The 72,089-nt window shown below is 43.2% G+C and overlaps 2 protein-coding genes across 3 annotated transcripts in view; both read right to left on the reverse strand.

Annotated features, from left to right (window-relative positions):
• The window catches only part of LOC138729415 (organic solute transporter subunit alpha-like), a 12,411-nt gene extending 7,036 nt beyond the window's left edge, over positions 1-5,375 (reverse strand). The window contains exons 1-4 of the mRNA XM_069873640.1: positions 5,297-5,375; positions 3,513-3,664; positions 3,323-3,396; positions 1,840-1,998 (exon numbers count right to left, since the gene is read on the reverse strand). Of these exons, the coding sequence (XP_069729741.1) occupies positions 1,840-1,998; positions 3,323-3,396; positions 3,513-3,664; positions 5,297-5,375 (464 nt within the window). The remainder of the gene's footprint in view (positions 1-1,839; positions 1,999-3,322; positions 3,397-3,512; positions 3,665-5,296) is intronic.
• Positions 5,376-31,830: 26,455 nt separating this feature from the next.
• On the reverse strand, positions 31,831-56,628 carry ZFX (zinc finger protein X-linked). 2 transcript variants are annotated; one of them, XM_069873649.1, is made up of 8 exons: positions 56,531-56,628; positions 50,583-50,671; positions 49,323-49,889; positions 39,908-40,057; positions 39,570-39,713; positions 39,342-39,476; positions 37,071-37,211; positions 31,831-35,572 (listed from the first exon to the last, which is right to left on the reverse strand). In XM_069873649.1, exons 2-8 carry the CDS (start codon positions 50,641-50,643, stop codon positions 34,386-34,388), a joined length of 2,385 nt encoding a protein of 794 aa, XP_069729750.1. In that variant the 5' UTR covers positions 50,644-50,671; positions 56,531-56,628; the 3' UTR covers positions 31,831-34,385. The 2 variants fall into 2 exon arrangements, with proteins under 2 accessions (XP_069729750.1, XP_069729760.1); XM_069873659.1 differs by lacking the exons at positions 49,323-49,889; positions 50,583-50,671; positions 56,531-56,628 and adding an exon at positions 48,150-48,214.
• Positions 56,629-72,089: the final 15,461 nt, after the last annotated feature.

Genomic DNA, 72,089 nt, shown 5'->3' on the forward strand with positions numbered 1-72,089 from the left:
ATTGTATGGCTTGTTATTTTGCCTCATCTGTCTCTGTTGTACCTTGTTAGCTTTCCCAGGACTGCTCGATAGTACAAGCTTTTTTTAAAAGAAAGCCTTCCTTTGTAGTAGCTCCCTATTTCCCCAGAAGATACCTACAGGAGGAATACGAGACTGACTTTTCTCTGGTACAGTTTGTACCTATTAAAGAAAACAAAAACAACAAACATACCCTGTAGTGGGAAAAGGCTAGAAAAGTCAGAAGCAGAGACAGCAGATGGGTTTCCCAGTGCTACAGATGCCAGAGAAGGAGCCCTAAGCTCTCTGTAGAAAAAAGCCTTTTTTTAAACAGACAGCTGTCGCAGTAAGCACTATCTAGCTCCTGAAAGGAATTAATATTAGCTAATATAATCCTGGGTAAGCTGTCACTGGACTGATCAACAGGAGGGCAGAGTAGAGGATCCTCCCCCAAGTTCCCAACTACCACAACCTGTACACAGAGTGACAGACATGGAAAGAAAAACAAATATACTGGTGACACGTTCGATCTGTAGCACAGCTCTGTCCTATCGCATTTCTTCAGTTCTGACTGCTGAAACAACCCTGAACCAATGCCCATGAAAATTAACAGAAGTCATTTAGATCCATATCAGTAATTGCTGACTTTATGTCATTGTATCCCATCCAATTCTGAAGGCATACTTTTCAGCTGCTTCACAATCTATTCTTCTTAGTGCCCGCTCCATGTAAATAATGTCTGTTATTCCATTAACAGAAAATGATGGAACCAAGAGTTTAAATTCTAATAATGAATGAGGTAGTTTAAGCAGGAATTATTACAATAAAAATCAATAAATTTTGCCAAAGCATTACAAACTTCTATGCTGTGTTCTGTTCACTGCTTTCATTTAACCAGACCATAAAATTCCCAGGGTCCCTCTGACACTAATGTCCAGGCCCTCATAGAAAAGTCTCCGTCTTGCACATTCAGTCCTTCAGTTTTTGCTTTTAATGAGAGAAACATTCCCATGCTCTGTGCCAGTAGGAAAGCACCGGGAAATACACAAGGCTTCCAGGCTGTGGAGCAGCGTGTACATGACACAATGACTCCAGGCAGAGAAGAAGCCCCACCAGGCAGTACTCAAAAGAGGCAGAGTTTATTTTACAGTATATTATATCCCATAGGTGCAGCTGTCCATACTCACTCCACCTTTTGAAGGTGCATTGATACTAAGTTTAGTAGAAGAAAATATTTGCTTTTGCCTCACCAGACAATGACATTTTATTGAGACCAAAGCTTTCAAGAAAATATATCTTTTTTTGTTCTAAAAATTCTTCTTATCTGAAGTAGTTTTAAAGTCAAGATCAGAATGAAATATTTCAATTTCATCAACGTAAGAGAAATTTTCTTTCAGGACAACCTCAAATTGACAATTCTGCTTTGGAGACTTTTGTTCCCTTCTGAAATGAAACAAAACTGGAATCGCAATTATTACAATTTCTAGAGCAGAAAGTCCTCCTCCCACACACCACTGCTTACTACAGAAATGTTTTCTGGGAAAAGAATGGGATTAGTTGGGGAGATAACTGCTGTGCTTGACATTACTACGAGTGGGAACACTGCACGGGGTTAAGTCAAGAGAGCTTGTGCTCTCGACTCTTATGCAAAATTTTGCATTATAAAACCAAAATCAATTAGTAGCGGGGTACAGCCCCAAAGTGATGGCACTGTTTCAAAGAGACAGCTTGAGACTGACTTTCGGGAAGCAGGGAGGCCCTTTGCAGTAAGCCTGGCTTTGCCAAGTTGGCCAAATTCCAGCAGCCGTTTTTCCAGCTGGGAAATCTTAAAGGGCAACTTACCTAGTGATGCGCACACGAGGGAGGCAAAGGCAGCAGCAGCAGCAGGGACCAGTGCTGATCTTGAAGTGACCATTTTCAAAGCGCTTGAGGAGCAGCTTTTGACCTCCACACTCACTAATCATCATCATCAGGAACTTGTGGATAACTATGGCAAAAAATCTAGGAGAGGAAAAAAATGGCCAGCTCAGACTTCCCTGTGTGTCTGTGGTATGCCTGCACAGGCCAGTGCCACCTTCTGTCCAGGGTTTTTACAGCCTGCGCTTTGCAATCAACAAAAATTCAAGCATTAGTTGTGAAAAACCTTCTGCTTTCCATCATCTTGGAGGATCAGAACTGATCTAACCTCACCAAAAGAAGAATAAACCAAGGCACAGAGGAGCTGTGGAATCTCCCAAAGCTGCACAGGTGGCTGGTGGCAGAGTCAGTATTAAAGCAGGGGCTTTTCTGGCTCAAGTCATTATGGCCAGGTTTTTCCATCAGTTATTTAGTCCAGACTGTCCAAACTTTCTACAAGTCCACCAAGTGCTGCAACCCCACCTCTCCCTCCTTCACCAGCTTTGTGTTCTCAACGCTTCCCAGGAAATACAGATCACACAACTGCCCTTTCCACCTTGTCCCAAACTGATACAGGGAACTGATTCACTGAAATCCAACCATGGAGCGGTAGCGGGCAAGGGAAGAGAGGGGATTCAGATAGGTTTAAAGTGCCATAGGACTGTATCCTTGGAAGTTTTTTTGTAATCTGTACTACTTGCACGAATTGCTGCACGACCACAGTGTTCCCTGCCGCTGTGCTTTCCCCTCTTTTTTATTCTACTCTCTTAGTAAATGCAGAGTAAAGAGTCAAGAGCTCAAGAGTCTGTGATACTGTCCTGCAGTGGGTTCCAGAAGCATTCCTTACTCATCTGTCCGGTGTTCAAGGCCATGGCATCCCCCCAGCCTGGCTCTGCCTACCACGGTTGCGCCATCACTTCCAGAAAGCAAGGACTACATTTCTCTTCTTTTCTATGCATGTCAGAGCTGTCATGCTCATATAGAGAGTGCTTTTATCAGGACAACTGCTGAACATTTTTACATTGATATACTCATCGGAGGTTCACTTGCCACCATTAATAACAGGCCTCCAGGGCTCATTATTAGTACAAGCACAGAGAAGTCACAGGGCAGAGTCTCATGCCACAGGACACGCAGAGAGAGGAAAGCAAGAGTATTGCTTCAAAGCCACTGTCAATCCGAGGGATCAATTACATGCAAGTCACAGATCTTTCATACTGAGGTTCCCACACTAGGAGACTGCAGCACTGGGAACTGCTTCAGCGTTTTCCACCTCTCAGAAAAGAGCTGCCAGGAGATTTCAACTCAAACCAAAAATTACTAAATTGTCACATTTACAAAATGACTGTGTTTACCAAGAGCAGCAGATGTTTAAAGAGAAGAAATTTAGGGTTTGGGGCAACGGTCTAGAAACAAGCAGAATACTCACACTGACGCTGTGAAATCTGTAAACATGGTTGAGCGAGGAATCCACATGCCAATGCATGAAGTAGAGGCAATCACCTACAGAGAAAGGGAGGAGGGCTATGTGAAGGGCAGAGATAAAGCAGGTTTGTGTGGATTTCCAGGGAAACTCTGCTCTGAACATTCAATTTCATCTGTTTTCCATGATAACTTACTGGAGCTGCAGCATTAACCCAAATTATGATTGATCTTTTGGAGGAGGGGATTTTCCTGTAGATATAGACTGCTTCCTCTATAAACACCAGATTGGCAATAAGTGTCATCAGAGTCAAGATTGCAAAGAGAAATCTCCCTGGTAGGTCAAGGCCTGCAGACAGAGAGAGAGAAAAAAATAGAAAGTTCTGATTTGTTTCATAAGCATTCCAAGCACTTAATGTAAAAACACCATCTCTACAGTCACATTCCAGCAAGGACTTGCTCTCAGCCTTAGCTATGCAGGTGGACCATTGACTCCAGCAAATGACAAATACTGAAGTTTAAGTTCATGACTAAATCCTTCTAGGTTCCACAGACAGCATATGTGAAGAATACTCCTCTTTGTTCTCAAAGCATTATGCAAAAGCCCCTTTCAGAAAAGTGGTGCTCCAGGACAAATGTCCTTAGATGAATATAAATACCTCACAAGGTACAAATAAATACAGAATACACAATGTAAATGAATACAGTAAATACATATTCTGGGAACTTTTTGAAGCAAACTACAAGAAAAATGTATTTACTCAGTTTTCTGCTTTCACAGTATGTTCACAGGCATGTTTGTGCATAACTTCTTTAGGCTTGCAAACTTTTTAGAGGCTCAGTGTAAGTTTGTGAGGCATATGAATGATGTAAGGATAAGCCCCAGATATATCTAGCCTGAGATAAAATTTGATGACATCACCAAATCCTTTTTTACTGCTCCCTTAACACTGGTATGGGTATCAACATCTACCCACGGCTGATGTAGTTTATGTCTCCCTTAACACGAGGTACAGATATCAACTTTTAGCCATGGCTGATGGTTGAGGTGGATTTTTTCCCAAGAGAGTGTTTCCAAAGACAGAAGAAAGCACTGCAATGGGGTCACGCTTAATTTAGAAGTTCTTGGTCATCACGGGGAGTAACTCCCGCTGTGGCCATACCCTACATAAAGGCACACCAAGCAGGGCTTGCGGAGGTGAGCCTCTGCTCAGCCTCTTTACCCTAACCTGCTTTATAAAACCCCAATGCTTCCAGACTTGGCTGCAAGGAGGAGCAGCCCACACCTCTATGGACATCTCCACACCATGGATCTCACCACGGGGAAGCGTGAGACCAGAGCCAAGCCTATGGGCTGGTTCAGTGCTAGGTTCAGTGCGTACCAGGGGTTCGTATCAGCAGGGGCTGGGGCAGGGGCTGGGTGGAGACCAGGGCAGAGGTGGAATGGGATGGGATGGGATGGGGGTAGAGGCAGGGGCAGGAGCTGGGGCAGGGGAAGAGGCTGGGGCAGAGATGGGGCAGGGCACAAGCAGAGACTGGGGCAGATGTAGGTGCTGGGGCAGGACCTGGGGCAGGGGAAGAGGTTGGGGCAGGGACTGGAGCAGATGTAGATGCTGGGACAGGGGCTGGGGCAGGGGCTGGGATAGGGGAAGAGGCAGGGGCAGGAGCTGGGGTAAAGGCAGAGATAAGAGCTGGGGCAGGGGCTGGGGCAGGGGCTGGGGCAGATGCAGGTGGTGAGACAGGGGCTGGGATAGGGGCAGGGGCTGGGATGGGGGTAGAGGCAGGGGCAGATGTAGATGCTGGGACAGGGGCAGGACCTGGGGCAGGGGAAGAGGCAGGGACAGGAGCTGGGGCAGGAGAAGAGGCTGGGGCAGATATAGGTGCTGGAGCAGGGGCTGGGGCAGGGGCTGGGGCAGGACGGTTTAAGGGCAGGGGCAGAGGCCGAGCGAGGGAGGGCGGCGGGGCAGGGGGCAGCGCTTACTCCTCAGCATCTCCAGGGCGTAGGGCGGCGGGCCGGCGCCGCAGGGCGGCCCGGGGGTGCCGTGAGGTTCGCCCTCCATGGCGGCGCCGCGGCGGCATCTCGGGGCGCCCCGGGCGCAGGGGCGGCGGGGTCGGTGCCCGCCGGGTCCCCTCGGGGCGCGGCGGCCGCGCGGTTAATGATTATCCCGAGATCCCGGCGCTGCTCCCGCCGCTAAACCCCGGCTCCCCCGCCCAGTCCCCGCGGGGATGGGTGGGTCGGGACGGAGCCCCGGCCCTTCCCGGGACCGCGCGGGGCTGCGCCTGCATATGAGGGAAAATTTCTTTCTTGGAAGAGTGGTGAAGCGCTGGAACAGGCTGCCCGGGGAAGGGGTGGAATCGCTGTCCCTGGATGTGTACAAAAAATGTGTAGATCATAGAATTAGGTTGGAAAAGACCCACCGGATCATCAAGTCCAACCATTCCTATCAATCACTAAACCATGGCCCTCAGCACCTCGTCCACCCGTGCCTTAAACACCTCCAGGGAAGGTGAATCAACCACCTCCCTGGGCAGCCTCTGCCAGTGCCCAATGACCCTTTCTGTGAAGAATTTTTTCCTAATGTCCAGCCTAAATCTCCCCTGGCGGAGCTTGAGGCTATTCCCTCTTGTCCTGTCCCCTGTCACATGGGAGAAGAGGCCAGCACCCTCCTCTCTACAACGTCCTTTCAGGTAGTTGTAGAGAGCAATGAGGTCTCCCCTCAGCCTCCTCTTCTCCAGGCTAAACAACCCCAGCTCTCTCAGCCGTTCCTCATAAGGCCTGTTCTCCAGCCCCTTCACCAGCTTTGTTGCTCTTCTCTAGACTCGCTCCAGAGCCTCAACATCCTTCTTGTGGTGAGGGGCCCAGAACTGAACACAGGATTCGAGGAGCGGTCTCACCAGTGCCGAGTACAGAGGGAGAATAACCTCCCTGGACCTGCTGGTCACGCTGTTTCTGATACAAGCCAAGATGCCATTGGCCTTCTTGGCCACCTGGGCACACTGCTGGCTCATGGTCAGTCGGCTGTCGACCAGCACCCCCAGGTCTTTCTCCTGGCGCTTCAGGGCATGGTTTCGATACCAAAAATGCCAGCAAATAAACTCTCGAAAACTCATTTTGGGGTTTTAGAAAGCAAGCACCCTATATCAGGCCTGGGCAACACACAGGAGTGATCTCCATCACTGGTGTGCAGCAAGATAAGAGCTGGGCACAGAGTGTATTCCCCACTTACATGCCTATGTGTAAATTCTCCCAGAAATCTTACACAGGTTCTGTTACTTTCCAAGGACTAGTTTTAATGTTATTATGATCTCCACAGGAGTCAAAACTCTTGCCAATTTGGACCTGGCTCCAGCCTCGACCTGGCGTTTGAGATAGGGAGAGACACCAAACAGAGGTGATTACAGAAGAGACATCTGTTCAGCACAGATCATACAAGACATCATCATCTTCAAAGAATGAAGTGTCTAGAAAAACACTGTCTGGGAGGAAGCATGCTATCAGAGGGACATTCTGTCTAACTTTCACAAAATATAGTTACTTACATGAAACTTAACTCTAGCTTAAATAAGAAATACTGCACTTTTAAAAATAGTAACTACTTCTTGTATCAGCTTAGTAGGCATGGTGGTGTTGGACTTGATGATCTTAGAGGTCTTTTCCAACCTTTACTATTCTATGATTCTATGTCCTCCTTCACCCCAGCCTGGTCAGAGGAGCCCTGGGCACCACACTGTCTGCCAGGGCTTGTGGAGGTGGAAAGTTGCTTGGTCAATGTAACAGATGTCCAAAGGACTTTTTGTGGAGCCTTTCACCAAAGATTTCCCAATAATCCTGGCTGTGATGAGGTGAAAAGGCACACTGTCTCCAACACTGGCTGAAAGAGAGCACATGGAGGGCAGGAATCCACTGAGAGATTCTCCAGTTTCCCATGTATTTCACCTACTAGAACGATTCTTTCTGGAACATGAGCCGTTCCAGGCTGTTCCCAGGACAAGAGAATGAGGAATGAAATGGTGGATTTTGGTGACACCCTGAGTTGTTCTGCATAGTCAGACTAAAAGCTGACAGCAAGAAGCAGCAGAGGGACTGTTACAGCACCTTGTGACCAAACAGCAGGTGACAGTATTGGTTGTGTTTAGGGAGACGAGGACAATTCTAGTCACCTACATAGTGATTACCTATTGCCATGCAGAAAAAAGGTCTTGGGACCACAGAAGATAGTGCTCAGATATTGGCTGAGGGATCATCATGGAAGAAAATGATAAGGAATGACAGGAGTTAGTGGATAAAGAAGGGAGGACACAAACCAGCTAAAATATGTATGGCGGCCTCCATTCCTCTAGGTGGTATTCCAGAGACTTGAACAAATTGAGGGGAGATAGGGAATTTAAGGACCGTAGGGCACTTGTAGGCACCATGAGCCCTTGTAGTAAAACATGCTATCTTGCAGTTTTTACAGTATTCCTAAAGATTTCATGGGAAAGACAGGCTGGATGTGGAAATGCAAGAACACAGGGATGCAGAGGAGAACTGAATTGCTCAGTGGCAAATGCCAGCAGATGCTTGACTGAGAAATGGCAGAGCCCTTCCAGTGAGGTAGGATTTGGGAGTGAAATAGATGAGGCTACTGACGGCCTAACAGTTCTCTTACTGCTAGGAGAGCTTGGTTGCAGATCAAAACCATTTATTTTGAGTCCTGCTTGGCATTGCTGTCATTGTTTTCACCGCATTGAAAGGTAAAAAGGAGAGCTTTATATTTTCACTGGGAGGGATGTGGCAGTAACTGCCTGTTAGAATGTGGTATCTTCCCAGTCTTCATAGGTTGCCCAGAGCATCATCCACCCAGCACATCTTCTGCTGCCCAGCTGCAGAAAGACAGAAGTAAAATTCTTGGAACCCCATTCCAGCTGATTTTCTGTTTGGAAGTCTGTTTACTCATCCTGAGGAAAAGGTGGCTAGAGGGGGAAATAGCTTTAATACACCATGCATTTTCTACCAAGTTTGCTTGATTTTTTCTATCAAGCTATTTGAAGGTGATTACATGTTCTGAAATGTGACCAAAAGCTTGGGTTAGGATTTGCTGAGATAGAAAGATGGCCAAAGGCCTTTGAAGGTTCCTCCTTTGCAGAGACAACAGGATTCCCATATGCTGCTACTTTGGTTGCCAGCTCCACATATTCCCTGGAAGCTAAAAGTAAAAATCCCTTTCCCATGAATCACTTTTCTGAACGAGGCAGATTTGTTACGGCTTTCGTTAAAGAAATGCACACATTATGTACAGGAGTGACAAAATCGTGGCTATTTTGCCATTTTTAAAAGAAACCCAGAGTCTGATTTGACTTACGAATTCATTGAAGAATCCATGCAGTAACAGTTTTGGATTTGACAGTCATATTTTAGTCACTCAGCAAAACCAGTTTGGAGCAGTATCCACTGGGATGGCATTAGGGAATTTCCTGTCCCAAACCTATAGAAAAGTAACGAGTTGGAGTTTAGAGATTAAGTATTAAATCTCAGCTGCTGTTTTAGAATCCATCCTACTCTCTCTCCTCTACTGGAGTCTTTTGCACAAAACAGAGTCTGAAAACAAAACCATATAGCTTCTGCAATTTCTTTTTTTGTTAGAAACACCATTTGCCATTTTGGGGTCAAACTCTGGATCCACTCATTAAAAGCTGCTGTACGTCTAGGGGGTGTGTGCATCACCTCTTCTTCATGTTCTGGGCTATTTCTTGGCAAAAATATTTCCCTGACAGTTCTTGCATTTAATAAATCAAACTGAAGAACATGCCATGCCTCCTCAGATACCACAGCTGAAAGTCTGCTGCTCTGTGCACACTTTCTTCAGAATCTTCAGCAGTGCCCACTCCGCAAACCCCAGAAGCTTAAGCACGCTTTCTTCCCAGCTTGACTATTTCACTTTCTGGTTTAATGTTTTAGTTTAATATATGATGTTTGCCACCAAAAACACCTTCAGCAGTGGAAAAGCATTTGTAAGTGGATCACCTAGCCATTTAGACGCATCAAGAGATTTTCACGGTTCCTCAGAGTAAAAACCACCGGTGAACACAGTTTTTATCAGGGTCTTTTGAGTATTTTGTGGTTCAGTCCCCCTCCAGACACTGTACTGCTCAGATTTGCTTCTTCTCAAGGAACATGCCCCTTTGCATCGACTGGTGTGCTCTTCTTCTAAAGAGCACTGCAGATGTTTATCTTTCTTCCATTTTTATGATGACTTTAATTTTCACTTGCCTCACTGCAGGAATAACTGGATCCTCTTAGGTCTGTTGAACAGGATGCCTGTTGTGGTCATTGTCCTGCAGTGTGTGGTCCAGAGGAGCTGGTGGCATCTGTGGTTTGTCTCTGAAGAAGCCATACTGGCTTCCAGGAGGTGACACAGCCCTTTTAGCTCACACTGGTGGGCCAAGTCCATAGACAGAAATCCTGATGTGAGCTCTGTCTCAGAAATCGAACAGCAGGAGGTCCTGCAGGCTATCACAGCACAGACTCTAAGCTCCGTCGCATAGGATATGTAGGATAGGCTAGTGTATTTTTTTTGTAGGGAAGTCTAGCAGACATCATCATCATCAGTGCAGATGGGAAATACATTAGAAGATTTTTCCTGGGGGGCAAATTATGTTCAGCTGAGTTCAAGCTAGCAAGAAGAGTTTGTATCAGAAAAATATATCAACAATTTTCAGTTCCTTAGGACTGCACATCAGATTTCTCACAAGTTTGCGTACCGAACTAGCTAAGAAAAGTCAGCTAAAATTGCCCATCTTCCAAAGGCATGTACAGGTTTAATAAGGAAATTAAATCCTACTTGCTAGCTATCGCGTATTATACAGTTGATCTTAGCTGCAACTCGGTCTTTTCCACTATAAAGCTGTTGATTTTTCAGCTACTGCCAGTAATAAACTGACCATTTCAGAAAAGGTGGGTCATTAACATAAAAGAAGGAGCACTTATATCACTGCTAAAGAAATTAATAATAGGATCAGTGAGTTATTTGGAACCTGGCAATCAGCTGTAAAAATAAAGAAATATAGCGACTACAATGAAACAAATTAAGATCACAAAATTAAATTGTAATTTTTACACCTCTTCAGATGAACAAATTTCTGTACGGAAAAGAATATCAGGTGTGCCAGGAGCTTTATGTCTGTGCTTTTAAGAGGAAGGTGTAGACAAATACTCTTACAAGTAGAGAAGCAATAAAAGAGAAAAGAAAGAGGCATTCATTAAATCTGAAACTAACAAGGTTGATTTTATCTCACTCCCAAAGTAGCAAATCAGTTTCTGGCAGTCAATATAGAGGAGAAATACAAAAAGGCAAAATCGAGATTTTTTTTTTATATAATATATTGTTACATTTCCATCTAGATATGAGTAATTATTTGCCCTGTCTTACCTTTTTAAAGTAACTTACGGGCAATTGGATGTGGCAGTAGAACAACAGAAAGGAAATTGTCAGTACTTCATAGTAGAACAAAGAGCTGTAAGAACCTTATAAAATTAGGACCCCAAATTGGCAGTAAGGGGTGAGGGGGGCAGCCAACAATCAGCATCCTGAGGGAGAATAGAGGCAGGTAGTGCATTTTCTCTGCCATCGCTGTGATAGAGTACATATATTTGATTGCAGAGCTTTTCAGCAATGGAAGAAGTTTTTCCCCAAAGAAGTATTGATGAGCAGTAAGACAAATATGTCTTAAGGACCACAGAAGTGCCACTTTGTGACCATCTCATATGTGTCCAAGGGCACTGATGGACAAAGACAAACCTCGCAGATCTTCACCATCAAAAAGAATAGATTAGGATTAAGAAGTTCTTTCCCCAGGGTGAAATGCTGTACATTTTTCTTGCCTAGTCTTGATTTATAATCCCCAACTTCTAGAGAAGGGCTGTCAAGTATTTTGAGAAGTTTTTGTGTCAAAAATGCCAGTTCATCTGAACTGAAGCATCAGATAAAAGGGGCAAGTTTTAGAAGATTTATTGAGAGGAAACTATTTTTTACCTTGGGTTAATTCTGTGATTCTACGATTCATGTGGAAACATTTCAATACGACATTTTCTACATGAACCATTCTGCATCCGCTATTCAAAACAAATTTTGAAACATTTTGGAACTCAATAAAATAAAAACAAGTGTCAAAATGCAGTGTCTCAAAAATGAAGAAATTGCACTCAATCTCATTTATTTATTTTTTGGTTATAAAAAGTTCTGCTTTTCCATTTAATTCAGGACAGCAGAGCTTAACAAAAAACAAGGATCTCTTTATGGAATGTAAAGTCGAGACAACTGGGATTGAGGCCGTGTTTTACAGCTATATCCTGGAGGGAAAAGCAGAGGGCTCTTAAGAAGTCACTGCTGGTGTTCTGACTGGAGGACAGCATCCCAGGCACACTGCCATTACTGACTAGGTCTGCTTTTTCCACAACAGTCAGGTGCTGGGCAAGACAGATCATGCGTCTCTTCCCACAGGTCATAACATGACTGAAATGTTTCTTTGCTCTTTTTGTATTGGTATTATTCAGAAGAGGGGGAAAAAAACCAACAAAAAAACCCCAAATAAAACCAGAACATGCACACACAACAGTAAAACTGTTAATAATAAAATAATAAAATTTTAAAAACCAAACCAGAACACTCTCCAAAGCCTGAAGTTTGTTGTTTTCTGTAGCCAGCAGACCACATACTAGCAAGCTAGGTGAAAAAAACTATATGTGTACATGCACAAAGTATTGTCAGTGCGAGGTTCAGTCACCGTATCGATGAGACTGCCAGGCAAAAGCGTGGACTGTCTACCTAAAAAATCAATGCTACAGCCTGAAACTGTACTTTTTACCTTTTTATAAACACAGCTTGATAAATTCTGAAGCTCAGTTTGCAAGTCATGTTACAAGTAAAGCCTTACAAAGATTCCAGAAACATTTGTAGTTCTGCAGAACAGGAAAACACCCAAACCCCTAACTTGCAAAAGACCCTGTAGCTTCCTGGACTTTATAGCCTACTGGACCTTTTTACAATGTTTGACAACTTGTTGCAACCCGGGAGGGCTTTCGCTTTAGGGAGCTGGTGTGCTCAGTGTGCCTGCGCCACTGCCCTGGGGTTTTGCTGACCCTCTCCCAGCTCACAGAGAATTTTAGGAGCAGGTCTGGCTGCCAGAGGGAAGTGGGGCATCTGAGAAGGCAGCAACGTCCTTCCCAAAGGGGTAGCAAATTTTTGTGTTTTCCAGCTAAATAGTCACATCTTGTTAGTATTGCCTTCATAATGAGTAACCTGCATCATTCTTCTGTTTGATGATGTTGTTCTCTTTAAAGGTCTGATGTTTTGTTGCTGCTCTAGCTGCTTTTGAACAGAAACGTGGGTCTTGTGAATGCAATGAAGGAGATTCACAGCAGCTGTGTTGTCTTTTTGGTTTTGGAAAGGATTTCTTTCATCCTATTGTAAAATTCAAGCAACCTGTATGAGTCTCAGCTTTTCTGTCTGTGCAATGGCAAACAGCATTTTCCTGCAGAGCAGGGTGGTAGAAGGTCTCCCAGAGATGGCTGCAAAAGGACAAGAAACAATAAAGTGTTTCTTGATCACTATGCAAACAGACGAGTGAATTCATCTGATACTCTTCATATTTGGAAATGTATAATTTTCCAATTATTCTTTAGAAAGCAGATGCCGAATTCGTATGTTTAGCTTTACCAGGCACAACTGTTCTAATTTATTCCAAAGTAGAGAGTAAAAGGCCCCATTTACTGAGGGAGACTGTATAATTGTATTAGCTGGTATTTGTATCAGCCAATAGACATGTTCAGATCAGCTTACTCCTTAAGCGTAATGAACCACAAGCGACTATAAATATTCACATCCTATCAGCAGCTGTCACATCATCATAGCAGCTGTCGGGAGGTACAGCTTAGAAGTCTGTCGGTGTCCAAAGAGCAAAAAGTCTGAAGCAATACAAAAAGTCATCACCGAATAATTGAAAGATTAGGCTCATCCCAGCTTTAAGAAGTATACAAATAACATCACTGTAGTGAGCATATGTTTAGAAGTTTCATTTTCTGTGCGCTTCTGTCCTTTTGAACCTTTGAATGGAATCTGACAGCTGTGATTTCCTTTCTGATGCTTTAAACAAATATGCTACAAAAATGCCGCCTTCTCCAAATGCAGCTCTCCCTAATCAACACCGACTTAATCCTGACAGTGTTAATTCTCGTGATCCATAGATATGGAAGATTATGCATTGAGCAAATTTGCAAAGACCCACCAGAAATTAAAACCAATTTGAAGTGGAATAGAGGTAATTAATTGTCATCAACTATCAACAAATCCAGATTTTATCTGAATGCAGTTTTCTTCCACTCCTCACAGGCATTCATCCTACTTAGTTCAAAGTGTTAATTTGTCATCCTCTTCCACCTGGAGTAAATACACACGTAGGACACAGGCACACACCACAGTCATCCTGAGCTGAGACATAGGCTCTTGGGTGATTGTGGATTAGGGCTCCAGTTTGCAGAGACAGAGGACCACAGAGCAGGACTTTCAGGACATCATATCTGACTTAACTCTGGAAGGATTTCTTGAGCAAAAGCTCAATACTTGTTTCATTGGGTGAAACTAAAACCCTGCCTTGCTATAAGCAAACAAATACACTATCTGCCAGTAGACAGCTTGAGAGTTCCCGTCTTTCAAGCTATGATAGAAATTCCTGCTCTGTATGTCAGAGATCGGTACTCTTGCACTTCCAGAAAGTCCACATGTGGTGGGAGATTGGGGAAAAAAAGATACATTGAGATGACTTGCCTTTGGGTAGGGTACACCTTGCATATTCCCCTTTTGGAGTTTTCATGAGGGTAGACTGATCCGCTACAGCCTGGCTGGCAGCCAGCCCTGGTCCAAATGCTGGTGCTACGTATGGTGGACATGGCAGCAAAGGGGCATCTGCTGGCCACAGGCAGGCTTCTAACCTGAGAGGAGAACATCCCCTCGTGTTTATAACAGTTACTCTGGCACTTTCATAGCAAACTCAAGAGGCATAGGAAGGCTGGGGCTGAAGAGCAGAAGGAGAGATGTATGCGATGTTTCTGGTGAGGGCTGGGACCTGAAGGGTGCAGGACTTGCTTTAGGCTCTCACCCAGCAGATGAGATTTAGTAGAAGACCAGCCATATCCCTCCAAATTTTCCCTGCTTTCAGGCTACTCTGAAATTAGCAAGCTGATTTCCATGGCATTTCTGCATGACTGAGGATAGTTGCAGCAGCATATCCCAGATGTCCACCTTATTTATCAGCAAAGCCTCTTTTGATTCCTGCTCCAGGACTCAATTCTCTCAGACAAACTTGTCAATACTGCACAGACAAACCTGTCAATATATGCACGGAGTTTATCAAAGTGAATTTCATCAGCATCTGTTTCAGGAGGAAGGAGATGCTTTAGAAGAAGTAGGAACTGTACTGCTAGCCACTTCTTTTAAATGTCTTGAATCATTTTCCAAACAGCTGTTACATATTCCTCTTACATATCATCGCCTCATCTCAGGACATGCAACAGATCTATGTTGCTGTAGGGACAAAGACTATTATAAAGAGATTGCTAAAAAATAATAATAAAAACATAGAAAGGAAAGAGAAAGAAAAACAGATGGTTTGCATGCTGTTGAGGCAAAGTTTGTATGAAAAGATAATCAATTTTATTAGCCCAATTTGAGTAAGCTGGAAAAAAACTAGAATGATTTCAGATGTAAGGAACCTTCAGATACAAGACAGCAGTGTGTCAGTGACATTTTAATAAATCAATTTACTTCCTCAAAAAGATTTATGGCTCAAATACAGTAACCTTAGGCAGCTTTTTAACTGCAGGTAGACTCAAAAGGCAGAAGCAATTTTAACAGACTATGAGCTAGCCCCTAGAGAAACCTTTTCTGTACATCTTTCTCTTGAGTTTGATGAATTCACTAAATATTTTCAGGTACAGTTTATATTCCTGATAGCCTCCTCTCTTCCCCTCATTTTTTGGTTATTTTATTAGAATACCCTTTTGTCCTACAGGAGAAATTGTTTGTGTTAATCTGTAAGTTGCAGGGTGTGTGGTCTATCTGAGACCCAAGCAAGCTTTCCTACTCTTGCTTGGCAGTTCCCATGGCAGCATCTGTTAGCTCTCCCTTAGTCTAATATCTTTCTGATTTACCTCCACTTGCCTCTTCTATGACCTCCTCTTGCCACCAATTTCGTCTTTCCTAGCATCTGACAAGTTGACTAGCACTTTCATATAGCAGCCATCACAGCTCCCTCAGCATCTTTCAGCCCTTGCTGACAGCTGAATAATATGGTATCTGTCCTGTTTCAGAACTGTCATTCCCACATAATAATTTTCAGAGAATAATTTCTCTGATGCCCTTTGTTTCTTTTTCTCTATCTCCCAATTCTATGTAGTCAGTTTACAGTTTCTTCAGTGTTTACTCCCTAGCAATTCATTTTGACTTTGTAAGTGGAAGCAAGAAGCTGAATAAGTTCCACCCAGACGCTGAGCTGTGTATTTTGGCGGGGGGAGGAGGCAAGTCACATGACAGAAAATTATTACCTTGGCTGACAGGTAATACTTAGGGTCCAATTTCTGCAGTGCAAACATTTGCATGGTCCAAAAGTAATTTATATAAACATTTGACAATGATTGCTTGGGATTTACTATGGCTGGAAACATTCATGTCAATGAAATTAATTCAGTGAAACTTTTGAAAAAAAATGCATTGTTATCTCCCTAGAAAATATGGAAACTCTGTAGTGATTAGTATTTTTCTTGAAGTCTCATTTTCTGAAAGATTCTCAGCTTTTGCTCAAATTAAAAGTCCACTTTTTAAATATGTTTTCATCAAAAAAGAGTATTGAAAATGTGATCTATATCCTTAAGAACAAAAAAAAAAAAAAAGACCCAAAAGAATGCAATAAAAGGTATAGAGGTCTATCAGTCTCATCATTCCGTGAACCAAGCTTGTAACAGCTTACTCAAATAAGCTAGAATACTGAAGAAAATGTATTCAAACCCAAAGCATGCTTTTAATGATTCTTGGGCTATTTTTGCAGCACTTGATGAAACTGTTCCCTTGTTTAAAAGTCAGGTATAATGCCTCTGGTGTTTAAAAATAGATAGACACAAAGTACAGCATTGTTATATACTCAGTATGGTTCCCAAACACATTCATATGCTTCTGGTTGCATTTCTCAAAGAAGAGGTGTTTCCGTGCCTCTATTTGCCTTCTGCCTGCAGTTCCCCCTGACTGCAGGGGCCATTGTGGAAGCTGTTTCTATCCTACTGGATATATTATATAAAACCATGTGGAGCTAAAAGTGTCCCTGAGAGGCCATGATGCAGCAAAGTCAGTAACCATTTCAGGAGATTAAAGGTATACCTGTACCCAAGCAACTGCTTTTGTGCATCACTGGAGCGCATCTCTCTTGGCTGTGCTCCAGTACTAATTCTCCATCCACTCCTATCATCCATGTGCAGGACTCCAAGGGAAGAGCAAGTGATGACTCCACAACCTGCCTGGGCAGCCTATGCCAGGGCTTGATCAGCCCCACAGTAAGGAAGTGTTATGTTCAATAAAACCTTCTGTGTTTCAGTTTGCACTCATTGTCTCTTGTCCTGTCACTGGGTGCCACTGAGAAGGGTTTGGTCCCATAATCTTTGCTCTTCTATAAATATCATCAGGTATATATATATATATACACACACACTACCACCGCTATATTTAAACGCTGTCAGGTATTTTTATACATGGCAAAGGTCCCACTGAGTCTTCTCCAGTCTGACCAGTCCAAGCTCTCTCCGGCTGTCCTTGTATACATGCTATAATGTATACCCACCAACTGTTTTATGTGCTCAGCTGCATCCCTGGAATATTCTGGTTTCTAGATGCTTGTCTGTAGAATGTGGGTACTTCTCTAATTTATGAATGCACCTGTGTACGTATTTATGTTCAATAATTTTAAAGTGCCATTAAGTTCTTACCTCTGCATCTACAGCAGATACATACGGGTCAACAAGAAGTAAACTAGACTATCGGAGTCTTCCCACACACCTGGGAAAAATTATTCACGTATTTTTTGTATTTGATACAACCTCAGTGGCAAAGCTCTCCAGTAAAAGTGAACGTTCACCCTTCCCCGTTCCCTGCAAGGATTTCAGAGGAAAAGAGAAGCCTAAAAAAGGAGGGAAACCCTAATGATATCTCATTGGAAAGAGGGGAGAATGGAAGAAAAGGCCAGTGAGCAGGCCTGAAACATGCTTGCGTGGCTCATGCTGCTTCATTAGGTCTGAGAAGTGTTTCTGTCATGTCATCCCTTGAAGTGAAGCAAAGTTTTTAATGGCAATAGAGCCGGGACTGGTTGGCCTGCTTAAATATCTTGCAATAAATTGACAGGAAGGAGAGTCCCAGCACAGAGCACAGCCATGCAGCCTGCCTCGAGGAAAAAGGAGCTGAGGAAGCCCGGAGTTCCCTGCCACCTGCAGCAAAATGCTTCTTGTGATCTTAAAAAGCAAAAGGAGAGAGGAGGGCTTTTCTGTGTGTCAGTGTGAGCAGGAGCAAAGCGTGGCTAATGGCACAAGTGCCAAGTGAGTGTCTCTTTGCACAGCTGGGGCGCCAGCCTATGCCATAGCACCCAAACGTGCATGCTGAGGTCGATCTGGAGGGCACGGCAATGTTTTCTATTTTATCCTCGGCTAAAATAACGTTGTGAAGGCAATTGATTTATGTCTGAGGTTGAGTTGGGGAAACGAACTCCCTGAGCATGAGGATGGTTAGGCGTCATTTTTCTCATGGAGGATGAGAAGTAGAGGAAGGGAGCCAAATGGCCCCATTTAAATATGGCCCTTTGCCCTCCCAGCCGAGCACTGCCAGGAGGGCTAGGCAGGAACAAAGAGGCACCTTTACATTGCCTATCTGTAGCTATTGACTTGGTTTGGTTTTGGCAGGTTCCTTGGGTATCACAGGACAGAACCACTCCCTGCAATCAGGGCTGTTCTGCCAAAACCATTGTAAAACCATTATTTGTACAGTCCTGTCCAGCTACTACTTTGGGAGTGTTGTTTCACTGCACTAAGAGCCCGTGAAGGAATATTTCCTATCAGTAATGTAACCTGGGTAAAGTGACAAGAGCGAGCTTCTTGCCAGCGACAAGTGAACCTCTGCCTGCCCCAGTGCAATTAAACCTTGGTGAAGGAGAAGCCCCTCCAGATGAACCCGGCTGAGCCAGGATGGAGTTAGCATGCTCTTAAGCCCATGGCCAGGCTGTAGGGCTGTGCTGTGACTCCACTGCTGAAGGACACATTGCAAGAGGAGGTCAAGGTCATGCCATAGGCACATTTCTGCCACGGCACGGGCTCCTCCACACCCAGCGCTTATGACAGGGTGGCCATCACGTGCATGCAGGCAAGGCTGGATTGTCTTCCACAGAAGGTGTCCATGGGGGTGATCATCATCATTGGGGTGATCATCATCCACTAGCAGCAGGAATGGCATGGGGAGGGATGGAACCAGAGACTTTGGCACCCTGACATTCCTAGCTAGTACGTGCACACACATGAACTGCTACCAAGCTCCTTCTCCTCCTTTCCATCCTCTCCTAGCCTCTGGCATCCAGCTCCAAGGGTCCAACACCAGGTGTCTCGCTTTTCACTGACAGAAAGGCCCTGGGAGGCTCTTCCAGGGAGCAGAAATGTGGAGAAGAGGAGGCGCTCACTCCACCGAACCACAGTGAAGCCCAAGAAATAGCTACACAAAACTTGTCACTTGGGTCCACTTCTCTCATTTACTACCGTGACTGTGAAAACGGGAGCAGCCTTCAGCCTGCGCAGGGCTTGGACGAAGCTGTGCTCCCCAGGAAAGGGAAAACAACTGGTGCTGTTGAAGTGCTATCAAAGTTAGTGCTCTGCTTTACCATGCAGCATAATCACATACTGCCTCCAAGATTCAGACTCATGTGGATATTTGCAGAATTAAGAAAGTAGCTTATTCTTTTGCAGATTTCTTTCATTTTCCCTCACCTGCTTTGACTAATATTTGAGCATGCTGGCATTTCACATTCTCATATCCATCCTACATATGCTATTTGTCCTTAAAGAGTGTTTCTATCTGATTAAATTTTCCAGTTCTTTTCTAATCCAAAATTAGATCTGGACAGCAAATGACTTCATAGAATCATCGAATAACCAGGTTGGAAGAGACCCACTGGATCATCGAGTCCAACCATTCCTATCTGTCACTAAACTATGCCCCTCAGCACCTCGTCCACCCGTGCCTTAAACACCTCCAGGGAAGGTGACTCAACCACCTCCCTGGGCAGCCTGTTCCAGTGCCCAATGACCCTTTCTGTGAAAATTTTTTCCTAATGTCCAGCCTAAATCTCCCCTGGCGGAGCTTGAGGCCATTCCCTCTTGTCCTGTCCCCCGTCACTTGGGAGAAGAGGCCAGCACCCTCCTCTCTACAACCTCCTTTCAGGTAATTGCAGAGAGCAATGAGGTCTCCCCTCAGCCTCCTCTTCTCCAGGCTAAACAACCCCAGCTCTCTCAGCCATTCCTCGTAAGACTTGTTCTCCAGCCCCTTCACCAGCTTTGTTGCTCTTCTCTGGACTCTCTCCAGAGCCTCAACATCCTTCTTGTGGTGAGGGGCCCAGAACTGAACACGATATTCAAGGAGCGGTCTCACCAGTGCCAAGTACAGAGGGAGAATAACCTCCCTGGACCTGCTGGTCACGCTGTTTCTGATACAAGCCAAGATGCCATTGGCCTTCTTGGCCACCTGGGCACACTGCTGGCTCATATTCAGTCGGCTGTCAACCAACACCCCCAGGTCCCTCTCCTCCAGGCAGCTTTCTAGACAGACTTCTCCTAGTCTGTAGCACTGCATAGGGTTGTTGTGCCCCAAGTGCAGGACCCGGCATTTGGCCTTGTTAAACCTCATGCCATTGGACTCAGCCCAGCGGTCCAGCCTGTTCAAATCCTTTTGCAGAGCCTCCCTACCCTCCAGCAGATCAACACTTCCACCCAGCTTAGTGTTGTCCGCAAACTTGCTAAGGGTGCAGCCTTATAAGAATTTCTTCAGCCTTGTAAAAATCTTTTGATATTTTAAAAAAAAACATTTCTTTTAAGCTTTGGAAAATGGAGGTCTTTGAAAGTAAAGTTGAAGGCAGAAAAACAAGCTAGAAGACAAATATTAGGGAGAGGCTGTGTGCAGGCTTTGCATAAAGCAAGAGCTCCACTGAAACTGGAAAATCAAGTTGTTCTCATGAAATGTTTTCATTTTAAGAAATATGCCACTTTTATGATGGCAAAATTATTAAGTAAAACATCCACATGTGCCCCCAATTCCCTTCTTTTACAACTATGCAGTACCTTTCTTTCTTTTCTCCTCAGAATCCCAGTCGATTTTTCTTGTAGTTCTCCCTTTCTCAAAAAGAAATGAAGCAGAATAATATTCATAATTCTGTAAAGAAAATTACTTTCGATCCTATTCCCTTGCATATTATTTTTCTGAGGGTCAGCCTTAAATCAATCTCTCTTGCTGCGTTTTTTCTTTGCAGTGAAGTGGTAAAATGTGGAGTGCTCTGTAGCTAGAAATGTAATTGTGTAGACTTAAAAATCATATCCATAACCATCCTATGGATACTTATCTCAAGATGTGCCTCTGTGCCCTTCAGGGCAATAACTACTAACTGAGAATGGGACGGGGGAGCTTAAATGTTGTGACTCATTTATTTCCAGCAGATGTAATACACTTCAGAGAAACTATGGCAGTTGTAACATAAGGGACGGTCTCATGTACTGGAGAATCTTTAAAGCCATTAAAATGAAATACAAACCATTGAAGCTGTTCAGGTATTTTTCAACTTCATATTTAAGGTGTAGACACTGATGATTGCAGTTGTGTTATTCTGTCTGATGTCTAGTAACTCTTTTAAAAATCTAAAAAGGCCATGCTGTCAAGCTGGCTCTTCCATAGGAATAAGTAAAATCAACCCGAGTGAAGCAAAAATATTTTTGTGGTGCTGCGATTTATAATGTTCGTACTAAGCAATTCAGTCAGGATATTAAAACACTTTTTATATGTGAAATAGTAGCACCCCTCTTGCAGCAAAAGGGTTGATACCAAAAGATAAATAGCATCAATGTGCAGCATAGAGTTCAGGCATTTCAGAGGCCCAGAGGTTTGGTAAAGGAGGACCGGCCTGTGCCCAGTGCAGAAGGAAAGGACCAGACCTAGAGGGAGAGATATGTTGAGGAACAGGAGATGGGGAAAGAGGAGTTGGCCAGCCATCCAAGCACAGGCTCTGCAACTGATCCACAGAGCTTGAAAAAAAAGTGCTTTTGTTTCTTTGCAGCCAGTTGAGGAAATGGATGTGATTTTTACAGATGAGCTACAATATAAATGGAGTATCTTTTCCTGCAGAACAATATGGTTTATAAAAGCCTTAAGAGCCATGGATAAAAGGAATGTGAGACATTCAAAGCGCACCATGTTTCTGAAATACAATTGGTATCGCTAGAGACAAGGAAACAGATTGAGGTCCAGATATTTGTTCTTACAAACTGTCTGGAGGAATACAAGATTGTAAATCAGAGTGTCTTAGGAGAATGATTAATATCTTTTCATGAATATCTGCTGAGAAATGATGGCTTTTTCTTATGTAGCACTACTTGTGTTTATTGTGAAGAGAAGTTTTCAAAGGTTGCTGGACTTCTTTGGCACATCTCTCCTTTAAGTGTCTTATGATAACAATGAAAACTTGTCGTACAGCATGGAAACAAATCCCCATAACAGGTATTATTCTTCACTAGAAAGCTATACTGTAGTTTAAATTAGTGAGGTGCTGCTGAACCCTTATTTAAAATGTGTTTTCTCTGACATCCCAAGAAAAGAGTTTCTTTCTTTAATTGCACTGTCAGTGCAAACGCTTTCAGCTAAACCCATTTGGAGTTAGACCTTTTAATAGAAAGTGACAATTTAAATTGCCATGACAGCAGCATAAATGGTGCTTAAAGTCATTGCTAACCTGATGCTGCAGTTGGCTCCAGACCAGTTTATTAAAGCAAAAGAAAGGTGGAGGGAGTAGGGGAAGAGGAAATCAAGTGGTGAAACATTAATTCCTTTGGTATTCACCGTAAAAACAATAGCCGTGATGAATGCATTTGCCTGTATGATGGAGACAACGTATAATCCCATCCTCACTTTACATTAATCAACATCCCTCAGTAGTGAATTTGTGTCACTGGTTTGAGATTGGTGTCCTGGTCTCTGGGTGCCAAGCTCCCAGGAGTTGGATGGCCAGTGCCGTGGCCCATAGGGTGAGCATCTTTGTTCCATCCAACTCCTGGGGCCTCGGCAAGGCACCAGCTGCATGGAGACTGAACAAGAGGTGTGGGGTAAGATCCACCTCCTTTCATTGCCAGTGCAGAGCCAGGTGTTTAACTTCTTAAGAATAAAGCAGCTAATACATGCAGAGGCTAATGCTCCTATTCCCTGTAGGACAATACCTCTGCAGAGAGGTGTCTTGCACCCACCATGACCCTAGGTCTGACACTCCTGCAAAAGAACTTTGCTGACAGATTCATAGAACAGTTTGGGTTGGAAGGGACCTCAAAGATTATCCAGTCCTGACCCCACCACCACGGGCAGGGTCCTCAGGAAGAGTGAGAAAGTCGGGGTTGTTCAACCTGGAGAAGAGAAGGTGCCAAGGAGACCTTAGTGCAGCCTTTCACAGAATCACAGAATCACTAGGTTGGAAAAGACCCACTGGATCATCGAGTCCAACCATTCCTATCAAACACTAAACCATGCCCCCCAGCACCTCATCCACCATCTTTTAAACACCTCCAGGGAAGGTGAATCAACCACCTCCCTGGGCAGCCTCTGCCAGTGCCCAATGACCCTTTCTGTGAAAAATGTTTTTCTGGTGTCAAGCCTGAACCTCAGCCTGCGGATCTTGAGGCCATTCCCTCTTGTCCTGTCCCCTGTCACTTGGGAGAAGAGGCCAGCTCCCTCCTCTCTACAACCTCCTTTCAGGTAGTTGTAGAGAGCAATAAGGTCTCCCCTCAGCTTCCTCTTCTCAAGGCTAAACAATCCCAAGCTCCCTCAGCTGCTCCTCCTAAGACTTGTTCTCCAGCCCCTTCACCAGCCTCGTTGCTCCTTTCTGGACACTCTCCAGAGCCTCAACATCCTTCTTGTGGTGAGGGGCCCAGAACTGAACACAGTATTCGAGGAGCGGTCTCACCAGTGCCGAGTACAGAGGGAGCGTCAGTACTTGAAAGGGGCTTGTAAGAAAGACAGGGACAGACTTTTTAGCAGGGCCTGTTGTGATAGGACAAGGGGTAATGAAACTGAAAGAGGGCAGATTCAGACTAGATAAAAAGAAGAAACTTTTTACACTGAAACACAGTCAGAGGTTGCCCAGAAGAGGTGGTAGCTGCGCCATTCCTGGAAACATTCAAGGTCAAGTTGGATGGGGCTTGGAGCAACCTGATTGAGTTGAAGATGTCCCTTCTCACTGCAGGGGATAGTGGACTAAATGCCCTTTAAGGGCCCTTTTCAACCCAAATTATTCTGTAGTTCTGTGATTCTAGGGTTTAGCTTGATCTTGGCCAGGCCAATTGAAAACCGGAAAAACCCCATTCCCCAGTGGTTTCTACTCACCCCTTGAACTGAGCAGCCCAAAGAGGGAACTGGAATCTTACAGGTTCCTACACTGGTCCCACTAACAGGATGACCAGTTTAATGCTCACAAGCCTCTTGGTGCTAACAAGCTGAGCGCTGGCAGGTCTGATGAGACTTTGGATAAAAGAATTTACTTAATCCTGGGATGGGGAAGGAAAACATGCCTGTGGGGGAGCAAGGTGCTTGGCTGGGGACTGGCAGTGCACACGGTGCACCGTGTATCTCAGAGTCTGGAAAGCTGTCCCCAGCCCCACAGGGGTGATCTTGCAGCACAGAAGCAGCCCTGGGCATCCAAACTTTACAAAAGCCACTGAGGTGACTGAAGTGTGAACACGGGGCCCTCAGCATCGACCCTTTTCTGCTACAGATCCTCCTCTCGTGATCCAGCCTGCTGGTTAATGTAGGCAGAGCCTTTGGGAGTAGCTGTATGTTACCTGCCGTTTGCATTACAGCTCGTTGTATGCTCTTCCAAAAAATAGAAATAAATAAACAGAAAGAGGAAAAAATATGAAACAATTCTAAGAGGCTCCTCTGTAATCTGAGGGTGGGGTTTTTTAAGTTTCAGAGTCAAGATGAATTTGTTTGGTTTTCTTTGAAAGAAGACCTGTGACACACTGAACAGACATCACTTGTCAAATGTTTTCAGCTCTCAACCACTCCTGTATTTTACAGGCGGCTGTATGTTCTGGGGGACACCCCTTATCTTCTCCTACACATATTTATCTAAACAGAGATGGTAAATCAAGTCCTTCGCCTCCCTGCTGCACTGGGATGTTCCTTCAAGTACTGGAGTTTTCTTTTTGCTGTGAATGAGTCTTTTACAATGGAAAATAGGATGCAGCTGGTGCCTTGCTGCTGGTGTCCCCTTCCCAGCCTCCTTGTCTTCCTACAGCAGGAAGGAAATCTCTGTTTTGATAGTCCTTTCTGTAACCACCCCCGCCGTAAGCAGCCAGGTGGGTACTCATATTGCATTTGGTTTGTCTGCAGCTCATTTCAAAACCTCACGACTACAAAAAGGAACATGTTGTAAGAAAAAGAGTTGCCGCTCAGCCACTCTTGCCATCCCAGCAGCCACCCCTTCCTACAGAGGAGGAGAGGGGGCTAGGTCCTTCCCTGCACATATCTCTTAGGAGACTCCATGACCCAGCACAAGCGATTTGGACACCTGAGAAGGCAGCTAAAAGGGGATCCTGCTTGCCAGCCATGCCACAGTGGGCACTTCACAGCCACGTTATGGGGCAGGTTTTGGTCCATGTTTGCAGATAAGACCTACCTGGCCTCAGCAATACACTCCCCTCGTCCCTCCTGCTGTGGGGCAGGAGCCGATCCTGCCCTCCTTCGGTGAATCTCTTTAAGCTTGCACAGAAAACCTGTTGATGAATAATGCAGGGCCAAAAATGTGAACAGTAGTAAGCGCAACTTGGCAAACCAAAAGAGGATCTGTAACATTATGCAGGTGCTTGAGGATCTGTACATGGCAGGGATAATTGGTAGTTTTTAATGAAGAAGGTAGTTAATCTCATGTTCACATGAAACGATAAGACTGGAATAAGGTCCAGAAGATTTGTATCCATAACTAACCTCAGGGCAATTAAATACTAAAAAAATCACACCCATAGGAGGGGTTCTTAGATGTAAATAAGACACCTCCTGCTTAATGAATATTAAGTAGAACATAAGCATGCACATAGGGGTCTTTTACTATGAAATCATAACGAACCCTCACCACAAGAAGGATGTTGAGGCTCTGGAGTGAGTCCAGAGAAGAGCAACAAAGCTGGTGAAGGGGCTGAAGAACAGGTCTTATGAGGAACGGCTGAGAGAGCTGGGGTTGTTTAGCCTGGAGAAGAGGAGGCTGAGGGGAGACCTCATTGCTCTCTGCAATTACCTGAAAGGAGGTTGTGGAGAGGAGGGTGCTGGCCTATTCTCCCAAGTGACAAGGGACAGGACGAGAGGGAATGGCCTCAAGTTCCGCCAGGAGAGGTTCAGGCTTGACACCAGAAAAATATTTTTCACAGAAAGGGTCATTGGGCCCTGGAACAGGCTGCCCAGGGAGGTGGCTGAGTCACCTTCCCTGGAGGTGTTTAAGGGATGAGTTGACGAGGTGCTAAGGGGCATGGTTTAGTGTTCAATAGGAATGCTTGGACTTGATGATCCAGTGGGTCTTTTCTGACCTAATTATTCTATGATTCTATGATAAGAAAAGTGATTGTCTTACTTCTTTGAATGCCTATAAATACCCTATAATCAGACTGACAAGGTGTGCTGCCTGTGTTGAATGCCTGGCATTGGATTCTGCAGAACTGAAATAAAAAACACCACCTTGACTCAGTGTGTTGATTGCCCCTTCGCACATCGAGTAAAAAAACCTATTTTTCAGACAACACCAGCACACGGCACTTGGAGTGCAGGGTGTTTGTCCTTCTGCAGCAGCAACCCTCTCCTGATGCTTTCCAGGCTCTGTGCCGGCACCTCTGAAGCATCTGAATTTATGGTGAGAGCCCACAGCCACAGAACTGCTCTAAAAAGAGGGAGGACAGGCCCTTCCTCGCTCTGCAGCTACTGTGACATGGTATCACCACCCTGGCTTGCTGATGTCTTTTTGCAAGGTGTGTGTTATAATATAGAAAGGGCTGTTATACAACAATGTAGATTTATTTTTTCCCTGCATGCATGCTAGTTTTATTGTGATTCTGGTCAACTGTCCAGTGAGGTGCCCACAGGGAATCACACTGCTCCTTGACAGGGCTTCCTAGCAAAACCGCTGCATCAAAAGCCCAACAATAGGCCCATCATAGACAGGCAAAATATTATCAGTGATACCATCATTACATTTAAAGATACAGTAAAATTACCAAGTACATATTAATTTTCTCAGTTTCAAGTATGTCTTTATTCTTAGCAAGCTCTGCCAGTCATTTGACCTGCTGTACCATCCCAACTCCCCTACCTGTGAGTGCTTGTTAGTCATGATTCATCCTTTCAAATAGATACAGTCCTGGCATTCCTCATTTTCCTGGGCTGTGTCAACAAAACATTTCCAAGACTTCTTAAAGCTTTCTGTACAGTATCAGCCTTAGCAAAATTCATCAGGTCCATGTTAGCTCCTCTTTCACACATCACATTAAGTACCTTTTCATCCATATTTGTTACAAAGGACTCATCTTTTCCATCCGATACAAGCAGGAAACATCCCTGGAGGATGTTTCCGCCTCTCCATGGGCTCCAAGTGCTCTGGGAGGTGTTCTGGGCACCACACCATGGGGGTGTGGATCTCCCCTAGGGCCTATGGAATACCTGGCAATCCCAAGATGATCACAAGCGGCTCTTGGTGCCTAGATGTAAGCAACTGAACTGAGACCAAGAAGCCTAACTAGGATGAGGGAGGATATTTGCACCTATGCCACTGTACTCACAGGCTGTTCTCCGAGCTTCTAGCCAATGCGGTAGACTTCGATTTAAAAAAATCTCTTATTGAACACTACATGTGGCTTTCTGTTTCCTAAGGCATGGACATCTCTGTGGTCCTTGTTGGAAATGTCCTCGTCAAGTGCCAGTGACCCATTTGGGTCTTTGATTATAGAGTGTAAGTTTTTCAATTGAAAACCTGATTTCAAGTTCCTCAAAAGATACTCCAGGATGTTCAGTACTCCAGGATGATCATCAGCCTCTGGCCAGCATGGGGGCATTGGCATCTTGGGGGCGCAGGACAGGTAGGTATCCCCCAAAACAAGGGGCAAGCAGAGACAGACACCACAATGGGAATCACCTATCCTGAAGCTCCAGACACGCCACCCTTGGCTCCATGGTGGACCTGTTTGAAGTCACCCCGAATCAAGAGTTAAACCACAACAGGTCATAAGCTGAGAGACAAAGTAGAGGCAAGCAGGCATAGTGGTGATATGTGACGCTCAGGAGGATAAGGAGCAGGGTTGTTTGTGTTTTGACACCAGGGATGGCTCATCATATGGGCTCTGTACCACCAAGGTGTTGAAGGAGATCGTTCAAAGCTACGGCGTATATATGTGTGTGTGTGTGTGTGTGTGTGTGTCTATAGATGCCTTGTATCTATAATGTAGGATGCATTCATAGTGTTTACCTTTTTCTGTTCCCGTCATGTTCTTTACATGATCCTAATGGCAGCAGTTCTTTACCCCGATATTTTGCCTGGGCTCATGCCGAGATTACTTGCATGAAAAGTCATGGCAGTTAGAAGACCCTGGTGACTGGGAGAAGGGTAACATGCGCTAAAGCACATGGAGGACATGGAGGTGATTAATGGCAGCCAGCACGGCTTCACTAAGGGCAAGTCCTGTATGACCAACCTAGTGGCTTTCTATGATGAGGTAACTGCAGCAGTCGACACGGGTAAACCAATGTATGAGATCTATCTGGACTCCTGTAAAGCCTTTGACAGCGTCACCCACAACATCCTTCTCTGAATTGGAGAGACATGGATTTGATGGGTGGACTATTTGGTGGATAAGAAACTGATTGGATGGTGGCATTCAGAGAGTAGTTGTCAATGGCTCAAAGTCTAGATGGAGATCTGTGACTAGTGGTGTCCCTCAGGGGGCCGTATTGGGACCAGTGCTGTTTAATATCTTCATCAATGATACTGACACCGAGATCGAGTGCACCCTCAGCAAGTTTGCAAATGACACCAAGCTGAGTGGTGTAGTTGCCACACCAGCAGGACGGGATGTCATCCAGAAGGATCTGGACAATCTGGAGAAGTGGGACTGTGAGAATCTCATGAGGTTCAACAAGGCCAAGTGCAAGGGCCTACACCTGGGTCAGGGCAATCTCTAATTTCAATACAGGATGGGGGATGATGTGATTGAGAGCTGCTCTGCAGAGAAAGACTTGGGGATGCTGGTTGATGAGAAGTTCAACACGAGCCGGCAATGTGTGCTGGCAGCCCAGCAGGCCAACCAAATCCTGGGCTGCATCAAAAGACGCGTGGCCAGAAGGGCGAGGGAGGTGATTGTGCCCCTCTGTTCCTCTGTTGTGAGATCTCATCTGGAGTACTGTGTCCAGTTCTGAAATCTTCAACGTAAGAAAGATATGGAGCTGTTGGAATGGGCCCAGAGGAGGGCTACAAGGATAATCAGAGTGCTGGATTATCTCCCATACAAGGACAGGTTGAAAGAGTCGGGGTTGTTCAGCCTGGAGAAGAGAAGGCTCTGGGGAGACCTTACAGCGACCTTTCAGTACCTGAAAGGGGGCTACAAAAAGCTGGGGACGGACTTTTTAGAAACATGTAGGGATAGGACAAGGGGCAATGGGTTTGAACTGGAGAGGGGCAGATTTAGACTAGACATAAGATGGAATTTCTTCACAATGAGGGTGGTGAGGCCCTGGCACAGGTTGCCCAGGGAAGCTGTGGCTGCCCCATCCCTGGAGGTGTTCAAGGCCAGGCTGGATGGGGCCTTGAGCAGCCTGGGCTGGTGGGAGGCGTTGGAACTGGATGATCTCGAAGTTCCCTTCCAACACAAACTATTCTATGATTCTATGAAGTTTTGCCTTCAACAGTAACACTTTTTCAGATTTGTGGAGTTCCTGTGGGATTCCAGTAAGTATTAAAACGTCCGTACACTACATGGCCTCCAAACCACCTGTGCTTTCAAGTTTTTAAAGCTCTCATCACCTATAGAAATCAATGGCATTGTTGATTGCCACAGGTACAGAAAAAAACATCCCCAGCCTTGTTTTGTATTTCTGCTGCTCTTAGAATAGAAAAAAAATATCAAAACCGTTGCCTTTTCTGTATCAGCATTTCAGAGAAACCAGTTCAATCCTCCCTTCAAACTTCACCCAGTAAAAGGTTTTTGGCTTGCCTGCCTTTTACATATGTTGACAACTACTTCTTTGCTCCTGACCACTCTGCTGACCTGCTTTTTGGTTCCAGTCAGCCACTCCTTGGTCAGTTTTCTACCTGTCATAATTGTGAACATATTAATTGTGTTTTCTTTTAATGATATAGCATTTAATTTTAATTACTACCTTTAATAAGCCAGCAAACTGCAGTGAGCTGTTAGCCAGCTGCTTCTTTTCCTAATTAGTGACACAGCCTTTTGGCTGGCAATAAAGTCTGTCAAAGAACTCGGGTTGGCATCCAGGCTCTCCTGCCTCATCACGCTGGGTGCCTTTGCTGCTGTGACCCAGCAGGGGGATGTCACCCATGCAGGCTGCAGGTAGCAGGTCAAGCTGGGGAGCCTTCAGCAGAGCCGGGCAGAGAAGCAACAAGGCTTTCACACCTAGAGAATTCCAAGAGGAGGAAGGGTAGATGCAAGGGGAGAGTGGGATTTGCGAGTCTGCATGATCTAGAAGACTGGTCCTGGCTCTTCCTCGCAGCAGCCAGGAATAGAGGTGTTTATTCTCCAGTCCCCTGAACGCCTCTGGTCTACAGCTTCCTCACAAGGGGAGGAAAAAGAGGAGGAGTTGATCTTTCCTCTCTGGTGACCAATGATAGGACTTGAGCCAATGGCAGGAAGATGTGCCAGGGGAGGTTTAAGTTGGATATTGGGAAAAGGTTCTCTGCCCAGAACAGGCTCCTCAGGGGAGCAGTCACGGTGCCAAGCCTGACAGTATTCAAGAAGCACTTGGTCAATGCCCTCAGACACATGGTGTGAATGTTGGGGTTGTCTTATGCAGCGACAGGAGTTGGACTGGATGATCCTTGTGAGTCTTTTCCAACTCAGGACATCCTATGATTCCGTGATACTCAACATACAGTTTCACGATGAGCAGTACATCAGGAGCGTCGGGTAAAGAGAGAAGACAAGAAAACAAGCAAAATCGGAAGCAGGCTGCTGGCTTGTGGGACGACAGCTCCTTACTGCGAGGAGCTGCCCAGTGCCAGTCTGGCTGCATGATGAACCGAGATGATGAACCAAGATGAGGTGTGAACAAGTCAGCGTTTCCTCGAGGTAACCAGTGAGAGTGAACTAATTGGACGAAACATGTTGAAGGTATGTGGGCCAGCAGACACCAGCTCTACCTTTCTCCTCCTCCCTGCAGGCCCTTGCCTGGGCTACACTGCGCTCACCCATCCCGGCAAGAGGGGAGCAGATGGGAAGGTAGAGGGAAGAGGGAAGGTAGATGGGCTCCCATCAGCCCAGAGGGCAGCGGCAGCACCTGGGGGGGCTCACACGCCAGAAGGAAAGGCTGGAAAAACACATTAACTGAGTTTCAACAACAGCGGGACACCTCATGGAACTCGGGGTTTGGTGGCAGGGTAGTAGCACTTAGTAGGCAACCACCTTGCTGAAGAACATTAAGGTGTTATAAAACAGACACGAGCCCTTTAATATAAAACCAGTCCCTGCCTTTTACTTTCGCCAACTTTTTTGCAAAAGTAGGCTTCGACCAAACAAGGGATTGAATCACCCACACCCAGTACTGCACAAAGTGAGCTGAAACACAGGGAGCAGAGAAATAAAGTGCATTAGAGGTGGAAATGGCCTTGTCCTTCAGAATCATAGAATGGTTTGGGTTGGAAGGGACCTTAAAGATTGTCTAGTTCCAACCCCTCCCTGCCATAGGCAGGGACACCTCCCGCTAGATCAGGCTGCTCAAAGCTCCATCCAGCCTGGCCCTGAACACCTCCAGGGATGGGGCAGCCACAGCTTCCCTGGGCAACCTATGCCAGTGTCACCTCCCTCAGCATGAGGAATTTCTTCCTAATGTCTGATCTAAATCTTCCCCCTTCCAATTTAAAGCCATTCCCCCTCGTCTATCACTGAATGCCCTTGTAAAAAACAGAACAACACTTGCTCTCGGTACTGGCATCAAATAGACTGAATGTTCATTAACAGGAAAATATTTTGAATTTTATTTTTTTCACGTTATTATCAAGTACACAATTACAATAATGTCACACATCCCTATATGATTCTATGTATTTTGTTTTTTTCTTTTGTCTTTTTTACAAAGTGTACAGAGGGAAGGACGTATACAATATTTAACAGGGTATTTTCTACAGAACAATAATTTATATTATGTCCTTGTAAAAATCTGTACCTTTTTTTAAACATTGAACTGAAACATCCATTTTATAGCATTTGCTAAGCAAATTATTTAAGAATTAAAAACTAACCTGTAACTAATGTCAGTACATTAACAATAACTATAATTTCATTTTTCTCTTTATACAGACAAATACATTTTACAAAATCCACTTGACCAAACCCTTAATTATTTAAAAAAAAAAGAAGTTTGAACATTGTGCTTTAAAAAAAAAAAGTGTGTATGATTCCAGGCTACGTTAAGAGAAAGAAAATGTCTAAAGTTGTGTTCTTTGTCTTTCAGCTTATTTAAAAAAATAAAAGTTCAGAATGGCTAAAATCCTTGGTAATGCTATGGGAATTCATGCAGATTTTGTACGCTTTTCAGGTTTCCAGTTAGAAAAATGCTTGAACGTAAGAGGGGGGAAACAGTCACAGGAAGGTACATTCTGCAACGCGCAAATGGAAAATCTGTGCTGGGCATTACTGCATCTGATTTCGTGACCAGTGGGCAAAGACAGAAGCTACGGCCATGGAGAAAAATCCACTCGGCTTCACCAGAGATTTCAATGAAGAGACAACACAGCACATCTTTCTAAGTCTTACACACTACGGGTTCACGGCTCGCTCGTGGCAATAGGATGCACGAGTGCCCTGGACAATGTCTGGGGGCACTGCCCAGTGGGCATCGGAAGAAAAAAACCATTCAAGAAAGGTAGCGACATGGCATTTGACTCTCCTGAACTGCAAATTAAACACAAGTAATTCACCTTAGGACAAAACACAGAAGGGCTGAGCAGTAACAAAACCAAATACAAAAGGAATTTTGCCTGCCTAGAAATAGGAGTCAAAACTGGGCCAGGCTCTGAACCCTCTCCATGAGCCAACTATTGGTTACAAATCCATCCTAAGCTGCCAGGCAGCCAGGCCCCTATTCTGCAATCCATTGCCAACCAGTGGCTTTGGTGGGAATTTGAGTGAGGGGAGCAGGGCCGGGCCCTAAAACCTGGCAGATAATAATAGTTTGGGGGTTTTTTGCTCCCTAGTTGTTGTTGGGTACATGACTTCACGCTTGGTGCGTTTATGCTGCAATTAGCAAATGATATGGCGCTATTTTATAATAGCCTTCAGGTGGCAAAATGGCATTGTAATGTTCTCCCAGCTGTTTATGAACAGACTACAAGAACTGAGTTAATTCTGGATACTGTACTAATTAATAAACAGCAGCCTTAAACAACTGCTAATGGGTCAGGGAAAACATTCAGTTCACAAACAGCTCCGGTACTATTATAAGTTACTTTTCTTATTAAGAATATCTACATTAAAACATCTCTACACCATAAGAACGCATCTGCTCCCCTCCATCCCCCTTTGACGCTCTTGCTGTAAATATCTTGTTTCCAGAATCGAGGCACCTCTTGGTCTTAAATTTTATTCTAAAACAACTCACAATAAAAATGTGGCTTGGAACCACAAACTGTTTTTCAAAGAAATATTAATACACATAAAAGCATTAGGTTTGAAGCACATTTGCCAGCATGTACAGAGAATTGTGAGCTATTGACTCTGCAAAGGGAACAACAATATTTTACGTTTTCAACATTAAGACAGCAGTAAATTGAAAAAACCCAACTCATTCGTAACACGCGAAACCCTTCAAAGAAGCACATAAAAATGAACATAATATCTGAGCATACATTTCAATTCGCCAAAGATAGCAAATGCTCCAATTTTAATTTTTTTTTCTTTCTGAAACCTGAATTAAAACGCAGAACAGTTTTCTGCAATAAAGTTAGATGTGTAGCTCCTCAAATGGAAAACAGTTAACCTGTCACAAAGTCTGTATAGTCACAAGACGACAGTCAGGTGGGCCGCAGACTTTTATCTTCAACATCACAATTCCCCATTTTATACACACCTCTGACAACTTTATCAAGAAACAATTCATATTTTTTAAAATTCACAACAAAACTGCATTAACATGGACACTGTGAGTATCAAGGAGGTCAGTAAGATAAATATTCTTTAAATAAACTATTATGGTTGAAAAATTCAGTAAGAGACGGGGTTTACTTTATTAAATGCAACTTTATTGTTGCCATCTTTTCTTCATTCATTAAACAAACTGAATAGAATTCAGAACACACTATTGAACAAAAGGTATAAAAGTCAACTAGAAGCAATAATCCTATTTTTATACAGCAACAAATCAAATGCACAGTATGGAGGGGGGTTTTTGCTGCTTTTCTTTTTTTTGTGTGTGTGTGTGTGATCGCAGGTGATTGGCTTTAAAATAAGCTAACTGCCTGAAAGGCAAAAATTCCTTTATAATTTCAGCCGTAAGTCTGTGAAAGAGACTTTAAGGCAGCCCAACATCTTTATGATGCCGCATAATGTGCTGGTTCTTCTCTGAAGGCCTTCGGAAACCCTTCTTGCAATACTCACAACGGTGAGGGTAGTCTTTTGTATGAATGGAAATAACATGCCGCTTGAAGCCTGAGGCGTCTGTAGTGCTATACTCACAGTACTCACACTGATAAACTTTCCTGCCACTGTGTGTTTTCATGTGTTTTTTCAGCTCATTTTGTTGCCTAAAGCCCTTTCTACACCTCTTGCACCTGAATGGAAGATCCTTTGTGTGAACTGAGAGTATGTGGCGACTCAGAATAAACGGGTCTGCAATCTTAAAGTCACAATGTCTGCACTGGTGCAATTTTTTACCCTTGTGAGCAGCCACGTGTTTTTTCAGTTCTGAAGGCCTATGAAAGCCTTTATCACACATGTCACACTTATGAGGATAGTCTTTTGTGTGGACTGAAATTATGTGTCGTTTCAGATCACTCGAGTTTGAGCTCTTATGGTCACAATGCAAACACTGATGTGTTTTACTTTCTTGATGCATAATCGTATGCTGCTGCAGCTCTTTGGTATCTGAAAAAGTCTGGAAACAAATATCGCACTTGTACGGTGTTTCCTTACTGTGTTTAGTCTTTACGTGAGTTTTCAAGTTAGAAGAGTCGGCAGACCGGTATTCGCAGTATTGGCACTGGTACGGTTTTTCCCCAGTGTGGATTCGCATGTGCTTCTTGAGCTCTGACGGATGGCGAAATCCTTTGCCACACTCCACGCAAATATGAGGAAAGTTCTTGCTGTGGACAGCTAAAAGGTGATGACTCAGTAATCCTTGTTCTGCTGTCTCATAATCGCAGAATTTGCACTTGTGCATTTTATTAACTCCTTTGTCCCTGTGCACCATCTTGTGCGTAAATAAAGTTCCTGCATGAGAGAAGCTTTTCCCACACTCATCACAATCAATAATCTTTTCTGTTTTGTTGGTCAGCTTATGACTCTCCAAGTGGTTATGTAAACTGATTTTTTTATTCGTAGTGTAATCACAGTCTGTGCATCTGTATTTCTTCTTGGTAAGAAGGTGCTCTGGGTGGTTTTTCATGTGCCTTTTCAAGAAACCTCTGGATTTAAATTTCTTTCCACAAATCATGCAGGGATAGACTGTCAGTGGATGACCATCAGGGCCAATAATTATTGCTGAAAAACAACAAAAAAACCCTTTCCTCAGTATTATACAACTATATTACACTTCAATAAATGCCATATTTCAACCTTAACAATAGGTTGCATTGGTAACTAAGACCAGAGTCAGACATATACACTTTACTATAAAACAAACAAGCTTGTTACTGGGTTAGGTAGAAGAAATTGAGAGAATAACTACTTTCACTCATTATTATTATTATTATTACTATTATTATTATGAGAAAGGAAATACTTTTTTTTGATGGAGACAATCAAAACATCACCCAGCTGTTCTTCACCTCAAATAACTCTACTTTGAAGAATTCTAACCAAATTCACACATTGAATACATGCAGAAACTCACACTGATGCAAAGAACAGCAGCCAACTTGTTAAACCAAGTATCACATAGTAAGAACTGCTCATGATTTTCTTTGACTTCCCACGTATCTGTACACAGAAGTTTAATCTGGCAGTTTAATCACCTACCGCTGACTACAACTCCCATGCCCCCAAACTAACACCTCCTTCTTGTGCCATCTGTCACAGTTATAGTCTGAAGAGGCATCACGCAGGAATCGATGGCAACACATTTCACACACAGACACCTCAAAGCTTCAGAACTACCCATCAGCCCAATTTACCTAGCCTGGACTTGTCTAGGCATGCTAAAATGCTCTCTTTTCAGAAAATATTTTAGAAAGACAACTGACTAGGTAGCTGGAAATAGAAAAAGCACACTTTAAGATTAAAACTTGCCTTGCTTCCTAATTCAGTAAAATTCAGCCAGATGAAATAGAACTCTTACAGTTAAGTCACAACTTGGAAACTTTTAGTATCCTTGAGGCAAGGCAACTGAAGAAAAGTCATGTGCTTTTTCAACCTTATCAGACCAAATAATCATACAGACCACACCACATCAACAGCAAAATAAAACAAGGCCAAAACAGCACATCTGTTCTTACAGATGCAAATAAGAACATCGGTGTGAACATCAGGGCTATTTATTTCACCATTGGAACAGGAAAGGGTATCGAAGTGACACTATGTACTGTAACATATAAGGTTTGCATTTTCCAGTGACTTACTGAGCCGATAAGATGAAATGTTTTGCTCTATACATTTTCAATACAGACAAAAAGGGTTTTTTTAAAGTACTATTACAAAATAGCGTTTATCTAACATCACTGTTGAAAAAAAGTTCCATTAAGCATGAAAACTGGTGTGGCAATTTAAGTGTACAGGTTTTTAACTCCTTGCTACAATAATTTTTTTTTTTTATGTCAGAGAAGGTTTCCGTCAGAACACCCCCCACAATCCAAAACAGATACATATTTAAACGCTTCAAATAAAAATATGCACCCATTTATGATGCAGAAGTGTTGCAAACAAACTAATTCCCCAAATAATCACTGTTTTTACAAGACACTGCACACACAGCCAGGAAAGCACACCTGTTTGTGGGTGAGTGCTGAGAGGAATGGAGTAGAATCAGCTGCCAGTTACTCACCTGTTTGATACTGCCTAGACTCAGGTCTCCTTTTTTTCTTTGGTTTTTGCTTAGCCAGTCTCCCAAGTCCAGCAGACTCATCTATGTGCAAAAGAGCACTTGCAGTGCCATTCCGACTTTCAATGCCATCATTATTATTACCTATCAAGATAAGGTAAAAAGTTACCTGCCGTCATCACTCTATAGATTATTTGAGCAACAAACTGTACAGTCATAATAGAAGACATTATGATCTATTATCTGGATATTTAATCAAACCATAATATGTACAGGATGACCTGCAAAACTTCTCTGTATGCAACTTACAAATTATGTCTGCTATTACGAACCTGGAAGCACTGGCTTTGTTAAACTAATTTTGGAGGAGCATACAATTTACAGGAAGTAATAGGGTTCCATTTCACAGAGTTCTTGAAATGTGATGGCCTTTGCATTTCTTTAGTTGCTAATTATGCCCCAAATGTTTAACATCTGTGAGCAACAGCATGTCATATTATTTACTGTACCTCATTTTCTTCTCAGTCCTAAGATACATTCATGTGTGAGCTCCCATTCACTTTTGAAGATCTGAATTCACCTGAATAAAGTTTCCCACACACCGAGTTTCAGAACTGGAACTCTGATCAAAGAATCATTCTGAACAGCACATAAACCTGCACAGATTACGCTACCTACTATTTGTACACCTGATGCTTCAACACTCACAAATTCTTTCTGCTGGGAATAAAGAGCATGCTCAAGATTTTCTAACAGAAAGAAGGAAACAATCTGCCTGACAGCGCTTCCTGTTTAATGCACAAATGGTATCACTGGATGTAGAAATAACATGAAAACTACAAGTAAATATATCTGTATATTCAAAAAGGTATTTATTTGCAATCAGTTTAACATTGGTGATTTAAAGGCATAAGTAAATGTTATTAATAATTTCTGTGGTTAATTATTTACTTGAATCAATAGAAGGCAACAGTTCCTAGTGAAAGCAAAGCACACAAATAAGACAGGAAGATTTAAATGGAAGGAAGTGCAAGATGCTCAATAGCTGTTCCTTTTGTAAACTACTGAGAATGAATGCTCATAATTAATGTAAGACGACTCAGAGCCAGGAACAGGCATGTGCAGAGCCTGAAGATGCCAATCTATATGTTCAAATGTTGAAGAGCAAGCATGGCACATGACAGAAGTTGAAAATAAAAACTCATTTCACATCTTATATGTAAAAAATTTGCAAGACACGCATGAAGAGTCCTTATAAAGTGTAACACAAAACAGGCCCCAAATATTTTCTAATACTAGAATAAAACTGCAAAACCTTTCTGGAATGTAAAACACGGTGGGACTGGGCTTTGCTACGCTACAGGAAACAACCAAATTTAATATCCAAGATGCCACCGTTACCAGCTCTTAAACCCTTTTTAAGTGGAGAAGAGTTCTGACAAGTGCAGAGGAAAAATTTCTGCCATTTTCCTGTCTTTATGCTTCATTATTTCTTCCCTTCCCTGCCACCACTCACCTGGCATGTTAGGTTGCTGACTGACAATGCAACGACTCCACTGTTTCCCACAGGCTTGAAATCTCTTTTCACCTCCATCTCTCTTTACTTAATATGCTATGTTCAATTTTCTCCTTCTCCAAAATCACTGAAAGTTCAGTCTACAGCTTTGTATTGAGTTCACTTTACTTCATTTTTAATTCCTGTGTGACCTAACTTCTATCCTTTCTTCTCCACTGTAACAGTACTCACCAGTACACGACCAAAGATAAAGCTCCAGGTGCTTCACAATCCTAAGCAACTTCTAAAACGCTGCTCCCAGAAACCTTGCCCTCCCTTGACTTACGTCTGTGATTCCAGCCCCTACTGAATTCCCAGCATCTCCCTGCCACTTCTTCACTAGCACCACCACCACAATCCACATCATGAAGCCATATAACCTAAAGTTTGTCCTTTACTCCTCTATTTCTTCTGCTTCGTTTACTCCAAGTACATTTAGAAGTCAGCTCTTACTGTGTCCTAAAACTGTGAAGGACAGATGCACTTGAGATGCAATTTTTCAGTTGAAAGCTTGTGTTCTTCCCCTTCCACATGATTAAAACATGAAGAAAAACACCTGTTAAAACAGGAATAAGAAACAGCCTGCCTACGGCTCCTCTCTTCTTTCTCTTTTTAATCTTATGGCTCATTGTGCCATTCTTAAACTAAAACTTTAAAAACATCTCTAACATTTTGCTATAGTCAGTGTGACCACAAAGAATTCATTGAGTATTACCTACCATAAGCTGCTGCCCAAGCTATGGGCATGAAAGTTTTAATTTCAGATTCATCAATTTGCTGTTCATGGGCCACTGCAGCATCCTCTTCTCCTACAATCACTTCCATATAAACCTCATCAGCTATTTCCGCAACATCTACGAGAAAAAGGAATCAAGAAAAAAATTAATAGGAACACTGCACTGTTGAAAGTGAAAATCCCTGCTCCCAGATGAAAGCCACCTACTTACTTAAGTCTTCATCTTCATGCTGAGAATCATTTACAGTCATGTAAACCATTTTCTCCCTTGGAATACGAATACTACTATTTTGATCAAGTAACCCAACTGCGTGGTCATTCTCTGGCTCACTCTCCACAATGTCGACTGTGCCACCTAATTAGGAAGACCAGAGCAAAATATTTTAAATGTACTTTGTTCACATTCTATGGTAACCTGTGGAAAACCAAAAGTTTGTAACTCTCTAACATTAGACCCACAGCTTTTTACAGATGGCTTGAGAGAAACCAGACTAATTATACAAAATTTCAAATATCACGTTGGAGTACCGTAAAATAAGTGTATTTTACCTAAATCATCTTCTCCAGGATCTGCTTTGAATATATAGACCTTGATGACTTCTGGACAAATGCCATCCACTTTACAAGAGCCACTTTCTGCCTCTGCTTCCATGGTAATTTCAGCAGAACCTTCTTGCTCTATCTTACCAGCATCATCCACTACAAAAACAAGTTATTGCAATTATCCAGTCATATACAGGCAGACATATATGCAAGACTTTACTACTCAAATTTGGAAGCAGTTTAAAATTAAAAAGCTGTGATAAAAAACCTACCCATAAATAGTTTTTTCATATCCTTGAAAACAACAACAATAAACACAAAAATAAATTCAAGCTGTTTCTTCCAGTTAAGGGGGAAGTGCAGGAGTGCTGCAGTGAAAGAACTAGAAGCACGTGCACCACACCAGACAATGCTAACAGGGAAACAGTGATCTACAGCAAGATGATGGTAGGAGGAAAGTGCACGTTAGTACTTACTCTGTGGCATAATTTCACTTATTCCCAGTTTTAATTGCTTTCTCTTTGTCAACTAACAAGCTATTAACTGTTTTGGTTTTTTTTCAAATGCATTATCTGTTGCTCAATCCTGTCTTATCAATGCTTTTTCAGCTGACTAGAGAGAAAACCTAAATGAAAACTACAGGAAGAAAACCCTCGACTTTTCTCATCCACTCAGCAGCTGTGGGACTGAGAGCAGTGTAAAACCACTGCCTTGACGCTACAGCACTGGTGAACCCATTCAACTGATGGTTCAAGGTGCCCTTACTGAAGGGCATTTGCTCTGGATTTTATGCTGCAGCCCCATACACTCTCCTTATTATCATCACAAATTTTGCTTTCCTCCTTTCAGCAGTGCACTGACACCACGCATCAGCTTGAATTGCCGTAACTTGCCTAGGCCTCCCACACAAACATGGCTAACTGCCAGCTTTCAGGAACACCTTTCCGACTTTTAAGACATACTCTACCATAGGCATATACGCAACCCCCCCATCTTACTTTACCAAGCGTGGGTTTTCAAGAAATAAATGCTAAATATGCATCCACAAAAATCACATCCAGCATCTCAGGACCTTCAGAGAATCTTGCGATTTCTGAAACCTCTGAAGTTTCTTGAGTGTGGAGATTATTTATGAATTTCAAACATGATCATCATGTATTTTTGTACTTTATGACTTTACCTAAAATCCCTGTTGGAGACTGACATGGCTCCCTCAGAGCCACGAGAACTTCAGCTCATGAGAACAAGGAACAAAATTGATACTAAAGGAAGTATAAGAATATAAATGCTGTAGAATTTTTAACTACTATGCCTAGCACATGCAAAATATTTTAAAAAGGTATCCACATTTTACGCATTAACCCACCCTCTTAACTAAATCATAACTCTGCTACTCAGTAACTGCAAGTCTTCCATTTAGTTTAAAATTTACTTAAAAAATAAAGCTCAAAACCTTGCTATTATTTCCTTGCCATGAAGTCAATAAACTAGCCTTTAAATTAGATGGAACTAGCACATGTTCTCTCTTGTGTATCAAACAACTGTATTTAAGCACAATTTCTCAATCAGGCATCGTTATTCACAAAGGAATATGAATAACATTAAATTAAGAACCACTAAAATAAATTAATATCTCTCTCTTCACCAGAAGAACAGCAGAAAAAATGTTTCATACTCTTATGTCAAGTTCATGACCAATGGCCACCAGACAGAATGTTTCAAGGAATAAGATGTCTAAAAAATGATTTTGTGCCATGGGATAACATCACATCTTGTAGCTGAAACCCCAAAGCATTTAAGAAGTAAAACATTTAACATGAGTCCAGCAAAGAGTGACAAAGCTGGTGAAGGGACTGGAGAACAGGCCTTATGAGGAACGGCTGAGAGAGCTGGGGTTGTTTAGCCTGGAGAAGAGGAGGCTGAGGGGAGACCTCATTGCTCTCTACAACTACCTGAAAGGAGGTTGTGGAGAGGAGGGTGCTGGCCTCTTATCCCAAGTGACAGGGGACAGGACAAGAGGGAATGGCCTCAAGTTCTGCCAGGAGAGGTTCAGGCTTGACACCAGAAAAACATTTTTCACAGAAAGAATCATTGGGCACTGGCAGAGGCTGCCCAGGGAGGTGGTTGAGTCACCTTCCCTGGAGGTGTTTAAGGCACGGGTGGATGAGGCGCTGAGGGACGTGGTTTAGTGTTTGATAGGAATGGTTGGAATCGATCCGGTGGGTCTCTTCCAACCTGGTGATTCTATGATCTTTTGACCATGTTACCTATATCACTCCAGAGTAGGCATACTCGGTTATTAAGCACACTTCCATAAATCCTTTGGTGCATGCACAAAATACCAAATGTCACTGGAACTCTGACAGAAAGAAACTCACTTTCATTCCTACACTAGATTTATGTAGTTGTTTTCCTTTAATTTAGCTGTTGCCAGTGTCACGCACGTGTATTTGGAAGGCTTTCAAATCAGCGTAGACTGATTTTACACTGCTGAAGCCAGAGGAGTCTGCCAGTCTGCTACCAAGCTCAACTAATGTTGCAATACACTCAAGGAAGTAGGGCTGAAGCAATCAAAGAGAAAACAAACTACGTGCACCATGTGAAATGCGCTGATTCCTTTTAACCCAAACAGAGTTTTATACTTCCATACATATACGGAAGTATCCAATTAACAGCCACACAACAGAAAAATTCTAGATCTCAAAATTATGCTCCATTTACTCTTTGAAATAAGTTCTCCAAGGTTCAAAAACATCTTTTAAACAACATGATTTAAAAATATTATATAAGTTAAGAGTTTGTTGAGCCCTGATTTCCCTCTGTATTCAACAGTGTTTTCAAAATGTAAGAACTGGTTTAGATATTTTTTAACAGCACCATTAAACCATAAATAAATTGATGTGTAGGAACATTAGGCCAACTTTTCTCATCCAAAAGGAAAAAACTTCACTCTTGACAGGTGGCAATACTCGAAAACTGAAGTCCCTGAAGAGCTTGAAAAGTAACAGTGTTTGCAGTACAGTGGCAAACAGCAACAGAAAAAGCAGTAGGGTGAAAAAAGAAAAAGGTAGAAAAAAGGTAAAAATCAGAAGAAGATACAAGAGAATAAGCATCCATCATACAAAGCATCATTTCCACAGTATTTTGTCCTATGGCTACATAAGCATTTATCTACATTGATTCACTGATGCTGTGGCAGCATTTATGAAATTTGATTTCTATTTAACACTTTCCCTATGTTTCTGCATTCTCCATGTATCTCAGTCTCACAATCAAGAGAAAATGATATTCATAAATACTTGACTGATCTATGTTTGAAGTTCGAACTCTGATCATGTTTGAATTTTTCATTCAAATTCACAGCCCATCAAGCGGTCCCACAAATCCTATGCATGACTGACCTTCTCTCACATTATTCCTCATTGAAACTATATACATATACACCACAAAATACTTAAAAGTATCAGTTAAGCTGGTGAGAGACCAATTCCTTTTAAGGAGAGATGCTGGAAAGTTACTAAACTAATCACAAGTCACATGCTAGAAAAAAATACAGACTTACATTACTCCAATGCCTTGTGCCTCCATTTAATTAGACATTAATTGAACACTAAAAGCTTTAAATGTATGATTTCCCTCCCCCCTACCCTCCCTAGCTGGTAGATTTACTTCGGTAAACAAGTGGAATCAGATTAATTCTCCAAGTTAATAAAAAAAAGAGAAAAATTATTAGACAGAACATTATTTTATGTAAGTTCAGTTTCAGGGATGCATTCTATGGTTAGCTGGCAGATGTTTCTCACAGACTTCACTGATCAGAGGAGCCTCTTTGCATACCATGAGCTGCAGGAAACAATGAAAAAAAAAAAAGCACTTCTCCAATGTTGCAATAATTGCTTCCATATAAAGATAATGCTTGAGTTTGTATTAAAAGCACAAACAGATGAGAAAGGTGTCACACAGCATGAAAGATGTGGCATAAAGCCTGTCTACTTATCGTTGTCTACTTTACATGACAAGGCAATCAAGAAAGAGACCAACAGATAAAAAAAACCGAATAAAGAGTTAAGCACAGTAATAAAAGATGTAGGCAACAGTAACAATAGATTGTTTGTTTAACAGGTGTTCTATGAAGATGACAGCATTTGCCTCCTAGAAAATACTATGTCTAATGAAAAAAATCATATAATGTCATAAATTATCATGTCCAACCAATAATTATCTGCCGTATTTCTACCCACCTATTATAATATGTCCGATGGTATTCTGGGGACAGAAACAAGCTCCTGCACATTGACAATAAAAACAGCATTTATAACCTAGCCGAGGACAGCTTCCCCAAACAGGAGCACAAATTCTCGCCCAAGATCCCGCGTACTGCATTTGCTTATATGGCACATCTTTTGTTTAACCATGGCATGTACATTTTCCCCAAAACAAGTTGGTTTTAGGTTTTTTACACCCAATATTTAATGGACCAGCAGATATAGGCTTAGTAGCCTTGCAGTCTTTCACTCCTAAAGAGAAAAATGCAAATATCTGTAATTGACTGTACTTTTTTAATGGTTTCCATAAGCTTTTACGTTTATTCATTCCTACAATTCCTCCTCTATATGGGATCAATGAGGAACATAAAAGGATTGTAAAAGACAAAACTCACTTAAGCACTAAGAAACCTTTCATCTTTTTCAAGTAAGCAGAGCTTATTGCTAAATAACTCATCAAAACAATTCTTACAAACATACCAAGGCAAAGCCTGTCTCTACACCAATTTAACAGATCTTAAAATCCATCTATGGAGCAATTAGATAAGAATCATCTATCTTCTCAGCCTTTATGTTCCCAAATTATTCTCTTTGCTGCTAAAAAAAAAGCGTATCATTGGATACTTCCCTGCTTACAAAATAAACAACCCTATTTAACCATTCTTAATGAAAAAGGCCACTGCTAACCATACTGTTTTCCGTGAAATAGATTAAAAGCATGCTGTATCCCCCAGACAGACTTCGTTCAGTTATCTGTGATTGAAGCATTTTACTTGTACTCCATTTGATAGCAGAGAATTCCTAGTCTACTGAAGAAGTAATTTTTGCCGCCCAGTTATTTCTTAAATGGCAAAGCAGGTTTCCTAATCTGTGAGAAAACAGAAATCTATTCTATTTTGATTTTAATACCATTGCTGTTACACATGAGCAGCAGTGTACCCTCTGCCTCTGAAGCTTCCCTCAGGGCAGCAGTCGAGCAGAGGAGAACTTCCTGAGCTCCAAACTGGTATCTAAACACTTGTCCTTCTTGTCCTGCTCCCATCAGCACACAAAAAAGACGAAGCTCTGAGGCATCACTCGACCAAGCGAACTCTCCTACTCTCCTCCCCCTCACCTCTCGTGGTGACCTGAGCCGCCTTGGCTACAACTACAGGTGCCTTTTCAGTTGTCAGGTAGAAGCATGGCAGCAAGTTCTACCTCACAAAAACATGATTTCCTGCATCTTTAAGATTCTCCAGGGAAAAAGAAGGGACTTATATATGCTAAAAAAAACAAGCAAACAGAAGTACTTTGTTTACTTGACTATAAGTCTACTGGGCGGCCCTAATGAAGGCATGAACTTCACGGTTTTGCTGATCAGATCCACTGGTTTGAACTTGAACATCCAACAAGGACGACCTATGAAAAGACATGGTCATTATTCCCTCTCTCTGAGTACCCTGGGTTCTGACTCCCATAATGTAAAGCATTCATTCAGATGCAACAAACAAGAGACATTTCTAACACGGAGCAAAGTAAGGATATGGATGGACACAACACAGCCCCCATATTTGCAAATATCATATGACTTCCTAAAACCGCAGCTTAAACTTTGTGGTGCTACTGTTCTCTCTCTCCAGACTCCCCCTGACGAACCTCCTTCGTGCCTCTCAATTTTTACTGCAATTAAATATAACTATCTCAGAGTACAACTTTTTGCCTTGAGAAACAAATTCACGCCATCAGCTGCATCTTATGTGGTGGAACTGAATAAAATCAGGCAAGCAAAACTCTCCATTTCCATCTTACAGCCAGATGTCAGGCAGTCCTTTCTGTGGTTAGGAAATGCTGGGGGGCGGAGGGGTTTGTTGTTTTGACAAACACTAGCTAAGCTCACCAGTAGTGTTTCACTTAGAAAGGAACAATTTTCTAAGCCTTAGAATTCACTACCATATAATTAGTATCAGTATGAGCCAGAACATAATTTAGTGCTTCCTGACCAAACTCATGAACTGGCTTGCTATGGCATACGTGAAAGAAAATACGATTTATCGAGACTCCTTGCACCCTTTTCAAGTTACTAATTAGTACCAGTTTGCATTCTTTGTTGAATTGATATCTGATTCTGCTTGGCCGTAAGTTACCCAAATCTACCATGGACCAAAAATGAACCTTGAGTGCAAAGTTAAATTATTCAAGAAAAAAGGTGAGTACGATCAAAAGGTAAGTGGTAATATAAGCTGCGCCAAGAAACACATTATCTTGGAAATGAAAAAAAAAACCCAAACCAAAGGCGTACCGATGCAGACACTAAATTAAATCTAAATGGGAAAAGAATTATTAGAATATTGAGTTTATGGAAGCAAAGCCACAGAATGAAATCCACAGGGACAGCACTCTTTGAAAAGACAAACTAGTCTGAAACCAAGAAAAGAGGCAGGAACAGAACATTTTAAAAAGCACATATAGATTAGTCATTTCAAAACAGGTATTTCAGGATGAAGCCAAGAAAACTATCTTATTTTAAGAAAATCAATGTGGACTCAGTTCATTAGGAACAAAAATGGAAACGAGACACAAGATAGGAAGAAGACAGCAAGGAGATTTTGCCAGTAACTTCCACTGAAGAATCTGGACCAGAAACCTATAACAAAAAGAACACAAAGTGTCACTCCCTGCTTTGCCAAGTGACTAGATAAAAGAAGACAGGCAAAAGCACCCTGAAGAATACAGCCTAGCTCCCTGATCTGGGAATCAGCTACATTTAGCTACCGTAATGGCAGACAAAACTACATTCCAACATCTGCCCCAGCACTTCAGGGAGATTTGCCAGAATCAAGCACAAATTTACAGGCTGAGATGAAAACAATAAAAAACTAGGCTGAGGATGTTACTACCTTTTAAAAAAACCACCTGTTACTAAGTTCAACTAAAGAACTGAGACAGCCAATAGATCAATAAACACATACACTGTGGATGCAAAGGAAAATAAGAGACATTAATTCAAACAGTGTTTTTTTATACAACAAAGAGGCTATTTGGCAAGATAGTCTTGACTTGATGGAAAAGAACTAGACTCTGACTCCACAACCAGAAGAACTTGTTACGCAGGCTTTAAACACAGTAGGTGGTAACAGGGAACTTCCCATTAAAATGAACCGTGGAACACACTTAATATTTTAAACACAAGTAGGAAGGATGCATGTCTGTAGCATAACGATTGTTTTTAATGCTGGCTTATTTAAGGTTCTGAATCTAAACAAAGTACATTCTGAGACTATCGAGCAGCATTTAAGAGTATGCAGAAACACTGCAGAAATACATGACTGAAAATTGAGAATACCCCAGCACAACCAAACAATTAAATTCCCATGTTTTCTGCCAGTTACCACCAGCTGACAACTGGCACATCTAAGAAAACTGCCTAGCTGGGTGGGTATTTTAGCGATCAGGCAATACAGCATCTACCAAGACATTCCATCCTTATTCAGCCACTGGCAGTGGTTGAAAGGGATAGGTATTGACCTGCACCTCTCACCTGAATTCACACACAGTTTGCAAAGTATTTCCATGACAGCAGCCCCAGAGGCCTCACTCTGCTGCCCGTGCTGCAGGATGGAAGGGTGAGCAGAGACAGGAGCAACAGCATCTCAAAGAGCTACAGTCAGGGCTAAGAAACAGGTAAGGATCACCATCACAGTCTTTATGCAGGCCTAAATTATCCATAAGTGGATTATCCTTTTGTTGCCTAACGATGCTGCAGGTGCAGAAGCACTTGAGCTGCTTTCATCTGATCTAACTCCCGTCCAGAATCAGACAGTTTGTATCTGTACCATAATATACAGAGGGCATTTATTATTTTGGATAAATACTGTTTCAGAGAGCAGCACCCCTGATCTAATTCACCTCAGTATGATCTTGCAGCTTAATTTTAGAATATTCTTATCCATATCTTGTATTATCCCATTTCATTGTTTTCCCAGATAATAGAGAATTAACTGTACCTCATATAAACTCAAAACATGGCTGCACAAGGTTACTCAAGGAACTCAAGAGATGATAAATTAAGAAATGCAGTGATCCTAGGTAAGGAGAAGCAACATTAAAATCCATAAGTACAGAATAGAAAATTAAAACAAGTTATTGCACATTTCAAAAAAGTGCCCAAAAGGGGCGAAAAAAACCCCCACAAACATAAGGAAAAAAAGTAACTGAAGCAGAACATGAAGTATGCATCACCAATGGAGTCATTTAATACCAGATAAAACTGAAGGCTTGAAATGGCAATTAAACAAACCAGCCTAACAAAGCTTTTCTATTTCTACAACAAACAAATGTTCAGCAGTGACACTCGGACGTTCCTAGGTAGGTGCTACACTGAGTAAGCATTATAATAAGTAACGCACTTAGAGTAAGCTCTAGCTCACTCAAATGGATACCCTCAGTGGAAAACAGATTGATGATATGCTCTGTTTTTCTCCACCCTCTACTTTAAGTCTTTTGAAATATGATTCAAATGGATTGTGCGCTGTTCCTAAGGGAGAATAAGATATTCACGGTTGCTTCTCAGCTATGAGCAGCAGTAGCCACTCTTTGTGTTAGCAGCATACCTCTGCTCTTTGCTTAATCAAGAAAAGAAAACACATCCTAACAGCAAAGAAAACTCTATTGTTGCCTGCAGTTAACTATAAATGGAAGTGGGTGGGGGCTTAACAGAAAAAAAAGACAAGGATAACAAACTGTCATCTGAGCTTCCAAAAAACCCTGTTTTTTTTACTTTCCCTTTTCCATGAAATATCTTTTTTTGTTACCTTTATCTGGCAGTAATCTTAGCAGCCTGTATACACATGCATGTTCAAACGTCACCTTTATTCTCTTTCAGTTCTTACTATGTATATGGCATTCAGTATACTGGAATTCTTACTCTTTTGTGCACGTGCTATAAAGTGCTACACAAATGATATATAATCAAACATGCATTTGCCAGTATTTCTCTCCACAACATTCACCCGCACTGGTAGCTGGTACATATTCCTGTTGCCATTCAAGAGATCTGCATTTCAATAAGTAATACTGAAAATCTGGTTTTGATACTGTCATAAACCCTCCTTCAGGTATATGAAGCACCACCCAGACCCGTATCATAACCATTTCAATGGCTTTAGCCAGACACTTACAGGAAATCATAAGGTAATCCTCACAGTTGCCCTTCTCATCTTGGTGTTCCACAGGGATTCCATTGGCATCAATCACTGCCTCTGATGCACAGTCTGCCACCAAGACTTCTTCAGAAACAACATCTGTTCCCAGAGTATCAGTGACAATATCTGCTTCTTCAACATTGTCATGAACTACATGTTCTACATGTCCAACTTCAGGTACATGCATTGACTCACTTGTCAGTACATGTTCTGGTATAGACATCGCCTCTGCTGTTATGTCAGAAGCTAAAACATCATCTGGGACAGTGCAATGAGCCAAAGAAACCTCTTCGGCTACGTCTGCATCCAGCACTTGTTCAGGAATAATGACAGTTTCAGATACATCTGGCTCCTCCATAATATCTGGGCACTGAACATCCTCGATAACAACATCCTCGATGACATCTTGGATTACTACAGAATCTGGATCATCAGGAACAAAATTATGCACGGTTATATCTGAGTCGACTACATCCGAGACAAATACTGTTTCCTGTACTTCCACAACAATCTGATCTCCGTCCATATGTCCTGCATCAGCTCCTGGAAAACATAATTCAAATAGCAGGCAAACTGTAAAAGGTGAATTACTTCTATTTTACTTAAACTTTTACACTATACTGCAATTTCATAGAAACATAGAATAGTCTGGGTTGGGAGGGATCTTTAAGATCATCCAGTCCCAACCCCCTGCCATGGGCAGCGACACCTCCCACCAGATCAGGCTGCTCAAGGCTCCATCCAACCTGGCCTTGAACACCTCCAAGGATGGGGCATCCACAGCTTCCCTGGGCAACCTGTGCCAGTGCCTCACTGCACTGGCACGAAAGAAGAATTTCTTCCTAATGTCTGATCTAAATCTTTCTCCTTCCCATTTAAAGCCATTCCCTCTCATCCTATCACCACATGCCCTTGTAAGCCTATAAGTAATTAAGATACATGAGGAGCCAATACAGCAAGTCTTCAGTAAGTGCTAACACTACTAAAACGAACATTTTGTCTCCTGGAAAAGCCTACCAATTTTTAGGCTCTTCCCCAGAATCTAAACAACTATCGCTTGACAGAACAGTAGCTTATTCATATTGCTCTGAGTAGTAAAAACAACCAAAAATCGAAAGCAACGACTCTATACAAAAGCATAGATGCAGCATAGCACTTTTAAGCAAAGACAAAATAAACAACAGTCAATAGCATCTGATGCGAATGCTCTTATCTACGTGTTACCTCCTGACAGACCTGTTGGATCAAAAAATGCATTTGGCTCATGTGGCTGCAATTCAAGCCCATCTTCATCCATGGCCTTTAACTCTCATCAGTCACAGTGCCTGCAGAAGGTAAAGAAGAAAGGTTATTTAACTTGTATTATGCTACGAAGATTGCCTCTGCCTGGGCACCAAAAAGCAGAATTTTTGGGCTCATGGAGGTTAACTGATACATTTCTTGACTTCAAGGTGGACCAGATTCCACTCAGGGCACCATTCTGGGATTCCAGAAATAATACGCTAGGACACCAAACTCCCACAGTATGAATAAGAGGAGTATGAGCTCCAGCACTCCATGTTCATCTCTCAAAACCCCACAGCTCTACAAACACAAAAGCAGCCAATAAAGGGAAGTGAAAGTATGATCTCCTTATAAACTTACAGAGAAAAAAAATTAATACAAAGCCTACACAAGCTCATACTCAAGTCATTTTTGGATGGTGGGGAATATGGTGTTGCCAAACAAATAACACTTGATAAGGTAAATTAAAGGCAGATGGCTAACAATCTGAAATACGCATCACTTTTGATGTCTCCTGTGTTCATACTTGGCCAGTCAGGAGGAAGCTACTCTTACGTCACTTCAGGAATTGAAATCATAAAAATAAACTGCTTCCAAAACATCACACCATATGTTTTCAAACCCCAGATATGTGAATATTTTAAAAACTCCTGCCCTAAGACAAAGGATCTATTTGCTCTTGTGTTAAAAAACATCACCAGTTACCAAAAATTACCAAACGTCATATTCTACCAAATTACTTTGAACAGAATGCCAACATTTCTTCTATGCATAGCAACAACTTAAGATTTCAATTTTCTTTATAGAAGAACCAAACAAGACAAAGTTAAATACTTCCTAAAACCAGAAACTGCAATCTAAACTTTGTTGCTTACATATGTGCATTTTAATTAGGATCGGGCAAACCTAGTTGGTTAAAATGTGATTGAACATTGAACTTGTCCTACTCCCTCCTACTGAGTCCAACTAGTTTCTTGAGTGCAGAACCAGCAAGAGGCAACAGAATGTTGCTACACGTTTCTGCATGTGTTTCTGTTCAAGTGGAAGAGGCGATTCTCCTTGCTCCCAACATTCTTCACAGTGACAGGCGGAAACCTCCCCATTATTGTGATACCTTTTCATGAAAGACCTAGAGAATCCATTAAGATTTCCATAAAAATCACAACCTGTCTGAAGTATATCAACTCACATTTACATCAATTAAGCCTTCATGGCAGGAAACCACTGCGGAAAAGAAACAACTATTCCAAAACACAGGCCTACAATCACAATCCATAGCAAGTATCTTCCAGACTTCACCACCTTTCTGGTTCAACTCTGCTCAACTCTTCGCAGCTAACCACCTAATTTAAATATGAGAAAATGCATTTTTACAAATCAAGGGAGAAGTACAGCCAGAAATTGAACTAGAAGAAAGGCAGCGTCAGTCTAATCATTTTCCAAGGGTTTACGTATTTGTGTGACGTTCAGTTGGAAGGCTCCTATATTTTATAGACAGCTGTGCTAAAAAATCCTTGTGGCATCCAACTGGATATGAATCACCTCACAGTTATTCTGATTGTTAAGCATTTCTGTCAGAAGCACCCACTGTTAGCAGGAACAGCTCATCCCACATAGACTTTTGTCAGAATCAAGAGAAGAAGAGCATTTCTCAGCCTCAGACACAAGACATGGCTTGACTGATGGCAATCACTTTCTGCCATGCCACAGAAACGAGAACAGAATAACAAAGTTTCATACAATCTTTTAAGCGAGAATTATTCATAATCAAATTGGTTTGCCTCCATCTATTCAGTACACACCTCGCCAGTCTATTACAAATGTCTTTCCTATTCATTGTCATCTTTTCTGTGACATCTTCAGTGTTCAGTTTAATTTTTTTGTTGCTTCTTCTCCAGCTTCTTGTGTGCCTGTACCTACATTACATTCATTACCTCCTTGCCTGCTCATTTCATTGTTACAGCTTATAACTACAGCACCTTCCCATCATTCACAGAAACCCATCCTACTCATCAGTCTGCAGAAAAGATTTTATCAACAATTCAGAGGTGTTTTGGAGGAGTTGAGGGGGGGCGGATCAAGGGTTGGCCAAAATAAATCACCTCTCTTCTTGGACAACACACACATAGGCAGCTAGCGCTTGCTGTCCAGCTCTCTGGGAAAAGTCAAGACAGTGTTTCTGCCTGCACTTTTGAGGACTGTATTACCATACACATTAGGATCTGATCAGCTGGGACCGAACCAGTTTGAAGTGCAAGTTCACCACTAGCTACTGGAAGAACTGGCATTCGTTTTTTCCACTTCCTGTTTCAACACCCACCTGACCATCGCTTCACCACAAACTCCTACTGCTTATGATTCATGCACATACTTTCTCTATCCTGTCCTCTCCCCAAATTCCTCACTGTCTCTATAAGCGACGCTTTCCATCATCCTTCTGTCCCCTTCACCTCACCCACGAGACCCAAAGGCTCCCACCGCTACCTCCCAGCTTCCAGAAGAATCCTGCTGTGGCCACCTCTTTGCTGCTCCTCTCACTGCTGTCCAAATCCCAGGTGACAGACAGTGACATCAATGAGTTTCCATCGTGTGCACGATAGTGCACTTTCATAAAGACACTGCCACCAGCAGTGACAGCCCAGCAGACCTTCGTCTGCACGCTCTGCAGAACAACGTGGCCTCTTTGGTAGCGGTGAGGTCTTTTGGCTCACAGGGGCATAATATGCTGCAAAACAAAGGCTCCGGTTCTACACAAACTGAAGACGTTTTTTGGACACACGGGTTTTCAAGACTGCGTCCAAGGAAGGACATAGGTTTATATTCTAAAGAAGGACAAAAGCCCAAAACTTTCACTGAATGAGTTTCTTACTGAGGTTTCTCGTAACATGCTCTTGTGCCCAGAACCAGCATGGACAAATTCATGTACACAAAAATCTACTCCTGTGCAGGACCACAAAGACTTTGAAAATGATCCACCCAGGGCACAAACCCCACATCCACAGAAACTGGCTGCAGAAACAGGACCAGAAGAGTAGGCAGGCATTTAAAAAAGGACTTAATTAAACTATTAAAAATGATAAAAGCACCTAAATCAAAATCTGGAGTCCAAAAAGGCATAAAGGCATTTCTGCATGGATAGAAAAAAAAAAAAAAATCCCTAAAAATTTCCTGAAATCATCTCACATTTTCAACACTCCCATTCACAGATAAGAAAATACTGGGTTTCATCCTGCTTGCTCTTCCTCTGAGCACTGGGCCAGCACAGGGGCCCAAGATCCAGCCACACCACATGGTTCTATACCAACCAACTGGCAGCTCTGTGACAAAGACACTGTTCTTCAACAGCACAAATACCAGAGTTGTTTGTTGCGAGCGCCACACCAAACACCTTCAAATTGCTTGGCAAGCGCCCTAAGCTCTCTCGTACCGTAAGGCCAAGAAGCATTTCAGCAGTTCACTTTCCTGCAAGACTTCAAGAAGGGAAGAAAGTCCTCTCCATTCTTTCAAAATATTCCAGCCAACACTGACATCAGGAGCTGGTTCTGGCACCAAAGCAGACAAAATCATTTTCAGTTCCAGTTTGGGAATATAAACTTTCAAAGAGAAGCAGGTGCCCAGCCATTTCCCTATATTTGGCCCTTCTCAACATGGTTCTTCGTTCAAATCTCAGTGATTCAGAAACTGCTCTCCTACCCACAGCAGAAAAAGACTAAGCACCTAAAACCAGGGTTTGTATTTCTGAAAAAATTAAACATCCACACATTTTACTTGGCTTGGATCTAAGTCAGCTTCACGTGAATAAGAATTAATACAACTCTAAAGAAACACCTAATTCTCTTTGTAAAGTTATCTCCTACAAAAGGACTTTTACCTATTTATTCAGAGATCTGGCTAGTTTTGGCTTTACAAAAGTCAAGGAAATACTTTCAAGGGGCAGAACTGTTAGGAAATTATGTATCAATGGAAGAAATGGCATAATGCTGTCAGCAATAAAATAATCTTTCAAAATAAAAATGGGTATTTTACATAAAGCTGATCTTGAGTACAATCAGTCAAGAAAAGCAACACAGACACTGCACTAGTTTTCCCACATTACAAATCCTTTACTCAACAGGCCTAGCGAGGTAATAAAGATGAAATAAAAAGAATTAAGATGAGCTGCAATATTTTAAAGAGAGATCAACTTTAAAAATAGAGTTCCTTAAAATAAAGAGCTTGAATATGCCACAGAAACTGTCAAGGTTAAAAAATAAAGAAAAATAAAAAAGATAAAAAGGGAAACCTCAGTAAAGCCATCCTTATAGAAAAGAAAGAAATAAGATAGTTCTCTGTCTACTGCTAAGGAAAGAACGGTACAACTGTTTATCTGGGGTCAGGGGCATAAACTAAAAACCCACGCAGTACAACTCTGACACTTTCCAGAAAAATCGAGGCATAAACAGCAAAAATTCCTCGCGTCCATGCCTCCAGCCCTGCCTACGCGAAGATGACTTAGTGCACAGCCATAACCGAGTTCCCGTCATGCCTTGCTTCATCACGTTAACAACCGCAGCACACCTCGCGTGTCCCGATCGGGTCCGAGCTCTGAGCTACCAGCAGCTTCGCTGCGGTTACGAGATGACCGTGGGTTCTGTCCACACTCCCTCTGGGGTGTCACAATTCTCCCTACGTGACCCACTGACGGGGCAGGCAAAGTACGCCCTGGCTCTCAAATCGCACAAACGCAAAAGGTTAAAAACAAAAATTATAGTCCTATAAGGCAAAAATTATATGTGGGGGGGATATTATATACATATTATACCGCCTGTATAGGGTACAGAGGGGTAGAACATACCCCTATAGAGTATAGTTTTTATCTAGGAAATGGAATAAAAAGAATACAAAAAGGAAACTGGCGCTACAAATGTGACTGCGTAGCCATTTAGCCCTTTATTTCTGGACGCGTCTCCCTCAGTTTGGCAGGGGAACAGTTTTCCATGGCGATTTCATAAAAGGATCCGGAGATCTTTTTGTTGTGGTGGGTTCAGCGCTGCGGGTGTTCGGGTTAAAAATGAACGGGGGGGGGAAAAAAAAAACAACAAAAAAACCAACCAAAAACGCTTCCTGGATTTCTCGGAGAGCCTGAAAACCCCCGAGCCGGTTCTGAAGCAAACCCGAACTAGGTAAACCATGGAATCGGGAGAATCGCCAGGTGGGAAAAGACCTCGGAAACCACGGCGGGAGGGCGGGGGGGGCAGGAAATGGCCGATCTCGAAGGTCCCTCCCGAGACAAGTCGCTCCGCGCCTCCCCGTCCACACAATGGCCCGGCGGCCCCTCGGTCACCGCCTCCCTCGGGGGACACCGGGGGACACGGACACCCCGGAGGCCCCGCGGTGTGACGGGGCCGGGAGGCGGGAACGGAGCCCCGGGAGGGGGGGGGGGGGGGGGGCGGAGGGTGCGCGCACGCCGGCCCCGCGCGCGGCCGGGGCTCCCCCCTCCGGCGCGGGGCGGCGGCGGCGCGCGCACCGCGGCCCATTCCAAGATGGCGCCCGGCGCTCTCCGCTTTCCCCCCCTTCCCCCCCCGCCCCCGTCTCAGCGCGCCGCCATTTTATCTCCTCCTCCAGACGTTCTCCTATTCCCCCCCCCAAGCCTTACTCTCTTTTACCCGGGCCCGGGGCTTCGCGCCCACCCCCCCACGTCCCTCCCGCCGTCCCCCCGACCCCGCCGGGCGCCCCCCGGCCCCGCCGCGCCCCGCTCGGCCCCCGCCGCCCCCCCGTGTCGGCCCGCGGCGGGGCGGCCCGCGGCGGGGCCCGCGCGGCGCGGCCTAGCTGCGGCCTCCTCGCGGCCTGCGACGCGGCCTGGCGGGGCGGGCAGGGCCGGGCCGGGCGGCGGGGGGCGAGGCGGCGGGGGCCGCTTTTACCGTGCGGGCGTCGGGCGGGCGGGCGGCGCTCGGCTCGGCGCGGCCTCTGTCGGCGGCGGCGGCGGCGGCGGCGGCGGGGCTGGGCGGGAGGGGAGGGAGGGGCCGAGCTCGGAGCTGAGTGGAAGCGGCCAAGCTCCCCGGGCCGGGCCCGCCGTCAGCGCGTCTCACGTCACCGCCCGGCGGGGAGAGCGGGCACGGGCGGAAGGGAGCGCGGCGCCGCCGGCGCGGGGAGGCCCGGGGGCCGCGGCCAGAGGGTTCCCCGCCGCTCCTCCCGAGAGCCCCGCGCCGCGGGGAGCAACCCCCCCGGCCCCTCCGAGGCTGGGGCCGCCCCACCGCGCGGCCCAGGCCGGGCCCGCCGCGGGACGGGCCTCCGCCATCCCGGGGGGGCAGGATGCGGGAGCTCATCCGAGCCCAGAGGAGGCTGCAAAGGTGATCCGAGGGCTGGAGCACCTCTGCCAGGGGGACTTGGGGTTTTCCAGCCTGGAGAAGAGAAGGCTCCGAGGAGATCTTACAGCGACCTTCCAGTACCTGAAGGGGCTACAGGAAAGGCTGGGGAGGGACTGTTCACAAAGGCTTGTAGTGATAGGGTGAGGGGGAACGGGTGTAAACTGGAGAGATTAAGATTTAAACTAGACATAAGGAAAAATTTCATTGTGATGAGGGTGGTGAGGCACTGGCACAGGCCGCCCAGGGGATCGTGGCTGCCCCATCCCTGGAGGTGTTCAAGGCCAGGTTGAATGGGGCCTTGGGCAGCCTGGTCTGGTCAGAGGCATCCCTGCCCATGGCAGGATGGTTGGAACTGGATGATCTTTAAGGTCCCTTCCAACCCACGCTATTCTATGATTTATGAACTCTGTCTGCAGCAGGTGTGCAGGGTTTGGGGCCAAGGACTGAGAGGTTTGGAGTCACTCTGGCACTGCGTGCGGGTGGCAGCGGGAATCACTGGAGATAACAATGGTGAGGAAACTACTGGGAACAGGGTGTCCATGTCAGAGAATCATGGAATGGTTGAGGTTGGAAGGGAATTTAAAGATCATCCAGTTCCAACCCCTCTGCCATGGACAGGGACCCCTCTCACCAGACCAGGCTGCTCAAGGCCCCATCCAACCTGGCCTTGAACACCTCCAGGGATGGGGCAGCCACAGCTTCCATGAGCAGCCTGCGTCAGTGCCTCACCACCCTCACGTGGAATGTGGCCCCACCACACTACGCATGACAGGATAGCAGAACTGCCCCCCGGGAACAGTAGTACCTTGCATGGACAGTAGAAATTTGGAAGTTATGTGCCATCAAAACCCAATGTCCAGCAGTGTTTTCTTATCTGTCACAGAATAGTTTGGGTTGGAAGGGACCTTAAAGATACTGAAAGTTAACCAGGATTTAATGTTTTGGGGTTTGGGGTTTTTTTTTTCCCTTTATTTTTAAAAAAGAGAATTGCTTTCCATCCAGAAAAGATTTATCCTAAAGCTTTCAAGGCATCAGAAAATGCATGATGGTGTCCTCATGGTGATGAGGAGGTACATCCAATATGGTTGGAGTTCTTGCGTAATTGTGGAGTCAGGGCTTCAGGAGGCTACTTTGCTGTCCTTAGCATTAAGTAAGCTGGAAAGAAATTGGCTGTTGCACTTATCAAATGATGCAAGTGTGACTTATCTGGCCACAGACGGCATACGTGCACTGTTTACGTTGCGAATGAGCCTTTAGGTTCAGCTTTGACTCAGCTTTAATTTTATGCACTGGTCTTTTCTATCTTAACAAACAGGCTTAAAAAAAAGGTATTTGGGCAGTGCTGGCAGCTTATTTCAGTAAAGTGTATGGTAAACATGTTCCCAGGACCATACAAATTATAACCATGATACTGAGAATGGAAGCGGAACCATAACACTTTAGAAATTAAGTCCTGCTCTTTAATTCCATGAAGGTCATAGTTAAACTTTTGTAGAATGAGCCCTGACCAGTATTGCAGGAGAAGGTCCTAAAATATTTCCCTTAAAAATTGTTGCTGAGCTTAACCATGTGTCTGATAGCAATGTAAAACCATCTTAAATAAATGCTTCTTCTTGAAAGGAAGCCATGTTTACAACTGATACTCACAGCCCTTTCTGCTTTCACAGCTAAAGAAGGAGTTCAAGGGTGGAATGTACTTGGAAACTGCAGATATAATAGGTGTGCTTGCACGGCTTTGTAACAACATAGGATAACTTACTGGCACAGATATTTTTGTAACTTGTATTTTGGGAGTGGAGGAGGCAAATTGTAACAATACGTTGTAAGCAATAGGATTTCTGACCTTAATTAGTGATTAGGTTGGGTCAGTTTTGATATACCAGTATATAGCTTATATATAAAAGTTTACAGCTCAGTTGTTCACAGTCCTGCGACCAGAGCTCTTCCCTTACTCTTAATTTTACCTGTGATCCAGCGTTTCTTTGCACTTACCTCTTAAGCTTGTTTTAGTGTCAGTCAGCAGTAGGTACTATGCTGTATCTAACTTTGCCCTCACAAAAGCGAATGAAGCTTGTGGCTCTTGCTTTTGTCCTCTTGTAAAATGATACTCCAACTTAGCAGCCACGGAGTTAGCTCTGAAGATGTGTGCTGGTAGTTTCTTGCTTGGACACTTGATTGTCACATTGGCTATTATGACGTTATGATCAGGTTCAATATAGGTAGTCTTAGAGTTAGTGTGTCCTTCTAGTCATGAAAAATCGGTACAGCTGTGAGTCAGTATGGCTGATGTTTGCATCCATCTCACTGAAAATTTTCATGTGGATAAATTGTGATAGTTAGTTAAGAGTCATTTTCAGTCACAGATCTTTCCTGTTTATCTTCTGTCTTGTTTAGATCTCTTTCTAGGTACTGGTAGCACCCTCAGCAAGCACCAGTGTGCTGAGTAACACCGTCAGATTTCTTAAGTTCCAGCTCCTCTATTGCTAACAGCCCTAGGTTATAAGATGCTCATTTGAGGGACGGCAGCTTTGTGTTGGCTGGTTTGATGGCCTTTGTTTAAAGATGCGCTTGCTCCTTCATCTACAATGAAATTGAGTTATTTTATCATCTAGTTACATTATCATGTTTGCTTTAACAGTAGCAATTTCTCAACCTTGACGAACGCATCAACTGGCGATGAGTGGTCGTTTGGAGTTGCGTCAAGGTTAGTTCACTGCGCAGTAAACATACAGAGACTGCCGAAGTGATCTGATCATATTTTTCCTATGCAGCCACAGTGATGGAGGAAAAATCAGAGGCTGGGTAGGAGACAAAGCAGGGCAAGGGGAGTGTCCCAATTTCTCCCAGAATAGTCTTCTGTTAATACGTTTTCATGGAAATTCTATGAATATTTTTTCTGTCTTCCAGCCTCCACTTGAAAGCTTGTCTATGTTGAGAAAAATGTTGTCATCTTATCCAAAGATCTAAAGTCTTACATAACTTTTTCTATTTTAGCTATTAATAATGTTGTGCAGGCAGTGATGGATACTTACCTGCAATCATTTGATTAAAAAGGAATGACTAAAGAAGATGAACAAGATTGCTGGTAACAGTGCTAAAGAAGTTAGTAGCTGCTAACATACAAAAAGGAAGAGTTGGGAAAAACATCTTTTCATTTTAGCTGGCTGTGGTCCGCCTTTGGAACTAACTGCCAAAGAAACAGGAGTTTAGTGTAGTTACATACAAAAGCTTGCTGATAGGATTCTGAGGCAGTGCATGTAATACTGCTCTCCACTAAACCATTTGTGATACCCAGAAGAAATTAATTTGCTTATTAGTTACATCCCAGATATTAATCCAAGCAGCCCGTTATATGTGTATCAAAGACTACATGCATCCAAGTATTTAATATCCTTGTTTTCATACTGTTTGTATCGCCACTAAAACTGCTGCTAACAAGACCTGCAGAGGACAGGCAGCTCGGCAGCATGTTAGCAGCAAGAGGTTTTAGCAAATTTGTATTTCTGTTACTGGGTGAAAAAGGAGGGATGGAATAAGTGTTTCTGTTTTCCACATGACAAAAACAGCAAAGTATGTTTGTAGTTGCTAAAGGTTAAATAAAGCAGTTTTCAGTCTGAAAAACAACTCTGCAAGATTTAAATTGTGAACTTTTCCTGGGATAGGTTTGCCAAGAAAGTAATTTCCTTTATTAGAATTAATTTAGTCAGGAAAAAAGGAATGTGACATAGAGCCTGTCAGCCAAGGTGGCATTTTTAGATATGAGCTGCAACTGTGCTAGGAACATTTTTCATGCATTATTTTGGACAGGTACACTAAAAAGGAATCCTTGTAAAAATAGGTTAAAAAATGAAGGAATTATGAGGGATAAGCAGTCATTCTGTTGATGGTGTCTAATCTGTAAGTCCAGATAACCCTGGAGTCTTAAAAGTGAGTGTAAGAAAGTAAAGGTTGTCAGACCAGAGGTCTGTTAGACCTCATGAGCTGTTCCTGGACAGTAACCTAGTGAGAAGTACATGTGTAGGCAAAGCATGGAGTGATACATGCCTTGAAATACACTCCTGCCTGCCTTTGTCAGCAGAGGAGGCAGCTGGTCCATTTACAGTGATAAACGTAAATCTCAAAAAACTTGAGCCGTTTCATGAAGAGTGATATCAGTTCCTATTTGTCTGAGTAAGACAAGTCAGGTATGATTAAGCCAGCCCATCGTGATAAATTCAGTCTTCATTAAAAACCAGAAAACACTGGGTTTCCTTGATAAAGAAAAAAAGGGCAGGAATATAGCTAATACCAGTAAGCATGGCTTAAGGGAAAAAGTTCTTTGCAAATACGCTAAGCTTCATTACTTGAGTAAGTGAGAAGCTTCAGCACAAAATTAATTGTTTAGGTTGAGTAGATGTTGCCAATGCGCTTCATGCTACACACCAGTGGGTCTTGCTTAGTTTCAATATAATATGTTAAATGGCTTAAGAACCGATGAACCAAGAGATCCGAAGAAATAAGTAACGTTACAATAAACAAACATTGGGATTGCTCGCAGAAATGGAGCCTTAGTTACAGTGTCTTGTCCAATGCTTCCATCCATGGTCTAGAAGTCATCGCAGTGTTGCCACTGATTTTGTTTATGGCCCTGACAAAAGATGCTGGAGTGAGTAAGTACAGATGGGGAAGAAAAAGCAATGATACAGAACAGTCACACAACTCAGATTCCTTTCTAAATGGAACCACTTACATCTTAATGTGTCCCAATGCAAAATTATGTATCTAGAATTAATGAATGCAAGTCACGTACCTAGAAGACAGTACTGAATCCTTGCTAAAAGCAGCAAAATCACAAGACATCTTGAAAAGAATCTGATATGCACGTGGGACAGAGGACTAGTGCAGTTTGGGGGTGCTGACAGTGGAGGAGACAGAAATAAGGTGAGTTTGTATCTGCTGGGTCCCCTTTTTTATGAAGACTGAAAACTGGAGAGGCCACAGAGAACTGTAAAAAGATTCAGGGGATTAAAAAGTCTCTAGCTGTTTAATAACAATAGGAACAAAAAAAATAGAGATACATTACTTATATAGTGTTTTCCTGGTGATGGGAAATCATCTTAGTCTGGGAAGAGAACTGAAATTGACAGCTGGATGTTTAAACACGATGAATTCAATTTAAAAACTTGGAGTTGGCTGTCTAACTCGTATAAGGTGATCAACCGTGAGCAAAACACAAGAAACAAGGTGAGTTCTCATACCCTGGATGTCTTCAGTTTCAGATTGGATGGCTTTCTGACATTTTTTCCTGAGTTAAAGTCCCTTGGTTCATGAAGTGAGTGAAAGTTAATGGCTCATGCCATAGAGAAGTCTGTGTCTGGCCCCCTGGGGCTATGCTCCACTGCCCTTTCAGAAGTGGAAGGAAAATACAGGCACCCAGAAGAATATAATTTCTTGAAGTCTTATTTTTTATTATCCTGATGTTTTATGTTAAAGAGCAGTTTCAAACCATTCCTTTTGCTCTGTCAAGACATGCCCAGGTCCAGTTGCTCTGTAGTAACCAGTAAAATCTTGCCCCTTTTTGTAGTCTCCATAGTGCCGTTCAGAAGTTCTAAAGAATTGTCCAGACTTTAATTTGCATTTGTATGTTAAACCAGTGTAATTATCCAATGCAACCTGTAGGGACACTTAATTCTGTAGAAGCTTTCAGTGTCTGTGCCCTGGGACTTGTGCTTGGCCAGCAGTGCCTTTTTCTCCCCTCTCTCCAGTCTCGGATATTACGGAATCAATATTTCTAAGCATCACCAAGACTTTTACTGGCAGACTGAGACCCTATTCCTGTTTTTCACTGCTGGTTGCTTTAGGAAAGGGTCTTTCTGTGGCCACTACAAGAGAATATTGCCACCGAGTTGCCATCACCAGCCTGTCATGATGTCCTGGCAACCACCTGGTCCTTCACCAAAAATGTTCCAGGCTAAATGACCCAAGAGTTTCTGTGCAGGACCTGGAAACGTCCAGCGAAAAATGAACTGTGACTCATGCAAGGTAATGAGTTGGAGATTATTTGATCCCAGCCATTCTGCCCAAAATGGATCTGAGGAGGAGGTTCTTCAACTCCTTTTACTTGGGGCAAAGATCCTGCCAAGAACACAGTTGTGAGAACCTCCCAAAGCTGTGCTGGTTATTGCTGTCAGCTCTGATAGAGGCGTGTGGCCATGCACAAAATTTCTATGGATGAAGCAAAGTCCATTGAATCTGCCCACAGGAAAGTGAAGGCAGCTCAAGTCATCTGGAATTGACATGGTGTTTTATCCACAGTGTGAAGCGTTGAATCATATTATGGTCAAGGAACCAACATCATCATATCCAGTGAAATCCAGCATAGAACAGATGCCATCAAAGAGGACTTGAGAATCCAAGGTGTGAGGCCATGTTACGAGGAATCACAGCTTGGCATTCATGCTGGACAGAGGAATGGGAGGTGTACATGATTAATCTTTCTGGTGAGTAGGGGATCACAAGCCTATAAAACTGTCCAGGTCTCACTCTGCATATGTGAGCCATGAGCACCAAAGGGCTCTATCACCTTGCATTCTTCTTCCAAGACGTGATTCAAACAATTTGACTTAGTGATAAATTGGGCTGGTCACAAGTAGAGGCTTCCCTGTTCTCCCAGTGGCTCTGTTACTTATCTGCTTCGTTAAAGACAGGATGAAACCACCACACAGCTCCAGGACAGCCACCTGCCGCGTCCTCTCAATTCAGTGACTAGCAGTCCTGGGTTTGCCGCTTGACCCGCTTCCACCAGACAATATCCTCACCATGGAACTGGAGGATCAGTTGAATGCTGCGGCTTGGGGTGATGCCTCTCACCATCTCCTAGGAGGCTGTGAAATGGCTTTGACCCATCTGTCCAGACTTTGCAACCACCACTGGTCTGCAGGGTGCTCTCTGGAGAGCCTGCAGAGAGAACTGGCTTTGCGTTGGCAGGAAGCTTCACATAGCTTCTGGGGAAAAAAGGCTTGGAAGGCACAACCTGAGCTGGAAAGGTGCCCGGGCTGTTGGAGCACCTCGGTTTTGGCTAGTGTCTGGCCTGATGTTTGTCAGAGATGGGCACGTTAACAGCCCACACCAACACGTGGAGCATGAAGCCACTGATTCACTTTAGCCCATGGAGCTTAGGGGCAAAAGTGCCAACAGCAGCTGGGGACGCTGAACCACCTCGTGGTACAGCTTGATAACCACCTCTAAGGCCAGAAGTGCCCTCCAGTTTTATTCATCAGGGTGGTTGAATTTGGCTATGTCTGTCGGTCTCCAAATCTAGGACAAATTTAGACCAAGTTGTGATGCTGACTGATCTGCATATTTGTACAGGCAGCCAAAACGCTTGGGAGCCAAAGGCTTGAGTGCAAAGGAAGATGAAGGAAGCTTTAACACTTCCTTTTGATGAGAAAACTGGTTACCATGAATGAAGTAATGAAACAAAGACTGACCCGAATGATCATGTATTAGTATACAAAATTCTTTTGAAGAAATTGCCATTAAAATGCTTATCAAACCATCAGAAGTCTTTCAAAGAAGGTTTTCATGGCATTACGAAATGTAATTTTCCCAAGTCCCAATGCAGACATTGCTGGGATCTGTGTAATGCTGAAAAATAAGGTATCGGAGGAAAACCTATTAAAAGCAGCCTGGCAATGTGTTCATTTGGAGGAAATTCATAATAATATGGGTGGGATACTGAGTAGCAAAGGAGCGGGAAGTGCACAGACTGAACAATGAAATGCTATCTGAGAATAGCCTATTTGTCAGGGATGCTTGCGATCTGAAAAATGGACTCTGATTTGGAAAGAGCTTCTAAGGGTTCCTACATATAAAAAAGAGCAACTAAAAATGTGTGCCAAGTTACCAGGCTGCTGGCTGATATGGATTTTACTCAAATATTATTGTGCATCTTAGAGAACTGTATCCAAAGTAAAGAACATTCTGGTGGAAGCACTATCTGTCTTTGAACCCAGGAGTGGAATGCAAAAGGCTCACGTTTGGTCTGCATTCACTGGACAAGAATCAGAGAATCACAGAGTAGTGTGGTTTTGAAGGGAACACTGAAGGTCGTCTAGTCCAACTCCCCTGCAGTGAGCAGGGACATCATTGACTCAATCAGGTTGCTCAGAGCCCCGTCCAACCTGGCCTTGAATATTTCCAGGAATGGGGCAACTACCACCTCTCTGGGCAACCTCTGCCAGTGTTTCACCACCCTCAGCGTAAAAAGAATTCTTCCTTTTATCTAGTCTGAATCTGCCCTCTTTTAGTTTAAAGTCATTACCACTTGCCCTATTGCAACAGGAACTGCTGAAGTGTTTGTCCCCATCATTCTCATAAGCCCCCTGTAAGTACTGAAAGGCCAAAACAAAGTCTCCCCAGAGCCTTTTCGTCTCCAGGCTGAACAACCCCAGCTCCCTGAGCCTGTCCTTATAGGAGAAGTGTTCCATCCTTCTGGTCTTTTTTCGTGGCCCTCCTCCAGACTCACTCCAATAGGTCCATGTCTTTCCTGTGCTGAGGGCTCCAGAGATAAGCACTGTACTCCAGGTGAGCTGTCACCAGAGCAGAGCAGAGGGGCAGAATCACTTCCCTTGACCTGCTGGTCGCACTTCTTTTGATGCAGCGGTTGGCCTTCTGGGCTGCCAGCACACATTGCTGGCTCATGTTGAGCTTCTCATTGACCAGCACCCCCAATTCCTTCTCAGCAGGGCTGCTCCTGATCTATTCATCCCCGCCGTCTGTATGGCACCAGAGGTGCCCTGACCCCGGTGCAAGACCTGGCACTTGGGTAGTTGAAGAGAAAGATCAGAAGAGGCTCCAGGTATTTACAGCCTTTCCTATGGTGGTGGTACACAAAGCAACAGATTTTAACTGACCTATTAAGTTTAAATTGGTGAAAATATTACAAGGCCAGTATGAAATCTCTTTCTGTATCTTTCTCAGATAACCTCTCTGTTTAAAAATAACAGTGATGTGCAGCATAGCATCACTTATTTTGAAGTTGTCTGACATTTTGTATTATACAGGTTTTTAGCTACTCATAAAACTTTGCCAGCTCTCCCAAGTCTGACATTTTCTGTAAGGGGTGTTGGCTTCAAAGTGAATTTTTTGGGAAGATTCCAGACACTGTTTTTACAGCTGCCTGAGATCAAGATGCAGATATTTTTTCCCCTTGTTTGAAAAAAAAAAAAGCAAAGATAAGAAAAAGAAAACAGGATTTTTTTTTTTTAATTGAAAAAGTACAGAAAGAACAAAATTTTGAAAAAACATCTTATATTTAAACAGTGGAGCATTCCTGGTATTGAGCAAGGGTCTCTGGCATCCTCTGGAGAACTGACAAATTATTTGGCTGCATTAAAATGTTTAAAATATCTTGGCGCACAAATATGCAGTAGACCTCATTACTTAGCTGCTAAAGGTAGGTTTTCACATGCAATTTTGTTTCTAGGACTTCCTTATTAAGTGCTGTGCAAACTTAAAGGAATTTTTAATTGCTTAGGGAGGTTAATTATTTATTCTACAACTTGAAATAACATCCTTTTGGTTTAAAGTCTCGTTGTTTTGGGGGGGAAGGTAAAAAAAATAATAATCCAGGTTTTATCCTGTAATACTGTAAGCTCACATTTCATTTGCCTTATTTGTCCATGAATCAAAGATAATTGCCTCCAGAGTTTCTGGTGAGTACATGTAATAAAGGTGAAAGGGCTAGTAAATATTCAGCCTGCTAAGTTGCTGGAAGTCAGCACTGATAGATCTCAAAAAAAAAAAAATGAAAGGCCAGAGAAAATCCAAGCAGTTAAAAGTATTTCTGTTTCTTTGGCTAAAAAAAGTTGCCAATGGCCCTGAAGGCTTTCTGCTTCAGTGACTACATAAGCACTGTGTTTTGAAATAGGACTGTGCCAGCCCCTCCCTGTTTCTCTAATAAATAGTTTAACAAGACAGCAGGGCATTACAAAACAAACCCTTACACGGAGGGATAAACCCTCCTTTCAGTGAGACTTTAATAGGAACACAATTTGCTGCTAGAGTAGCAGTAAAGACAATGCTGATTTTGAGGGTTGTAAAAGCTGTTCGAAGTGGTATTATTTGTTCAAAACTTTTCTGTAGCCACGCTAACTGTGCTCTGGGTGAGCTACAAGGCTATTTGGAAACCCTCAGATGAAAAATTCTGCATTTAACGGAAAACTGAGTTTCTCTGGCACAGATAGGAGCAATCTCTTTTTTAAACCTCTGCATAAAAGCACGTGTTATTACTTGAAACCATCATACAGGATTGGACTGATTGGACTCAAAATTAAGAGCACAGCAAAAGTAAGAAGCACAACACAAATCCAACTCGTAAAAGGAAAGGCTTCTCTGAAGAAGTCCCTTGTCTCTCCCTGTCCTCACTTGACCTCAGTAAATTTGCAGATGACCAAACTGGGCAGGAGTGTCGATGTACTTGAGGGGAGCAAAGCTCTGCAGAGGGACTGGGACAGGCTGGATTGAAGAGCCAAAGTCAGTTGTATGAGATTCAACAAGACCAAGTGCCAGATCCTGCACTACAACAACCCCACACTACCCGACGGGCTTGAGGAAGAGTGGCTGGCAAGCTGCCAGGCAAAAAAAGGACCTGGTGACAGCCAGCTGAATATGAGCCAGCAGTGTGCCCAGGTGGCCAAGAACATCAACAACATCCTGGCTTGTATCAGAAACGTGACCAGCAGGAGTCTGCACCTCAAATCCTGTGTTCAGTTCTGGGCCCCTCACCACCAGAAGGATGTTGAGGCTCTGGAGCGAGTCCAGAGAAGAGCAACAAAGCTGGTGAAGGGGCTGGAGAACAGGCCTTATGAGGAACGGCTGAGAGAGCTGGGATTGTTTAGCCTGGAGAAGAGGAGGTTGAGGGGAGACCTTATCACTGTCTACGACTACCTGAAAGGAGGTTGCAGAGAGGTGGGTGTTGGTCTCTTCTCCCAAGTAACAAGCAATAGGATGAGAGCAAACGGCCTCAAGTTGCACTGGGGGAGGTTTAGATTGGATATTAGAAAAAACTTCTTTACCAAAAGAGCAGCCAAGCACTGGAACAGGCTCCCAAGGAAGTGGTGGTGTTCAAAAATACGTAGACATGGCATTTTGGGACATGGTTTAGTAGGCATTGCGGTGTTAGGCTGATGGTTGGACTTGATTATCTTAGAGATCTTTTTCAACCTCAATGATTCTGTGACTTGAGATGTGGGCTCTGCGCTCTACTTAATTTGATAGGAGTTTGTAATTTATTTAATGTGTGTGGCAGCTTTTCAACAGTCCGTAAGCTGCCAGGTCGTGCTTTCTGTGACATTAAGTGTCAAAACAGACACCTTCCCATAAAGCTCAAAATCCTTTCAAAGACAAACGAAAGTTTTAACTGCAAAAATAAATTCCCAGCATGAATATACAAACTGGCTAGAATAGCAACCACGTGAAGTAGCAAGTGATGTAAAGGAAGAACTAGGCCTTCAGGAAAATGGAAGTCATCTATGACCACAGTTTCCAAAACTCTTAAAGCACAAGCTTACCTTTAAGTGCATAATGGCCCCCTGGTATTCACAGGACAATCTGTGTGCCTAAGGGGTACAGGTACACGGCCTGCAGGGCTGTACTGGCGTTTGCTGGCTCAGCATGTTTAACACACCTATTATCAGCCAGCCAGGCAAGAAGCCAAAACCATGTGGAGAATACCTGAATGCTTGTGATTGCCGGGGAAGGACTAATTACGCTCTCGTACCCTTTTTTTTGGTGAAATGTATGGCTCCACCTCAGATTAATAAAGGATTAAGTTGCACACAGTCACTGCCAGAGGGCTAGATGGGAAACAATTTGAAGAAAGAAAAATACTTTTTTTCCCCTAAACTTTATGTTATCAACAGCATTTTGGCTGTAGTCAGGGGGAAGATACAAAAGAAAACATATTCTACTTCGGTATGCGAGTCATTGAGGTAAGAACAACTTCTTGAATGGGAACCTGCAAAAGCTGGGATTTAACTCTGTGCATGTAGCAGTTAGAATTACATCACGAATTAAATATTTTGAGATTAATAATTGATTACATAGTCTAATGTATGATTAAGCAAAAAATGGAAGAAAAATGAACCAGAGAACCAAATTTGCAGAAGAAAATGCTTTTCAAATCTTCATCGTAAACTAAATTCACTGAAATAACTAAACATAGAGTTGTGTAAGGTTTGGCAGGGGAAGAGGCTTTCTAAATAACAGAATGAATCCTGTCTGAAGTGTTTTTACCAAAGTCCACAAAGAGGCAGTAGAGGAGAGCTGGTGCCTTGATTCATTTGAATCCTTAGGATTGGGAAAAACAGACTTAATTTGTGAATCTTAATTTTTTTTTTCCTTTGCAAATGTACTCAACGATTAAAAGAAGTATTCCAGGCTTTATTAAGCAACTGCCTGAATAGAAAATTTCATGTTCTGTAAGTACATACCCTCCAATAACGTAATGAAGCCTTGCACAACTCAAGTAAATGTCATATGTAGCAACTTTATTTCATCTAAAATATTTTCACAATTGTCATCCTTGCTCAAGTATGGTGTTCTGTTTTCTTGCATTTTTAAAAGGCAGTGACTTATTTACTTAAATGTTTGAGGCAATTTCTTAAACAAAATTCCCATTCCTTGGCACTAAAACTCTGTTGCCTGCTCCTTCTTTGTTGTGCACTGATCATTTTAGAAGTTTTGCTTGATTGGTTTTTAATCCTTTCAAGCTAAGAAAGGAGGAGAACTTACTCATGAACTTGCATCACTTACATACAGTTTTTGACTGTCACAGATGAAATATTCACTGCTTACTAAAAACTCTGCAAAAATCTTGGATTTAGTCAGGAAATGTATGAAACAAGTGCTTTTCCTATGCCAGTAAAATGGACTGGAGATGTATAGGAAATTAGATGAACACATATAGATGTAGCTTTACAGAAACTGTGTAACTCTGAAACTCAGTCCTGGAGTCCTCAACACAGATTAGACATGGATCTTTTGGAGCAAGACCAGAGGAGGACATGAAGATGATCAGAGGGCTGGAGTGCCTGCCATCCAAGGACAGGCTGAGAGGATTGGGATTGTTCAGACCAGGGAAGACAAGGCTCCAGGAGACATTATAGCAACCTTCCAGCACCTGAAGGGAGCTACAGGAAAGCTGGGGAGGGGCTCTTTATCAGGGAGTGCAGTGATAGGATGAGGGCTCATGGTTTTAAGCTGAAAGAGGGGAGAATTAGGTTAGATCTTAGGAAGAAATTTTTCGCTGTGAGGGTGGGTGAGGCACTGGTATAGGTTGCCCAGAGAAATCATGGCTGCCCATCCCTGGAGGTGTTCAAGGCCAGGTTGGATGAGGCTTTGAGATAACTGACCCCGTGGAAGGTGTCCCTGCCCATGGTAGGAAGAATGGAATGGGATCATCTTTAAGGTTCCTTCCAACCCAAACCATTCTATGATGTTATGAAATAAGCAACACATTTGTAATTTTAGTATCACAGCAAGTGAACATCAGCTATGAAGCCCCCTGTGCCGAAGCAGTGATGGCAAGGGACCAACTGATGAATGCTGAGTGGCGTGTGGAGTCTGGGGACCGCACGGAAAAGACGACTGAACATAGTTGTGCATGCACAAGCGCCATCGTACGGTTGGGAGCTGGCAGGGCCTGGAAACCAGCCATGTATTGTTGTTATAATAAAAGGAGGGAAGGTGTTTGAAGCTTTGTAAATGTTTAGCGCCGGCCTTGCTGCAAGAAGTGACCCGGAACGGCAGGAGCACGCGTAGCCGGGGAATTGCAGTGGTGGAAGTGCTGATGGGGAACCAGCATGCGAACAGGATGGGGGCAGGAGTCTAAATCTTTCATGTAGGCACTACTGAGGCTGTTGTCAAGATGACTCAGCTCAGAAAAGCAGTAGGAACTCCTTTTCTCAGCAGTGAGCTGGAAAGAACTTTTGAAAGTCCTGCAAAATCAATGCAACAAAAACATAATTCTAAAATGCTTTTGGATTTTGAAAATACTGGAACAAAATCAGCAAAGATGTTAATGGAAAATTGACGCCTCATCCCTTCAGAAGAGAATCTGAGATTTGGCTGGAAATGGCATTTCCCAAATACATACTGAAGTCTCAGAAATAATTACTGACATGGTGCCTTGGCTATGTGCCATTGCACACAAGGCAACGGCTTTTTTGTATTAAAGAAGCACGATGTATTACAGCACGCTGCCGCCTTAAGTATGGGTGTAACGCAGCCTGGCACAGCAATGTCTTCATTCAGCATTGTATCCTTTAACAGGGCTTTAGTTCAACTTGAGCCAATATAAAATACTGTGCAATAAGACAGATCTCCTTCCTTCTAACTCTGTTCAAAACCATTCAGTGCCTCAACCAGGAAAACACTAACAAACAACTGTTAAACTAGGAGAACCACTGACTGCCCTCATCACTTCCCTCACTGCATTTTATTTCGGTTAGTTTAAAGCAGTTCACTGAAAGACACTAGGAGAGCACTCTTTGAAAAATGAACTACAGAACCATCCTCTCACTAGCAAAGTGTCACCAAACCTCAGTATGACAGCCAGCTAGCATTTCTTACTAGTTTTAATAAAGAACCAATCAGAGGTTAATGAAAACAAAACAAACCCATGACAAGTAGCAGCTTAGTTACCTTGCACTGGTCTGGTAAGTTTCTTAGATACTAAAAGTCTTCTGCAAAATCTCTATTGAGGTGATGCACTTTCGTCCCCATAGCAAAGAGGTGCTAGTGTTCCAGGTACCCATTACTAATTCCTGACAGGTTATTAGAAGAGATTCAGTTACCTAAGTGTAGGTACTGGTGCCATCCAAGATGCCCTGCTCTTATCAGGGTACTCCTCCAGCACGTGGCAAGCGTGGCAGCTGCCAATTCCACGCTTGTGCCCTGTTCAGGTAGCTAAATCTGACACATAAAGGGTCAAAAATAAAAGAAAGTCATCACTCTGAAACAAATCCTTGGTAAAGCGAGGAAACTTGCAAGTAAAATGTCACTATTTTCATCCTGGCCAAGAAAATCTCATTTTCAACTTCTTTAGTTTTGCCTGGTATCTCTTTCTCTC

Source organism: Phaenicophaeus curvirostris, chromosome 1 (genome assembly GCF_032191515.1).
Source record: "Phaenicophaeus curvirostris isolate KB17595 chromosome 1, BPBGC_Pcur_1.0, whole genome shotgun sequence".
Lineage (NCBI taxonomy): Eukaryota > Metazoa > Chordata > Aves > Cuculiformes > Cuculidae > Phaenicophaeus > Phaenicophaeus curvirostris.

Excerpts from the sequence above, each read along its gene's own strand:
- ZFX (XM_069873649.1), bottom strand. The coding sequence starts at position 50,643 with ATGGATGAAGATGGGCTTGAATTGCAGCCACATGAGCCAAATGCATTT. Across the intron at positions 49,890-50,582 it reads TGCATTTTTTGATCCAACAG|GAGCTGATGCAGGACATATG; the intron begins GTCTGTCAGGAG and ends TATGTTTTCCAG. Across the intron at positions 37,212-39,341 it reads AGCTTGGGCAGCAGCTTATG|GTAATAATAATGATGGCATT; the intron begins GTAGGTAATACT and ends TTATCTTGATAG.